This window comes from Oncorhynchus mykiss, chromosome 9, assembly GCF_057628025.1.
Source record: "Oncorhynchus mykiss isolate SJ-2025 chromosome 9, ASM5762802v1, whole genome shotgun sequence".
Lineage (NCBI taxonomy): Eukaryota > Metazoa > Chordata > Actinopteri > Salmoniformes > Salmonidae > Oncorhynchus > Oncorhynchus mykiss.
This window is the reverse complement of record NC_143030.1, coordinates 4,879,593-4,942,092: the sequence shown is the minus strand read 5'-3', so window position 1 is coordinate 4,942,092 and position 62,500 is coordinate 4,879,593. Positions and strand designations below refer to the sequence as shown.

The 62,500-nt window shown below is 48.3% G+C and overlaps 3 protein-coding genes and 1 non-coding gene across 10 annotated transcripts in view; 2 read left to right on the top strand and 2 right to left on the bottom strand.

Annotated features, from left to right (window-relative positions):
* rigi (RNA sensor RIG-I) overlaps window positions 1-14,069 on the bottom strand; it is a 44,041-nt gene extending 29,972 nt beyond the window's left edge. The window contains exons 1-4 of the mRNA XM_090183318.1: window positions 13,762-14,069; window positions 4,889-5,020; window positions 4,596-4,777; window positions 1-67 (exon numbers count right to left, since the gene is read on the bottom strand). The exon at window positions 1-67 is cut by the window's left edge and continues 84 nt beyond it. Of these exons, the coding sequence (XP_090039444.1) occupies window positions 1-67; window positions 4,596-4,777; window positions 4,889-5,020; window positions 13,762-13,867 (487 nt within the window). The 5' untranslated portion in view covers window positions 13,868-14,069. The remainder of the gene's footprint in view (window positions 68-4,595; window positions 4,778-4,888; window positions 5,021-13,761) is intronic.
* A 27,551-nt stretch (window positions 14,070-41,620) lies between these two features.
* LOC149980717 (uncharacterized) lies at window positions 41,621-50,060 on the bottom strand. Of its 7 annotated transcripts, none has more exons than XR_016483012.1 (5): window positions 49,554-50,057; window positions 48,677-48,884; window positions 45,893-46,052; window positions 45,447-45,735; window positions 41,621-44,384 (listed from the first exon to the last, which is right to left on the bottom strand). XR_016483012.1 is itself a non-coding variant. In XM_090183317.1 (5 exons), exons 3-5 carry the CDS (start codon window positions 48,772-48,774, stop codon window positions 45,607-45,609), a joined length of 387 nt encoding a protein of 128 aa, XP_090039443.1. In that variant the 5' UTR covers window positions 48,775-48,884; window positions 49,365-49,415; window positions 49,554-50,052; the 3' UTR covers window positions 41,621-45,606. The 7 variants fall into 7 exon arrangements, 2 of the variants coding, with proteins under 2 accessions (XP_090039443.1, XP_090039442.1); XR_016483011.1 differs by having other exon boundaries at window positions 49,365-49,981; XM_090183317.1 differs by adding an exon at window positions 49,365-49,415 and having other exon boundaries at window positions 41,621-45,735; window positions 49,554-50,052.
* On the top strand, window positions 41,649-43,498 carry LOC118948716 (uncharacterized). Its single transcript, XM_090185659.1, has 3 exons — window positions 41,649-41,660; window positions 42,137-42,207; window positions 42,250-43,498. The coding sequence occupies exons 1-3, from the start codon at window positions 41,649-41,651 to the stop codon at window positions 43,460-43,462; spliced, it is 1,296 nt and encodes a 431-aa protein (XP_090041785.1). The 3' UTR covers window positions 43,463-43,498.
* Window position 50,061: 1 nt separating the features above from the next.
* On the top strand, window positions 50,062-61,879 carry LOC118948715 (uncharacterized). Its single transcript, XR_016483016.1, has 3 exons — window positions 50,062-50,711; window positions 53,400-53,537; window positions 61,675-61,879. It is a non-coding gene; the product is annotated as an uncharacterized LOC118948715 (transcript).
* The last annotated feature ends 621 nt before the right edge of the window (window positions 61,880-62,500 follow it).

Here is a 62,500-nt window from a genome sequence, read left to right as displayed (position 1 = left end):
TATCACTTCTCTTCAGACAGTCAGTCAGCCTCTCTGCTGCTGCTATTGGTCCCTTCAGGTTCTCTATCTACAACACAACAATATAACAGTCAGTCAGCCTCTCTGCTGCTGCTATTGGTCCCTTCAGGTTCTCTATCTACAACACAACAATATAACAGTCAGTCAGCCTCTCTGCCGCTGCTATTGGTCCCTTCAGGTTCTCTATCTACAACACAACAATATAACAGTCAGTCAGCCTCTCTGCTGCTGCTATTGGTCCCTTCAGGTTCTCTATCTACAACACAACAATATAACAGTCAGTCAGCCTCTCTGCTGCTGCTATTGGTCCCTTCAGGTTCTCTATCTAGAACACAACAATATAACAGTCAGTCAGCCTCTCTGCTGCTGCTATTGGACCCTTCAGGTTCTCTATCTACAACACAACAATATAACAGTCAGTCAGCCTCTCTGCTGCTATTGGTCCCTTCAGGTTCTCGATCTACAACACAACAATATAACAGTCAGTCAGCCTCTCTGCTGCTATTGGTCCCTTCAGGTTCTCTATCTACAACACAACAATATAACAGTCAGTAAGCCTCTCTGCTGCTGCTATTGGTCCCTTCAGGTTCTCTATCTACAACACAACAATATAACAGTCAGTCAGCCTCTCTGCTGCTGCTATTGGTCCCTTCAGGTTCTCTATCTACAACACAACAATATAACAGTCAGTCAGCCTCTCTGCTGCTGCTATTGGTCCCTTCAGGTTCTCTATCTACAACACAACAATATAACAGTCAGTAAGCCTCTCTGCTGCTGCTATTGGTCCCTTCAGGTTCTCTATCTACAACACAACAATATAACAGTCAGTCAGCCTCTCTGCTGCTGCTATTGGTCCCTTCAGGTTCTCTATCTACAACACAACAATATAACAGTCAGTCAGCCTCTCTGCTGCTGCTATTGGTCCCTTCAGGTTCTCTATCTACAACACAACAATATAACAGTCAGTCAGCCTCTCTGCTGCTGCTATTGGTCCCTTCAGGTTCTCTATCTACAACACAACAATATAACAGTCAGTCAGCCTCTCTGCTGCTGCTATTGGTCCCTTCAGGTTCTCTATCTACAACACAACAATATAACAGTCAGTCAGCCTCTCTGCTGCTGCTATTGGTCCCTTCAGGTTCTCTATCTACAACACAACAATATAACAGTCAGTAAGCCTCTCTGCTGCTGCTATTGGTCCCTTCAGGTTCTCTATCTACAACACAACAATATAACAGTCAGTCAGCCTCTCTGCTGCTGCTATTGGTCCCTTCAGGTTCTCTATCTACAACACAACAATATAACAGTCAGTCAGCCTCTCTGCTGCTATAGGTCCCTTCAGGTTGTCCATCAATATTACAGCTAAGGAATGCTCTAACCCTCTACTACTACTACTATTTTACAGCTAAGGAATGCTCTAACCCTCTACTACTACTACTATTTTACAGCTAAGGAATGCTCTAACCCTCTACTACTACTACTACTATTTTACAGCTAAGGAATGCTCTAACCCTCTACTACTACTACTACTACAATATTACAGCTAAGGAATGCTCTAACCCTCTACTACTACTACTACTATATTACAACTAAGGAATGCTCTAACCCTCTACTACTACTACAATATTACAGCTAGGGAATGCTCTAACCCTCTACTACTACTACTACAATATTGCAGCTAAGGAATGCTCTAACCCTCTACTACTACTACTATATTACAGCTAAGGAATGCTCTAACCCTCTACTACTACTACAATATTACAGCTAAGGAATGCTCTAACCCTCTACTACTACTATATTACAGCTAAGGAATGCTCTAACCCTCTACTACTACTACTACTACAATATTACAGCTAAGGAATGCTCTAACCCTCTACTACTACTACTACTACTATATTACAGCTAAGGAATGCTCTAACCCTCTACTACTACTACTATATTACAGCTAAGGAATGCTCTAACCCTCTACTACTACTACAATATTACAGCTAAGGAATGCTCTAACCCTCTACTACTACTACTATATTACAGCTAAGGAATGCTCTAACCCTCTACTACTACTACTACTACAATATTACAGCTAAGGAATGCTCTAACCCTCTACTACTACTACTACTACTACTATATTACAGCTAAGGAATGCTCTAACCCTCTACTACTACTACAATATTACAGCTAAGGAATGCTCTAACCCTCTACTACTACTACAAAATTACAGATAAGAGGGTTAGAGCAGACATTACTAGCAATATGACTACATTAATACTATACAACTAGTATACTATGACTATATGAATACTATATAACTAGTATATTATGACTATATAACTAGTATATTATGACTACATTAATACTATACAACTAGTATACTATGACTATATGAATACTACATAACTAGTATATTATGACTATATAACTAGTATATTATGACTATTTAACTAGTATATTATGACTATATAACTAGTATATTAATACTATATAACTAGTATATTATGACTATATAACTAGTATATTATGACTATATAACCAGTATATTATGACTATATAACTAGTATATTAATACTATATAACTAGTATATTATGACTATATAACTAGTATATTATGACTATATAACTAGTATATTAATACTATATAACTAGTATATGAATACTATATAACTAGTATATGCATACTATATAACTAGTATATTATGACTATATAACTAGTATATTAATACTATATAACTAGTATATTAATACTATATAACTAATATAGTAACACTATATAACTAGTATATTAATACTATATAACTAGTATATTATGACTATATAACTAGTATATTAATACTATATAACTAGTATATTAATACTACATAACTAGTATATTAATACCATATAACTAGTATATTAATACTATATAACTAGTATAGTAATACTATATAACTAGCATATTAATACTATATAACTAGTATATTAATACTATATAACTAGTATATTAATACTATATAACTAGTATATTATGACTATATAACTAGTATATTATGACTATATAACTAGTATATTATGACTATATAACTAGTATATTTTGACTATATAACTAGTATATTATGACTATATAACTAGTATATTAATACTATATAACTAGTATATGAATACTATATAACTAGTATATGAATACTATATAACTAGTATATTATGACTATATAACTAGTATATTAATACTATATAACTAGTATAGTAATACTATATAACTAGTATATTAATACTATATAGCTAGTATATTATGACTATATAACTAGTATATTAATACTATATAACTAGTATATTAATACTATATAACTGGTATAGTAATACTATATAACGTGTATATTAATACTATATAACTAGTATATTAATACTATATAACTAGTATATTATGACTATATAACTAGTATATTTTGACTATATAACTAGTATATTTTGACTATATAACTAGTATATTTTGACTATATAACTAGTATATTTTGACTATATAACTAGTATATTATGACTATATAACTAGTATATTATGACTATATAACTAGTATATTAATACTATATAACTAGTATATTAATACTATATAACTAGTATATTAATACTATATAACTAGTATATTAATACTATATAACTAGTATATTATGACTATATAACTAGTATATTATGACTATATAACTAGTATATTTTGACTATATAACTAGTATATTTTGACTATATAACTAGTATATTATGACTATATAACTAGTATATTATGACTATAGAACTAGTATATTATGACTATATAACTAGTATATTAATACTATATAACTAGTATATTAATACTATATAACTAGTATATTATGACTATATAACTAGTATATTATGACTATATAACTAGTATATTAATACTATATAACTAGTATATTATGACTATATAACTAGTATATTATGACTATATAACTAGTATATTATGACTATATAACTAGTATATTATGACTATATAACTAGTATATTAATACTATATAACTAGTATATTATGACTATATAACTAGTATATTATGACTATATAACCAGTATATTATGACTATATAACTAGTATATTATGACTATATAACTAGTATATTATGACTATATAACTAGTATATTATGACTAGATAACTAGTACATGAATACTATATAACTAGTATATTATGACTATATAACCAGTATATTATGACTATATAACTAGTATATTATGACTATATAACTAGTATATTATGACTATATAACTAGTATATTATGACTAGATAACTAGTACATGAATACTATATAACTAGTATATTATGACTATATAACTAGTATATTATGACTATATAACTAGTATATTATGACTATATAACTAGTATATTATGACTATATAACTAGTATATTAATACTATATAACTAGTATATTATGACTATATAACTAGTATATTATGACTATATAACCAGTATATTATGACTATATAACTAGTATATTATGACTATATAACCAGTATATTATGACTATATAACTAGTATATTTTAACTATATAACCAGTATATTATGACTATATAACCAGTATATTATGACTAGATAACTCACCGCCTGTATCTCTTCACACTCTCTCTTTCTGAGACAATCTCCCAGGTGTAGCAGCAGGTCTCTGGGTTTGATCATTTTGGTGAAGCGGGGTTCTATCCGGTCCAGAAGCACTCTGTGTAGCTTGGTGCTCTCCAGGGTCTGAAAGTCCCACACCTTCAGGGCCTCACACAGACCCTTATAGTCTAGAGACAACAACATTAGCAACAATATCAAGCAGGGCCTGGTACCATCCCAGTTCGTCCAGGAGACAGACAGACAGACAGACAGACAGACAGACACACACACACACACACCTTCTGCTTCCAGGGCATCTAGCAGGGCCTGGTACCATCCCAGTTCCTCCAGGAGACACACCTGGTCTAGAAACACCTGGGCTGCTGCCGTCACAGACTTACTCTCCTCTGATAGGATCCTCTCTGCAACCTCTGGAACGCGGAACACCAAAGGTTCATTTCAGGAGAAGAAGAGGTTGCCTAGCGACTAAGAGCTCACTTGAGCAAGGCAGGTAACCCTAATTGCTGCTGTAAGCCCCTGTGTCTGCTAAATGACTACAATGTATCCTACATGTGAAATGAGAGGGAGAGGAGAGACTGTAAGGCGGAATAAGGGCAGAAAAGCTAGAATTGCTGTACATTGACACTTTCTAGTGGTGTAAAGATGGAAGTGACGGTGTTGTGCCGAAAAGCTCCTCCCCCCTGCCAGAATCCCCCTCCCCCTGCCAGAATCCACCTCCCCCTCCCAGAATCCCCCCTCCCCCCTGCCAGAATCCCCCCCCCCCCCCCCGCGCACTCAATTCTCCACTGCTGCAACTAGCTTGCTAGTTTGGGATTTCTGTTCATGTTAGGCTGCGTTTAATTTTATTTTTTTTATGTCGAGTAGATCGCGGGGGAGGCGCTAGTAATGTCTGCAGTCTTCGGTTTGGCTATTTGTTTCAAGTGTATTAGTCTAATAATTATTCATTTTGGTTGCCTATCCTGATGTGAAGTTTGTTCTATAGAAAGTATTTGACTCTAGCCACAAAGTTAAGGAAATTAGAGGGGGGGGGGGGATTTCGGCAAGGCTATTTTCTTGCCTGACAATTCTCCCCACCCCCCTTCTATTTTAGGACTGCAAGGCCTGGCACATGTCATAATCATTTTTGGTGACCAATCATACCCTCTGATGTGTGCCACAGGAAGTATTAGACTCTAGCCACAACAGGAAGTGGTTATTCAGAGCCCTCTACTGTCCTCTCTACCCGTCCCTCAGTCCCCCCATCCCATCCTGCTTTTCCCTCTTATGGCTTTTCCTACATATTTTGTAAACTTTTTCTGTCTTAGTTTTTTAAGAATGTAGGTACAGTAGTAATAATAAAATAATAACAACAATAATAAACCAAAATATATGTCCTCTGGGACGAAAATAAAAAGTTCAAATATATAGGTCGACATGAGTGCATATCCATAATCACAGTAAACTGGTATAATGATAGAAAACAATAAGAAAAATAAATACATGTATAATAGTAGAATAAACAAAACTATGACTGAATGTGCCTCCATGAAGAATCCCCTCCCCAATAGGTCCCTTCGCCCTCCATAGGACAACCCCAGCACCTCCACCATCCCTCAATAGGACACCCCCAGCACCTCCACCATCCCTCCATAGGACACCCCCTGCACCATCAACCCTCCATAGGACACCCCCAGCACCTCCACCATCCCTCAATAGGACACCCCCAGCAACTCCACCATCCCTCCATAGGACACCCCCAGCACCTCCACCATCCCTCAATAGGGCACCCCCAGCACCTCCACCATCCCTCAATAGGACACCCCCAGCACCTCCACCATCCCTCAATAGGACACCCCCAGCACCTCCACCATCCCTTCACCCTCAATAGGACACCCCCAGCACCTCCACCATCCATTCCCCCTCCATAGGACACCCCCAGCACCTCCACCATCCCTTCCCCCTCCATAGGACACCCCCAGCACCTCCACCATCCCTTCCCCCTCCATAGGACACCCCCAGCACCTCCACCATCCCTCAATAGGGCACCCCCAGCACCTCCACCATCCCTCAATAGGACACCCCCAGCACCTCCACCATCCCTTCCCCCTCCATAGGACACCCCCAGCACCTCCACCATCCCTCCCCCCTCCATAGGACACCCCCAGCAGCAACTCCACCATCCCCATCAACCCTCAATAGGACACCCCCAGCACCTCCACCATCCCCATCAACCCTCAATAGGACACCCCCAGCACCTCCACCATCCCTTCCCCCTCAATAGGACACCCCCAGCACCTCCACCATCCCCATCAACCCTCAATAGGACACCCCCAGCACCTCCACCATCCCTTCCCCCTCAATAGGACACCACCAGCACCTCCACCATCCCTTCACCCTCAATAGGACACCCCCAGCACCTCCACCATCCCTTCCCCCTCAATAGGACACCACCAGCACCTCCACCATCTCTTCACCCTCAATAGGACACCCCCAGCACCTCTACCATCCCTTCCCCCTCAATAGGACACCCCCAGCACCTCCACCCCCCCCCCCCACCATCCCTCCATAGGACACCCCCAGCACCTCAACCATCCCTTCCCCCTCCATAGGACATCCCCAGCACCTCCACCATCCCTTCCCCCTCAATAGGACACCACCAGCACCTCCACCATCCCTTCACCCTCAATAGGACACCCCCAGCACCTCCACCATCCCTTCCCCCTCAATAGGACACCACCAGCACCTCCACCATCTCTTCACCCTCAATAGGACACCCCCAGCACCTCTACCATCCCTTCCCCCTCAATAGGACACCCCCAGCACCTCCACCCCCCCCCCCCACCATCCCTCCATAGGACACCCCCAGCACCTCAACCATCCCTTCCCCCTCCATAGGACATCCCCAGCACCTCCACCATCCCTCAATAGGACACCCCCAGCACCTCCACCATCCCTTCCCCCTCCATAGGACACCCCCAGCACCTCCACCATCCCTTCCCCCTCAATAGGACACCCCCAGCACCTCCACCATCCCTTCCCCCTCCATAGGACACCCCCAGCACCTCCACCATCACTTCCCCCTCAATAGGACACCCCCAGCACCTCCACCATCCCTTCCCCCTCCATAGGACACCCCCAGCACCTCCACCATACCTTCCCCCTCCATAGGACACCCCCAGCACCTCCACCATCCCCATCAACCCTCAATAGGACACCTCCAGCACCTCCACCATCCCCATCAACCCTCAATAGGACACCCGCAGCACCTCCACAATCCCCATCAACCTCCCCCCACCCACCCCTCAGCCACAAAACACAATAATGATAATAATTATAGAATGAGTGACAGCACATAATCAGCAACACGGAGATGCTTCTTCATCCGAGGGAATACCTGCCCATTCTCATTGTTACATCATCCCAGGTGATCACATGACAATTACATTCCAGCCCTAATAAGGAATGCCTGGCCATTCTCATTGTTACATCATCCCAGGTGATCACATGACATTTACATTCCAGAGCCCTAATAAGGAATGCCTGGTCATTCTCATTGTTACATCATCCCAGGTGATCACATGTCATTTACATTCCAGAGCCCTAATAAGGAATGCCTGGCCATTCTCATTGTTACATCATCCCAGGTGATCACATGACATTTACATTCCAGCCCTAATAAGGAATGCCTGGCCATTCTCATTGTTACATCATCCCAGGTGATCACATGACATTTACATTCCAGCCCTAATAAGGAATGCCTGGCCATTCTCATTGTTACATCATCCCAGGTGATCACATGACATTTACATTTCAGCCCTAATAAGGAATGCCTGGTCATTCTCATTGTTACATCATCCCAGGTGATCACATGTCATTTACATTCCAGCCCTAATAAGGAATGCCTGGCCATTCTCATTGTTACATCATCCCAGGTGATCACATGACATTTACATTCCAGCCCTAATAAGGAATGCCTGGCCATTCTCATTGTTACATCATCCTGGGTGATCACATGTCATTTACATTCCAGCCCTAATAAGGAATGCCTGGCCATTCTCATGGTTACATCATCCTGGGTGATCACCTGTCATTTACATTCCAGCCATAATAAGGAATGCCTGGTCATTCTCATTGTTACATCATCCCAGGTGATCACATGACATTTACATTCCAGCCCTAATAAGGAATGCCTGGTCATTCTCATTGTTACATCATCCCAGGTGATCACATGACATTTACATTCCAGAGCCCTAATAAGGAATGCCTGGCCATTCTCATTGTTACATCATCCCAGGTGATCACATGTCATTTACATTCCAGCCATAATAAGGAATGCCTGGTCATTCTCATTGTTACATCATCCCAGGTGATCACATGACATTTACATTCCAGCCCTAATAAGGAATGCCTGGCCATTCTCATTGTTACATCATCCCAGGTGATCACATGACATTTACATTCCAGCCCTAATAAGGAATGCCTGGTCATTCTCATTGTTACATCATCCCAGGTGATCACATGTCATTTACATTCCAGCCCTAATAAGGAATGCCTGGCCATTCTCATTGTTACATCATCCCAGGTGATCACATGACGTTTACATTCCAGCCCTAATAAGGAATGCCTGGCCATTCTCATTGTTACATCATCCTGGGTGATCACATGTCATTTACATTCCAGCCCTAATAAGGAATGCCTGGCCATTCTCATTGTTACATCATCCTGGGTGATCACATGTCATTTACATTCCAGCCCTAATAAGGAATGCCTGGCCATTCTCATTGTTACATCATCCTGGGTGATCACATGTCATTTACATTCCAGCCATAATAAGGAATGCCTGGTCATTCTCATTGTTACATCATCCCGGGTGATCACATGACATTTACATTCCAGCCCTAATAAGGAATGCCTGGTCATTCTCATTGTTACATCATCCCAGGTGATCACATGACATTTACATTCCAGAGCCCTAATAAGGAATGCCTGGCCATTCTCATTGTTACATCATCCCAGGTGATCACATGTCATTTACATTCCAGCCATAATAAAGAATGCCTGGTCATTCTCATTGTTACATCATCCCAGGTGATCACATGACATTTACATTCCAGCCCTAATAAGGAATGCCTGGTCATTCTCATTGTTACATCATCCCAGGTGATCACATGACATTTACATTCCAGCCCTAATAAGGAATGCCTGGCCATTCTCATTGTTACATCATCCCAGGTGATCACATGTCATTTACATTCCAGCCCTAATAAGGAATGCCTGGTCATTCTCATTGTTACATCATCCCAGGTGATCACATGACATTTACATTCCAGCCCTAATAAGGAATGCCTGGCCATTCTCATTGTTACATCATCCCAGGTGATCACATGACATTTACATTCCAGCCCTAATAAGGAATGCCTGGCCATTCTCATTGTTACATCATCCCAGGTGATCACATGTCATTTACATTCCAGCCATAATAAGGAATGCCTGGTCATTCTCATTGTTACATCATCCCAGGTGATCACATGACATTTACATTCCAGCCCTAATAAGGAATGCCTGGCCATTCTCATTGTTACATCATCCCAGGTGATCACATGACATTTACATTCCAGCCCTAATAAGGAATGCCTGGCCATTCTCATTGTTACATCATCCAGGGTGATCACATGTCATTTACATTCCAGATCCTTGTCAGCTCCAGATTTGACTACTTCAACTCCCACCCTGCTGGACTGCCTGCATTCTCAGATTCCCCTCCACTGATTAGCTCCCTATTGCAGCTCACATGATGTTCAGGATTCTAATTCTAGCCTACAGGGCCAGAAAACGACCAGCTCCTTAATACCTCTCGGCCTGGATAGAGTGTTGTACTGTTGTTCTTTCTCTTTGAAGATTCAGTGGCCAATCACCAGGACTTCCCTGTGTACTGTTGCCTAATTGGTAGAATGAGTTGAGCTGCAGGAATCAGAAATGCAAAGTCCCTTGGTTGGTTGTAAATGCTGATGATTATATAACCCCCCCTATGCAAAAATCACTTTGATACTGATGTACTTTTGTACTAGGACCTGTTGCTCTATATTTATAATAAAAACATCTGTTTTATTTGTGTTTTTACTGTCACAGTGAACAGGTTAGGTAACAGTTTTCTACTTTATCATATTGCATATGTTACATTTTAGAATATGGTAGATTCCATCATGTAATACAACATCTACCATAACATGCATTTATGGTTTCGGCATATACTGCATATACTGTACAAATTGATTACATACTGTATATATACTGCATATACTGTACAAATTGATTACACACTGTATATATACTGCATATACTGTACAAATTGATTACATACTGTATATATACTGCATATACTGTACAAATTGATTACATACTGTATATATACTGCATATACTGTACAAATTGATTACATACTGTATATATACTGCATATACTGTACAAATTGATTACATACTGTATATATACTGCATATACTGTACAAATTGATGATATACTGTATATATACTGCATATACTGTACAAATTGATTACATACTGTATATATACTGCATATACTGTACAAATTGATTACATACTGTATATATACTGCATATACTGTACAAATTGATTACATACTGTATATATACTGCATATACTGTACAAATTGATTACATACTGTATATATACTGCATATACTGTACAAATTGATTACATACTGTATATATACTGCATATACTGTACAAATTGATTACATACTGTATATATACTGCATATACTGTACAAATTGATGATATACTGTATATATACTGCATATACTGTACAAATTGATGATATACTGTATATATACTGCATATACTGTACAAATTGATGATATACTGTATATATACTGCATATACTGTACAAATTGATGATATACTGTATATATACTGCATATACTGTACAAATTGATTATATACTGTATATATACTGCATATACTGTACAAATTGATTACATACTGTATATATACTGCATATACTGTACAAATTGATTATATACTGTATATATACTGCATATACTGTACAAATTGATTATATACTGTATATATACTGCATACTGTACAAAATTATTATATACTGTATATATACTGCATATACTGTACAAATTGATGATATACTGTATATATACTACATATACTGTACAAATTGATGACATACTGTATATATACTGCATATACTGTACAAATTGATGACATACTGTATATATACTGCATATACTGTACAAATTGATGACATACTGTATATATACTGCATATACTGTACAAATTGATTACATACTGTATATATACTGCATATACAAATTGATAACTTTAAAATAAATGTGATTTGCTAAAAGGTGCATTAATTCTCCCCTCCGGTCCTTATTTCTACATTGAGTAGAATGACACAACAATATTTAGTTTTGTCTTTTTAAATCATAACATAACATTGTCTTGCCTCATAGATATCATGATATACAATAAAGAACAGAATGAAGTGATTTATTTTCCATCACAGTGGCTTGTCCAAGATCCGACAACAACCACCGCACACACATACAGACACACAGTCACTCTTCTGCCTACAAGGTGATATGGCTGCACTGCTATGAACAACATGCTGTATATAATTAACATCGTAGATGATAAAGAATGTAATGATACGTTTGTATTTACACCCGTTTTCCAAGACAATACAATACATGTGGCTTGGGGAGAGAAAATATGTATATGTGCTGTTGTCTAACTAAGAAAGAAGAACGACATACAGAATACAGAATAGACGTGTGCACCATATGTGTGTAATGTATAGTGTGTGTAATGTATGTGTGTGTCATGTATGTGTGTCTGTCTGTCTGTCTAAACTTGAAAGGTTATGCTGCCACCCCCCCCCCCCCCCCCCCCAAAAAAAAAGAGGACTCTGTTCCAAGAAAGTGATTTGTCATTTTATAACTTATTATGCAAAGATTTCCTATTTAATGTTTGTTAACAAACTAAACTTTCTGTGATAATATTTGTGTATCATCTTTATCAGAGTCAAATACTTTCCATAGAACACACGTCACATCAGGACAGGCAACCGAAATTAATAATTGATGTATGTGTGTTATATTAAAACATTGAGGAGGGAGTCCAATGTAGGCTAGCAATAAACATTTCAGAACAACTACTAGTCGAATAAGACATGGGAGAGATGACGAATTTTGGCAAAGAGATTTATTTATAGACTACTACACCTGAAACAAATAGCCAAACCGAAAACCTCAGACATTACTAGTGCCTCCCCCGCGATAAAACCGACATAAAAAAATAAAATGAAACGCAGCCTAAAAGAACAGATATCTCAACTAGCAAGCTAGTTGCAGCAGTGAAGAATTGAGTGCGTGCGCGTCCACGTATGTCGCAATGACGAATAACTGAGTGCGTGCGCGTTCACGCGAAGGGGAAGTGTTCTGGCTGGGGGGGTCTGGCAGGGGGGGGTCTGGCACAACGGTGGCAGTCATTTCTCTACATGCAAACCATTTGTCAGCGTTACAGGCCGTGAGACACAAATGAAAACAAAATCATTGTTTTGTAGAATTGCATTCGAAATAAGAACCAAATCATGTAATCAAAAGCTGACCGTGTCTGTCGATATGAAACAGGATAACAAAGGTAAAACAATCGTTAGTAGCTAAAACAACAGGATAACAAATGTAAAACAATCGTCTAGACTACCGTTAGTAGCTAAAACAACAGGATAACAAAGGTAAAACAATCGTTAGTAGCTAAAACAACAGGATAACAAATGTAAAACAATCGTCTAGACTACCGTTAGTAGCTAAAACAACAGGATAACAAATGTAAAACAATCGTTAGTAGCTAAAACAACAGGATAACAATGGTAAAATAATCGTTAGTAGCTAAAACAACAGGACAACAAATGTAAAACAACCGTATAGACTACAGTCAGTAGCTAAAACAACAGGATAACAATGGTAAAACAATCGTTAGTAGCTAAAACAACAGGATAACTAAGGTAAAATAATCGTTAGTAGCTAAAACAACAGGATAACTAAGGTGAAATAATCGTTAGTAGCTAAAACAGGATAAAAGGTAAAGGAACTTCACAGACTACCGTTAGTAGCTAAAGCGACATTATACATACTGTACCTGGACGCAGGTAAGTTGTCATGAAGCCTTTGACGTAAGACGGTCGCAAAATATGAACCACGTATTCACTACACCTCTGTAGATTGCTCTTCTCCAACTCATACATGATCGATGAATGATCGATGAACTGATAGCAGAGAGATATTGACTATGTCTCTTGCATTAAGCTGACAGCTGCTCAACGGGTATAGTGGTTTGGTGTTCCGTGATATTGGCCGTACTGACTCAGCTGATCTCCTATAACATGTCAGTGGTAACCACGCCTCAGCCTCGCCGGCCTGAAGAAACGAAACCGAAACATCCCGAGTGACAATAAAACGAAACACCTGCCTCAGTAAAGTCCCCAGAGGTGGTTGGGTAGTTAGACCCAGATCTAGGATCAGTTTGGACTCGTTACATAACCCACTAGCGAGGGCAACACCAAACAATAAGATAATTCTCTATGGTCGTGGTGAACTAATCTGTGCCAAATAACATTCAGTATATACCATACAGGATAGATTCAATTGATCAATAGAGGTGCTGCATCAATGAAATAGCAGAGCACACAAATGACACATTTTTATTTAGGACAAATTCCCTGTGACAATTTATTATACAATATTATGCAAAGCAGCATCTTGTTTTAACACCATAATCACTCATAACAGTTGTAGCAAAAGCCAAAAGAGATCAGACCCCTCCCCCAGTAGCCGATCCAGAGCCACATCCATGGGCTCTAAGACCAGCTATTGACTGGGGAATGCGGGAACAAACTGCCACAACAGCAAGTGACCAGCAGAGGGAGCCAAATACACAGGCACTACAAGTACTGGACATTAAAACAAGAACCAACCTACAGGAAGACTGAGGAGGAGTGGTAGGAACAGATCTACCAAACCAACGCCCCAATTAACATTGGACTAAGTGCTACTTAATCTTGAGCACGCTGCAACAAAAAGTGTCAAGGACATAATGTAATGGCACACTGTTAAGATAGATTGCACTCCCAAACATCTTCCCCCAAACTGAGTGTCTAAACAAGGTATAAAAGGAGGAGAGATCAGTGCCTAGACATGATCCTCTACCCATATGATTTGGACATCATAGAGAATCATCAGACCAGGTAAATTACTTTTACTATACTCTGTTTGCATTGACTACTTTGATCTCAAGGCGCGAGCAAAACTATTGACTGGTATATCTTAAAGAATTGTGTTGTACACTGGAAGCTCACACCTTATAAAAATAATAAGAGAACAAGGTTGTGGAAGAGAGAACTTCACCCCTCAACGGAGCGAGGCGTAGAGAACTCTTGAGAGCAACAACGTTCCATCTTTGGAGTGCCAGAGACAATCGCAGTTTGGCAAGATTGAAAAAGCCCAGAAATAGTTAAAGCCTCGTAGTAGCCAAGGGTCGATAAAAGGAAATCAATATCTAAACAGTAGGCAGTAAAAACCATAGGAAATTCGGACTAAATAAGAAGATTATAGTAGTATAAACAGCAGAGGCTGCACAAATATTACTACTCTTATAGAGACCAGTGGAAGGACCAGGGGAATAGAGCTTCAAGGTAAATATTACTACTCTTATAGAGACCAGGGGAATAGAGCTTCAAGGTCAATATTACTACTCTTATAGAGACCAGGGGAATAGAGCTTCAAGGTAAATATTACTACTCTTATAGAGACCAGGGGAATAGAGCTTCAAGGTAAATATTACTACTCTTATAGAGACCAGGGGAATAGAGCTTCAAGGTCAATATTACTACTCTTATAGAGACCAGTGGAAGGACCAGGGGAATAGAGCGTCAAGGTAAATATTACTACTCTTATAGAGACCAGGGGAATAGAGCGTCAAGGTAAATATTACTACTCTTATAGAGACCAGGGGAATAGAGCGTCAAGGTAAATATTACTACTCTTATAGAGACCAGGGGAAGGACCAAGGGAATAGAGCTTCAAGGTAAATATTACTACTCTTATAGAGACCAGGGGAAGGACCAAGGGAATAGAGCTTCAAGGTAAATATATGGCTGTTTGCTTTGTTTATAGAGTTATAAGAAGTGTGTTAAGCGATTCACATTTGCATTATTATCTGGCATAGTATAGCGCATTAAGGATTGATTGAGCATTATTGATGTATTGGGAAACTGTAGAACCATTGAATTGTAATAATGTGTATAAGACAAAAACAGAGTGACTTAATAAAAGCTTGAAACTTTGACAACTAGGCCAGATTAACGGTCTGGAGAGCAAACGCCTTTAACACTCTCACTGAACAGAAAGTGACCCTGGTTATAGGTTAAAGTGATTGCACTAAAGAATATTTCATTGTGTGGACAATAATATATCTTTGGAAAAGTCCATACATATAACAATACTAGTTTCCCAGTGACTACTAGCTGACGAGCATAATAACTAACAGAAGATGAGTTATTAGCTATTGATATATAAGAGAAGAAGACCCAAGGTAAGGGAGTATAGGAAGAGTCTATAAACATAAAGTACTCCTCTATCCAAGGCCCCACACTAGACCGGGGAAATAAGGGAGTGACAACGTGAACGAAGGAACAAACCCAACTCCCGCGAAGGGCCATTACGAATACATACACCGCAGTAACTAAAATCCTACAGTACTCTGCCTAGCCAGAGGACGGGACAGAGGGGACGGGATAGATGGGACGGGGTAGAGGGGACGGGATAGAGGGTACGGGGTAGAGGGGATGGGATAGAGGGGACGGGATAGAGGGGACAGGATAGAGGGGACGGGATAGAGGGGACGGGATAGAGGCTTTAGCTGCAGGGGACGGGATAGAGGGGACGGGATAGAGGCTTTAGCTGCAGGGGACGGGATAGAGGGGACGGGATAGAGGGGACGGGATAGAGGCTTTAGCTGCAGGGGACGGGGTAGAGGGGACGGGATAGAAGGGACGGGGTAGAGGGGACGGGATAGAGGGGACGGGATAGAGGCTTTAGCTGCAGGGGACGGGATAGAGGGGACAGGATAGAGGGGACGGGATAGAGGCTTTAGCTGCAGGGGACGGGGTAGAGGAGACGGGGTAGAGGGGATGGGATAGAGTCTTTAGCTGCAGGGGACGGGATAGACGGGACGGGATAGAGGCTTTAGCTGCAGGGGACGGGATAGAGGCTTTAGCTGCAGGGGACGGGATAGAGGGGACGGGATAGAGGGAACGGGGTAGAGGGTACGGGATAGAGGGGACGGGATAGAGGCTTTAGCTGCAGGGGACGGGATAGAGGGGACGGGATAGAGGCTTTAGCTGCAGGGGACGGGATAGAGGCTTTAGCTGCAGGGGACGGGATAGAGGCTTTAGCTGTAGGGGACGGGGTAGAGGGGACGAGATAGAGGCTTTAGCTGCAGGGGACGGGGTAGAGGGGACAGGATAGAGGGGATGGGATAAAGGCTTTAGCTGCAGGGGACGGGATAGAGCGGACGGGATAGAGGGGACGGGGTAGAGGGGACGGGATAGAGGGGACGGGATAGAGGCTTTAGCTGCAGGGGACGGGATAGAGGGGACGGGATAGAGGGGACGGGGTAGAGGGGACGGGGTAGAGGGGACGGGGTAGAGGGTACGGGGTAGAGGCTTTAGCTGCAGGGGACGGGATAGAGGGGACGGGGAAGAGGGGACGGGGTAGAGGCTTTAGCTGCAGGGGACGGGATAGAGGCTTTAGCTGCAGGGGACGGGATAGAGGGGACGGGATAGAGGGGACGGGATAGAGGCTTTAGCTACAGGGGACGGGATAGAGGGGACGGGGCAGAGGGGACGGGGTAGAGGCTTTAGCTGCAGGGGACGGGATAGAGGGGACGGGTAGAGGGGACGGGATAGAGGATTTAGCTGCAGGGGACGGGGTAGAGGGGACGGGATAGAGGGTTTAGCTGCAGGGGACGGGATAGAGGGGACGGGATAGAGGGGACGGGATAGAGGCTTTAGCTGCAGGGGACGGGATAGAGGGGACGGGGTAGAGGGGACGGGACAGAGGCTTTAGCTGCAGGGGACGGGGTATAGGGGACGGGATAGAGGGGACGGGATACAGGCTTTAGCTGCAGGGAACGGGGTAGAAGGGACGGGATAGAGGGGACGGGATAGAGGTTTTAGCTGCAGGGGATGGGATAGAGGGGACGGGGTAGAGGGGATGGGATAGAGGCTTTAGCTGCAGGGGACGGGATAGAGGGGACGGGATAGAGGGGACGGGATAGAGGGGACGGGATAGAGGCTTTAGCTGCAGGGGACGGGATAGAGGGGGCGGGATAAAGGGGACGCGATAGAGGCTTTAGCTGCAGGGGACGGGATAGAGGGGACGGGATAGAGGGTTTAGCTGCAGGGGATGGGATAGAGGCTTTAGCTGCAGGGGACGGGATAGAGGCTTTAGCTGTAGGGGACGGGGTAGAGGGGACGGGATAGAGGGGACGTGATAGAGGCTTTAGCTGCAGGGGACGGGGTAGAGGGGACGGGGTAGAGGGGGCGGGGCAGAGGGGACGGGGTAGAGGAAACGGGATAGAGGGGACGGGATAGAGGCTTTAGCTGCAGGGGACGGTGTAGAGGGGACGGGATAGAGGGGACGGGATAGAGGGGACGGGGCAGAGGGGACGGGATAGAGGGGACGGGATAGAGGGGACGGGATAGAGGCTTTAGCTGCAGGGGACGGGGTAGAGGGGACGTGATAGAGGGGACGGGGTAGAGGGGACGGGATAGAGGCTTTAGCTGCAGGGGACGGGATAGAGGGGACGGGGTAGAGGAGACGGGATAGAGGGGACGGGATAGAGGCTTTAGCTGCAGGGGACGGGATAGAGGGGACGGGATAGAGGAGACGGGATAGAGGGGAAGGGGTAGAGGGGACGGGGTAGAGGGGACGGGATAGAGGGGACGGGATAGAGGGGACGGGGTAGAGGGGACGGGGTAGAGGGGACGGGATAGATGCTTTAGCTGCAGGGGACGGGATAGAGGTGACGGGATAGAGGCTTTAGCTGCAGGGGACGGGGTAGAGGGGACGGGATAGAGGCTTTAGCTGCAGGGGACGGGATAGAGGTTTTAGCTGTAGGGGACGGGGTAGAGGGGACGGGATAGAGGCTTTAGCTGCAGGGGACGGGATAGAGGGGACGGGATAGAGGCTTTAGCTGCAGGGGACGGGATAGAGGGGACGGGGTAGAGGGGACGGGATAGAGGGGACGGGATAGAGGCTTTAGCTGCAGGGGACGGGATAGAGGCTTTAGCTGCAGGGGACGGGATAGAGGCTTTAGCTGTAGGGGACGGGATAGAGGGGACGGGATAGAGGCTTTAGCTGCAGGGGACGGGATAGAGAGGACGGGATAGAGGGGACGTGTAGAGGGGACGGGGCAGAGGGAACGGGATAGAGGGGACGGGATAGAGGCTTTAGCTGCAGGGGACGGGATAGAGGGGACGGGATAGAGGCTTTAGCTGCAGGGGACGGGGTAGAGGGGACGGGGTAGAGGGGACGGGGTAGAGGCTTTAGCTGCAGGGGACGGGATAGAGGGGACGGGATAGAGGGGACGGGATAGAGGGTACGGGGTAGAGGGGATGGGATAGAGGGGACGGGATAGAGGGGACAGGATAGAGGGGACGGGATAGAGGGGACGGGATAGAGGCTTTAGCTGCAGGGGACGGGATAGAGGGGACGGGATAGAGGGGACGGGATAGAGGCTTTAGCTGCAGGGGACGGGATAGAGGGGACGGGATAGAGGGGACGGGATAGAGGCTTTAGCTGCAGGGGACGGGGTAGAGGAGACGGGGTAGAGGGGATGGGATAGAGTCTTTAGCTGCAGGGGACGGGATAGAGGGGACGGGATAGAAGGGACGGGGTAGAGGGGACGGGATAGAGGCTTTAGCTGCAGGGGACGGGATAGAGGGGACAGGATAGAGGGGACGGGATAGAGGCTTTAGCTGCAGGGGACGGGGTAGAGGAGACGGGGTAGAGGGGATGGGATAGAGTCTTTAGCTGCAGGGGACGGGATAGAGGGGACGGGATAGAGGCTTTAGCTGCAGGGGACGGGATAGAGGGGACGGGGCAGAGGGGATGGGATAGAGGCTTTAGCTGCAGGGGACGGGATAGAGGGAACGGGGTAGAGGGTACGGGATAGAGGGGATGGGATAGAGGGGACGGGATAGAGGCTTTAGCTGCAGGGGACGGGATAGAGGGGACGGGATAGAGGCTTTAGCTGCAGGGGACGGGATAGAGGCTTTAGCTGCAGGGGACGGGATAGAGGCTTTAGCTGTAGGGGACGGGGTAGAGGGGACGAGTTAGAGGCTTTAGCTGCAGGGGACGGGGTAGAGGGGACGGGATAGAGGGGATGGGATAGAGGCTTTAGCTGCAGGGGACGGGATAGAGCGGACGGGATAGAGGGGACGGGGTAGAGGGGACGGGATAGAGGGGACGGGATAGAGGCTTTAGCTGCAGGGGACGGGATAGAGGGGACGGGATAGAGGGGACGGGGTAGACGGGACGGGGTAGAGGGGACGGGGTAGAGGCTTTAGCTGCAGGGGACGGGATAGAGGGGACGGGGAAGAGGGGACGGGGTAGAGGCTTTAGCTGCAGGGGACGGGATAGAGGGGACGGGATAGAGGGGACGGGATAGAGGCTTTAGCTACAGGGGACGGGATAGAGGGGACGGGGCAGAGGGGACGGGGTAGAGGGGACGGGGTAGAGGGGACGGGGTAGAGGCTTTAGCTGCAGGGGACGGGATAGAGGGGACGGGTAGAGGGGACGGGATAGAGGATTTAGCTGCAGGGGACGGGGTAGAGGGGACGGGATAGAGGGTTTAGCTGCAGGGGACGGGATAGAGGGGACGGGATAGAGGGGACGGGATAGAGGCTTTAGCTGCAGGGGACGGGATAGAGGGGACGGGGTAGAGGGGACGGGACAGAGGCTTTAGCTGCAGGGGACGGGGTATAGGGGACGGGATAGAGGGGACGGGATACAGGCTTTAGCTGCAGGGAACGGGGTAGAAGGGACGGGATAGAGGGGACGGGATAGAGGTTTTAGCTGCAGGGGATGGGATAGAGGGGACGGGGTAGAGGGGATGGGATAGAGGCTTTAGCTGCAGGGGACGGGATAGAGGGGACGGGATAGAGGGGACGGGATAGAGGGGACGGGATAGAGGCTTTAGCTGCAGGGGACGGGATAGAGGGGGCGGGATAAAGGGGACGCGATAGAGGCTTTAGCTGCAGGGGACGGGATAGAGGGGACGGGATAGAGGGGACGGGATAGAGGGTTTAGCTGCAGGGGATGGGATAGAGGCTTTAGCTGCAGGGGACGGGATAGAGGCTTTAGCTGTAGGGGACGGGGTAGAGGGGACGGGATAGAGGGGACGTGATAGAGGCTTTAGCTGCAGGGGACGGGGTAGAGGGGACGGGGTAGAGGGGGCGGGGCAGAGGGGACGGGGTAGAGGGAACGGGATAGAGGGGACGGGATAGAGGCTTTAGCTGCAGGGGACGGTGTAGAGGGGACGGGATAGAGGGGACGGGATAGAGGGGACGGGGCAGAGGGGACGGGATAGAGGCTTTAGCTGCAGGGGACGGGATAGAGGGGACGGGATAGAGGCTTTAGCTGCAGGGGACGGGGTAGAGGGGACGTGATAGAGGGGACGGGGTAGAGGGGACGGGATAGAGGCTTTAGCTGCAGGGGACGGGATAGAGGGGACGGGGTAGAGGAGACGGGATAGAGGGGACGGGATAGAGGCTTTAGCTGCAGGGGACGGGATAGAGGGGACGGGATAGAGGAGACGGGATAGAGGGGAAGGGGTAGAGGGGACGGGGTAGAGGGGACGGGATAGAGGGGACGGGATAGAGGCTTTAGCTGCAGGGGACGGGGTAGAGGGGACGGGATAGAGGCTTTAGCTGCAGGGGACGGGATAGAGGCTTTAGCTGTAGGGGACGGGGTAGAGGGGACGGGATAGAGGCTTTAGCTGCAGGGGACGGGATAGAGGGGACGGGATAGAGGCTTTAGCTGCAGGGGACGGGATAGAGGGGACGGGGTAGAGGGGACGGGATAGAGGGGACGGGATAGAGGCTTTAGCTGCAGGGGACGGGATAGAGGCTTTAGCTGCAGGGGACGGGATAGAGGCTTTAGCTGTAGGGGACGGGATAGAGGGGACGGGATAGAGGCTTTAGCTGCAGGGGACGGGATAGAGAGGACGGGATAGAGGGGACGTGTAGAGGGGACGGGGCAGAGGGAACGGGATAGAGGGGACGGGATAGAGGCTTTAGCTGCAGGGGACGGGATAGAGGGGACGGGATAGAGGCTTTAGCTGCAGGGGACGGGGTAGAGGGGACGGGGTAGAGGGGACGGGGTAGAGGCTTTAGCTGCAGGGGACGGGATAGAGGGGACGGGATAGAGGGTACGGGGTAGAGGGGATGGGATAGAGGGGACGGGATAGAGGGGACAGGATAGAGGGGACGGGATAGAGGGGACGGGATAGAGGCTTTAGCTGCAGGGGACGGGATAGAGGGGACGGGATAGAGGGGACGGGATAGAGGCTTTAGCTGCAGGGGACGGGATAGAGGGGACGGGATAGAGGCTTTAGCTGCAGGGGACGGGGTAGAGGGGACGGGATAGAAGGGACGGGGTAGAGGGGACGGGATAGAGGGGACGGGATAGAGGCTTTAGCTGCAGGGGACGGGATAGAGGGGACAGGATAGAGGGGACGGGATAGAGGCTTTAGCTGCAGGGGACGGGGTAGAGGAGACGGGGTAGAGGGGATGGGATAGAGTCTTTAGCTGCAGGGGACGGGATAGAGGGGACGGGATAGAGGCTTTAGCTGCAGGGGACGGGATAGAGGGGACGGGGCAGAGGAGACGGGATAGAGGGGATGGGATAGAGGCTTTAGCTGCAGGGGACGGGATAGAGGGGACGGGATAGAGGGAACGGGGTAGAGGGTACGGGATAGAGGGGATGGGATAGAGGGGACGGGATAGAGGCTTTAGCTGCAGGGGACGGGATAGAGGGGACGGGGTAGAGGGGACGGGATAGAGGCTTTAGCTGCAGGGGACGGGATAGAGGCTTTAGCTGCAGGGGACGGGATAGAGGCTTTAGCTGTAGGGGACGGGGTAGAGGGGACGAGATAGAGGCTTTAGCTGCAGGGGACGGGGTAGAGGGGACGGGATAGAGGGAATGGGATAGAGGCTTTAGCTGCAGGGGACGGGATAGAGCGGACGGGATAGAGGGGACGGGGTAGAGGGGACGGGATAGAGGCTTTAGCTGCAGGGGACGGGATAGAGGGGACGGGATAGAGGGGACGGGGTAGACGGGACGGGGTAGAGGGGACGGGGTAGAGGGTACGGGGTAGAGGCTTTAGCTGCAGGGGACGGGATAGAGGGGACGGGGAAGAGGGGACGGGGTAGAGGCTTTAGCTGCAGGGGACGGGATAGAGGGGACGGGATAGAGGCTTTAGCTACAGGGGACGGGATAGAGGGGACGGGGCAGAGGGGACGGGGTAGAGGGGACGGGGTAGAGGGGACGGGGTAGAGGCTTTAGCTGCAGGGGATGGGATAGAGGGGACGGGTAGAGGGGACGGGATAGAGGATTTAGCTGCAGGGGACGGGGTAGAGGGGACGGGATAGAGGGTTTAGCTGCAGGGGACGGGATAGAGGGGACGGGATAGAGGCTTTAGCTGCAGGGGACGGGATAGAGGGGACGGGGTAGAGGGGACGGGACAGAGGCTTTAGCTGCAGGGGACGGGGTATAGGGGACGGGATAGAGGGGACGGGATACAGGCTTTAGCTGCAGGGAACGGGGTAGAGGGGACGGGATAGAGGGGACGGGATAGAGGTTTTAGCTGCAGGGGACGGGATAGAGGGGACGGGATAGAGGGGACGGGATAGAGGCTTTAGCTGCAGGGGACGGGATAGAGGGGGCGGGATAAAGGGGACGCGATAGAGGCTTTAGCTGCAGGGGACGGGATAGAGGGGACGGGATAGAGGGTTTAGCTGCAGGGGATGGGATAGAGGCTTTAGCTGCAGGGGACGGGATAGAGGCTTTAGCTGCAGGGGACGGGATAGAGGCTTTAGCTGCAGGGGACGGGATAGAGGCTTTAGCTGTAGGGGACGGGGTAGAGGGGACGGGATAGAGGGGACGTGATAGAGGCTTTAGCTGCAGGGGACGGGGTAGAGGGGACGGGGTAGAGGGGGCGGGGTAGAGGGAACGGGATAGAGGGGACGGGATAGAGGCTTTAGCTGCAGGGGACGGTGTAGAGGGGACGGGATAGAGGGGACGGGATAGAGGGGACGGGGCAGAGGGGACGGGATAGAGGGGACGGGATAGAGGCTTTAGCTGCAGGGGACGGGGTAGAGGGGACGGGATAGAGGGGACGGGATAGAGGGGACGGGATAGAGGCTTTAGCTGCAGGGGACGGGATAGAGGGGACGGGGTAGAGGAGACGGGATAGAGGGGACGGGATAGAGGCTTTAGCTGCAGGGGACGGGATAGAGGGGACGGGATAGAGGAGACGGGATAGAGGGGAAGGGGTAGAGGGGACGGGGTAGAGGGGACGGGATAGAGGGGACGGGATAGATGCTTTAGCTGCAGGGGACGGGATAGAGGTGACGGGATAGAGGCTTTAGCTGCAGGGGACGGGGTAGAGGGGACGGGATAGAGGCTTTAGCTGCAGGGGACGGGGTAGAGGGGACGGGGTAGAGGGGACGGGATAGAGGCTTTAGCTGCAGGGGACGGGATAGAGGGGACGGGATAGAGGGGACGGGATAGAGGGGACGGGATAGAGGCTTTAGCTGCAGGGGACGGGATAGAGGGGACGGGGTAGAGGGGACGGGATAGAGGGGACGGGATAGAGGCTTTAGCTGCAGGGGACGGGATAGAGGCTTTAGCTGCAGGGGACGGGATAGAGGCTTTAGCTGTAGGGGACGGGATAGAGGGGACGGGATAGAGGCTTTAGCTGCAGGGGACGGGATAGAGAGGACGGGATAGAGGGGACGTGTAGAGGGGACGGGGCAGAGGGAACGGGATAGAGGGGACGGGATAGAGGCTTTAGCTGCAGGGGACGGGATAGAGGGGACGGGATAGAGGCTTTAGCTGCAGGGGACGGGATAGAGGGGACGGGATAGAGGCTTTAGCTGCAGGGGACGGGATAGAGGGGACGGGGTAGAGGGGACGGGATAGAGGGTTTAGCTGCAGGGGACGGGATAGAGGGGACGGGGTAGAGGGGACGGGATAGAGGGGACGGGATACAGGCTTTAGCTGCAGGGGACGGGGTAGAGGGGACGGGATAGAGGGGACGGGATAGAGGTTTTAGCCTCAGGGGACGGGATAGAGGGGACGGGGTAGAGGGGATGGGATAGAGGTTTTAGCCTCAGGGGACGGGATAGAGGGGACGGGATAGAGGGGACGGGGTAGAGGGGATGGGATAGAGGCTTTAGCTGCAGGGGACGGGATAGAGGGGACGGGATAGAGGGGACGGGATAGAGGCTTTAGCTGCAGGGGACGGGATAGAGGGGACGGGATAAAGGGGAGGGGATAGAGGCTTTAGCTGCAGGGGACGGGATAGAGGGGACGGGATAGAGGATTTAGCTGCAGGGGATGGGATAGAGGCTTTAGCTGCAGGGGACGGGATAGAGGCTTTAGCTGTAGGGGACGGGGTAGAGGGGACGGGATAGAGGGGACGGGATAGAGGGGACGGGATAGAGGCTTTAGCTGCAGGGGACGGGATAGAGGCTTTAGCTGCAGGGGACGGGATAGAGGCTTTAGCTGCAGGGGACGGGGTAGAGGGGACGGGTAGAGGGGGCGGGACAGAGGGGACGGGGTAGAGGGAACGGGATAGAGGGGACGGGATAGAGGCTTTAGCTGCAGGGGACGGGGTAGAGGGGACGGGATAGAGGGGACGGGCTAGAGGGGACGGGGCAGAGGGGACGTGATAGAGGGGACGGGATAGAGGCTTTAGCTGCAGGGGACGGGATAGAGGGGACGGGGTAGAGGGGACGGGATAGAGGCTTTAGCTGCAGGGGAAGGGGTAGAGGGGACGGGATAGAGGGGACGGGGTAGAGCGGACGGGATAGAGGCTTTAGCTGCAGGGAACGGGATAGAGGGGACGGGGTAGAGGAGACGGGATAGAGGGGACGGGATAGAGGCTTTAGCTGCAAGGGACGGGATAGAGGGGACGGGATAGAGGAGACGGGATAGAGGGGAAGGGGTAGAGGGGACGGGGTAGAGGGGACGGGATAGAGGGGACGGGATAGAGGGGACGGGATAGAGGCTTTAGCTGCAGGGTACGGGATAGAGGGGACGGGGTAGAGGGGACGGGATAAAGGGGACGGGGCAGAGGGGACGGGGTAGAGGGGACGGGATAGAGGGGACGGGATAGAGGCTTTAGCTGCAGGGAACGGGATAGAGGGGACGGGGTAGAGGGGACGGGATAGAGGGGACGGGATAGAGGCTTTAGCTGCAGGGGACGGGATAGAGGCTTTAGCTGCAGGAGACGGGATAGAGGGGACGGGATAGAGGGGACGGGATAGAGGGGACGGGATAGAGGCTTTAGCTGCAGGGGACGGGATAGAGGCTTTAGCTGCAGGGGACGGGATAGAGGCTTTAGCTGTAGGGGACGGGGTAGAGGGGACGGGATAGAGGCTTTAGCTGCAGGGGACGGGATAGAGGCTTTAGCTGCAGGGGACGGGATAGAGGGGACGGTGTAGAGGGGACGGGGCAGAGGGAACGGGATAGAGGGGACGGGATAGAGGCTTTAGCTGCAGGGGACGGGATAGAGGAGACGGGATAGTGGGGAAGGGGTAGAGGGGACGGGGTAGAGGGGACGGGATAGAGGGGAAGGGGTAGAGGAGACGGGGTAGGGAACGGGGTAGAGGGGACGGGATAGAGGCTTTAGCTGCAGGGTACGGGATAGAGGGGACGGGATAGAGGGGACGGGGCAGAGGGGACGGGGCAGAGGGGACGGGATAGAGGCTTTAGCTGCAGGGGACGGGATACAGGGGACGGGGTAGAGGGGACGGGATAGAGGCTTTAGCTGCAGGGGACGGGGTATAGGGGACGGGATAGAGGCTTTAGCTGCAGGGGACGGGATAGAAGGGACGGAAAGAGGGGACGGGATAGAGGGGACGGGATAGAGGCTTTAGCTGCAGGGGACGGGGTAGAGGGGACGGGATAGAGGCTTTAGCTGCAGGGGACGGGGTAGAGGGGACGGGATAGAGGCTTTAGCTGCAGGGGACGGGGTAGAGGGGATGGGGTAGAGGGGACGGGATAGAGGCTTTAGCTGCAGGGGACGGGGTAGAGAGGACGGGATAGAGGCTTTAGCTGCAGGGGACGGGGTAGAGATGATGGGGTAGAGGGGACGGGATAGAGGCTTTAGCTGCAGGGGACGGGATAGAAGGGACGGGGTAGAGGCTTTAGCTGCAGGGGACGGGATAGAAGGGACGGGATAGAGGCTTTAGCTGCAGGGGACGGGATAGAGGGGACGGGATAGAGGGGACGGGATAGAGGCTTTAGCTGCAGGGGACGGGATAGAAGGGACGGAAAGAGGGGACGGGATAGAGGGGACGGGATAGAGGCTTTAGCTGCAGGGGACGGGATAGAGGGGACGGGATAGAGGTTTTAGCTGCAGGGGACGGGATAGAGGGGACGGGATAGAGGCTTTAGCTGCAGGGGACGGGATAGAGGGGACGGGATAGAGGAGACGGGGTAGAGGGGACGGGATAGAGGCTTTAGCTGCAGGGGACGGGATAGAGGGGACGGGATAGAGGCTTTAGCGGCAGGGGACGGGATAGAGGCTTTAGCTGCAGGGGACGGGATAGAGGCTTTAGCTGTAGGGGACGGGGTAGAGGTGCTTCTTCACCTGCATTGCTTGCTGTTTGGGGTTTTAGGCTGGGTTTCTGTACAGCACTTTGAGATATCAGCTGATGTACGAAGGGCTATATAAAATAAATTTGATTTGATTTTGATTTGGTAGAGGGGACGGGATAGAGGCTTTAGCTGCAGGGGACGGGATAGAGGGGACGGGATAGAGGCTTTAGCTGCAGGGGACGGGATAGAGGGGACGGGATAGAGGCTTTAGCTGCAGGGGACGGGGTAGAGGGGACGGGGTAGAGGGGACGGGATAGAGGGGACGGGGCAGAGGGGACGGGGTGGAGGGGACGGGATAGAGGGGACGGGATAGAGGCTTTAGCTGCAGGGGACGGGATAGAGGGGACGGGATAGAGGCTTTAGCTGCAGGGGACGGGATAGAGGGGACGGGATAGAGGCTTTAGCTGCAGGGGACGGGGTAGAGGGGACGGGGTAGAGGGGACGGGATAGAGGCTTTAGCTGCAGGGGACGGGATAGAGGGGACGGGATAGAGGCTTTAGCTGCAGGGGATGGGATAGAGGGGACGGGATAGAGGGGACGGGATAGAGGCTTTAGCTGCAGGGGACGGGATAGAGGGGACGGGATAGAGGGGACGGGATAGAGGCTTTAGCTGCAGGGGACGGGATAGAGGGGACAGGATAGAAGGGATGGGATAGAGGGGAAAGGGTAGAGGGGACGGGGTAGAGGGGACGGGGTAGAGGGGACGGGGTAGAGGGGACGGGATAGAGGCTTTAGCTGCAGGGTACGGGATAGAGGGGACGGGGTAGAGGGGACGGGATAGAGGGGACGGGATAGAGGCTTTAGCTGCAGGGGACGGGATAGAGGGGACGGGATAGAGGCTTTAGCTGCAGGGGACGGGGTAGAGGGGACGGGATAGAAGCTTTAGCTGCAGGGGACGGGGTAGAGGGGACGGAATATAGGCTTTAGCTGCAGGGGACGGGATAGAAGGGACGGAAAGAGGGGACGGGATAGAATGGATGGGATAGAGGCTTTAGCTGCAGGGGACGGGATAGAGGGGACGGGGTAGAGGGGACGGGGTAGAGGTGACGATGTAGAGGGGACGGGATAGAGGGGACGGGGTAGAGGGGACGGGGTAGAGGGGACGGGATAGAGGGGACGGGATTGAGGGGACGGGATAGAGGCTTTAGCTGCAGGGGACGGGATAGAGGGGACGGGATAGAGGGGATGGGATAGAGGGGACGGGGTAGAGGGGACGGGATAGAGGGGACGGGGCAGAGGGGACGGGATAGAGGCTTTAGCTGCAGGGGACGGGATACAGGGGACGGGGTAGAGGGGACGGGATAGAGGCTTTAGCTGCAGGGGACGGGGTAGAGGGGATGGGGTAGAGGGGACGGGATAGAGGCTTTAGCTGCAGGGGACGGGATAGAAGGGACGGAAAGAGGGGACGGGATAGAGGGGACGGGATAGAGGCTTTAGCTGCAGGGGACGGGGTAGAGGGGACGGGATAGAGGCTTTAGCTGCAGGGGACGGGGTAGAGGGGACGGGATAGAGGCTTTAGCTGCAGGGGACGGGGTAGAGGGGATGGGGTAGAGGGGACGGGATAGAGGCTTTAGCTGCAGGGGACGGGGTAGAGAGGACGGGATAGAGGCTTTAGCTGCAGGGGACGGGGTAGAGGGGATGGGGTAGAGGGGACGGGATAGAGGCTTTAGCTGCAGGGGACGGGATAGAAGGGACGGAAAGAGGGGACGGGGTAGAGGCTTTAGCTGCAGGGGACGGGATAGAAGGGACGGGATAGAGGGGACGGGATAGAGGCTTTAGCTGCAGGGGACGGGATAGAGGGGACGGGATAGAGGGGACGGGATAGAGGGGACGGGATAGAGGCTTTAGCTGCAGGGGACGGGATAGAGGGGATGGGATAGAGGCTTTAGCTGCAGGGGACGGGATAGAGGGGACGGGATAGAGGGGACGGGATAGAGGCTTTAGCTGCAGGGGACGGGATAGATGGGATGGGATAGAGGGGACGGGGTAGAGGGGACGGGGCAGAGGGAACGGGATAGAGGGGACGGGATAGAGGCTTTAGCTGCAGGGGACGGGATAGAGGGGACGGGATAGAGGCTTTAGCTGCAGGGGACGGGGTAGAGGGGACGGGGTAGAGGGGACTGGATAGAGGCTTTAGCTGCAGGGGACGGGATAGAAGGGACGGAAAGAGGGGACGGGATAGAGGGGACGGGATAGAGGCTTTAGCTGCAGGGGACGGGATAGAGGGGACGGGATAGAGGCTTTAGCTGCAGGGGACGGGATAGAGGGGACGGGATAGAGGCTTTAGCTGCAGGGGACGGGATAGAGGGGACGGGATAGAGGAGACGGGGTAGAGGGGACGGGATAGAGGCTTTAGCTGCAGGGGACGGGATAGAGGGGACGGGATAGAGGGGACGGGATAGAGGCTTTAGCGGCAGGGGACGGGATAGAGGCTTTAGCTGCAGGGGACGGGATAGAGGCTTTAGCTGTAGGGGACGGGGTAGAGGGGACGGGATAGAGGCTTTAGCTGCAGGGGACGGGATAGAGGGGATGGGAGAGGGGACGGGGTAGAGGGGACGGGATAGAGGGGACGGGGCAGAGGGGACGGGGTAGAGGGGACGGGATAGAGGGGACGGGATAGAGGCTTTAGCTGCAGGGGACGGGATAGAGGGGACGGGATAGAGGCTTTAGCTGCAGGGGACGGGATAGAGGGGACGGGATAGAGGCTTTAGCTGCAGGGGACGGGGTAGAGGGGACGGGGTAGAGGGGACGGGATAGAGGCTTTAGCTGCAGGGGACGGGGTAGAGGGGACGGGATAGAGGGGACGGGATAGAGGCTTTAGCTGCAGGGGACGGGATAGAGGGGACGGGATAGAGGCTTTAGCTGCAGGGGATGGGATAGAGGGGACGGGATAGAGGGGACGGGATAGAGGCTTTAGCTGCAGGGGACGGGATAGAGGGGACGGGTTAGAGGGGACGGGATAGAGGCTTTAGCTGCAGGGGACGGGATAGAGGGGACAGGATAGAAGGGATGGGATAGAGGGGAAAGGGTAGAGGGGACGGGGTAGAGGGGACGGGGTAGAGGGGACGGGATAGAGGCTTTAGCTGCAGGGTACGGGATAGAGGGGACGGGGTAGAGGGGACGGGATAGAGGGGACGGGATAGAGGCTTTAGCTGCAGGGGACGGGATAGAGGGGACGGGATAGAGGCTTTAGCTGCAGGGGACGGGGTAGAGGGGACGGGATAGAGGCTTTAGCTGCAGGGGACGGGGTAGAGGGGACGGAATATAGGCTTTAGCTGCAGGGGACGGGATAGAAGGGATGGAAAGAGGGGACGGGATAGAGGGGATGGGATAGAGGCTTTAGCTGCAGGGGACGGGATAGAGGGGACGGGGTAGAGGGGACGGGGTAGAGGTGACGATGTAGAGGGGACGGGATAGAGGGGACGGGGTAGAGGGGACGGGATAGAGGGGACGGGATAGAGGGGACGGGATAGAGGCTTTAGCTGCAGGGGACGGGATAGAGGGGACGGGATAGAGGGGATGGGATAGAGGGGACGGGATAGAGGGGACGGGATAGAGGCTTTAGCTGCAGAGGACGGGATAGAGGGGACGGGGTAGAGGGGACGGGATAGAGGGGACGGGATAGAGGGGACGGGGCAGAGGGGACGGGGCAGAGGGGACGGGATAGAGGGGACGGGATAGAGGCTTTAGCTGCAGGGGACGGGATAGAGGGGACGGGATAGAGGCTTTAGCTGCAGGGGACGGGGTAGAGGGGACGGGATAGAGGCTTTAGCTGCAGGGGACGGGATAGAAGGGACGGAAAGAGGGGACGGGATAGAGGGGACGGGATAGAGGCTTTAGCTGCAGGGGACGGGATAGAGGGGACGGGATAGAGGGGACGGGATAGAGGCTTTAGCTGCAGGGGACGGGATAGAAGGGACGGAAAGAGGGGACGGGATAGAGGGGACGGGATAGAGGCTTTAGCTGCAGGGGACGGGATAGAGGGGACGGGATAGAGGCTTTAGCTGCAGGGGACGGGATAGAGGGGATGGGATAGAGGCTTTAGCTGCAGGGGACGGGATAGAGGGGACGGAATAGAGGAGACGGGATAGAGGCTTTAGCTGCAGGGGACGGGATAGAGGGGACGGGATAGAGGGGACGGGGTAGAGGGGACGGGGCAGAGGGAACGGGATAGAGGGGACGGGATAGAGGCTTTAGCTGCAGGGGACGGGATAGAGGGGACGGGATAGAGGCTTTAGCTGCAGGGGACGGGGTAGAGGGGACGGGGTAGAGGGGACTGGATAGAGGCTTTAGCTGCAGGGGACGGGATAGAAGGGACGGAAAGAGGGGACGGGATAGAGGGGACGGGATAGAGGGGACGGGATAGAGGCTTTAGCTGCAGGGGACGGGATAGAGGGGACGGGATAGAGGCTTTAGCTGCAGGGGACGGGATAGAGGGGACGGGATAGAGGCTTTAGCTGCAGGGGACGGGATAGAGGGGACGGGATAGAGGAGACGGGATAGAGGCTTTAGCTGCAGGGGACGGGATAGAGGCTTTAGCTGCAGGGGACGGGATAGAGGGGACGGGATAGAGGAGACGGGATAGAGGCTTTAGCTGCAGGGGACGGGATAGAGGCTTTAGCTGCAGGGGACGGGATAGAGGCTTTAGCTGTAGGGGACGGGGTAGAGGGGACGGGATAGAGGCTTGAGCTGCAGGGGACGGGATAGAGGGGACGGGATAGAGGGGACGGGGTAGAGGGGACGGGGTAGAGGGGACGGGGCAGAGGGGACAGGGTAGAGGGGACGGGATAGAGGAGACGGGATAGAGGCTTTAGCTGCAGGGGACGGGGTAGAGGGGACGGGATAGAGGCTTTAGCTGCAGGGGACGGGATAGAGGGGACGGGATAGAGGCTTTAGCTGCAGGGGACGGGGTAGAGGGGACGGGGTAGAGGGGACGGGATAGAGGCTTTAGCTGCAGGGGACGGGATAGAGGGGACGGGATAGAGGCTTTAGCTGCAGGGGATGGGATAGAGGGGACGGGATAGAGGGGACGGGATAGAGGGGACGGGATAGAGGGGACGGGATAGAGGCTTTAGCTGCAGGGGACGGGATAGAGGGGACGGGATAGAGGCTTTAGCTGCAGGGGACGGGATAGAGGGGACGGGATAGAAGGGATGGGATAGAGGGGAAGGGGTAGAGGGGTAGGGGTAGAGGGGTAGGGGTAGAGGGGACGGGGTAGAGGGGACGGGGTAGAGGGGACGGGGTAGAGGGGACGGGGTAGAGGGGACGGGATAGAGGCTTTAGCTGCAGGGTACGGGATAGAGGGGACGGGATAGAGGGGATGGGGCAGAGGGGACGGGGTAGAGGGGACGGGATAGAGGCTTTAGCTGCAGGGGACGGGGTAGAGGGGACGGGATAGAGGCTTTAGCTGCAGGGGACGGGGTAGAGGGGACGGGATATAGGCTTTAGCTGCAGGGGACGGGATAGAAGGGACGGAAAGAGGGGACGGGATAGAGGGGATGGGATAGAGGCTTTAGCTGCAGGGGACGGGATAGGGGGGACAGGGTAGAGGGGACGGGGTAGAGGTGACGAGGTAGAGGGGACGGGGTAGAGGGGACGGGGTAGAGGGGACGGGGTAGAGGGGACGGGATAGAGGGTACGGGGTAGAGGGGACGGGATAGAGGGGACGGGATAGAGGCTTTAGCTGCAGGGGATGGGATAGAGGGGACGGGATAGAGGGGATGGGATAGAGGGGACGGGATAGAGGGGACGGGATAGAGGGGACGGGGCAGAGGGGACGGGGTAGAGGGGACGGGGTAGAGGGGACGGGATAGAGGCTTTAGCTGCAGGGGACGGGATAGAGGGGACGGGATAGAGGCTTTAGCTGCAGGGGACGGGGTAGAGGGGACGGGATAGAGGCTTTAGCTGCAGGGGACGGGGTAGAGGGGATGGGGTAGAGGGGACGGGGTAGAGGCTTTAGCTGCAGGGGACGGGATAGAAGGGACGGAAAGAGGGGACGGGATAGAGGGGATGGGATAGAGGGGACGGGATAGAGGCTTTAGCTGCAGGGGACGGGATAGAGGGGATGGGATAGAGGGGACGGGATAGAGGCTTTAGCTGCAGGGGACGGGATAGAGGGGATGGGATAGAGGCTTTATCTGCAGGGGACGGGATAGAGGGGACGGGATAGAGGAGACGGGATAGAGGCTTTAGCTGCAGGGGACGGGATAGAGGCTTTAGCTGCAGGGGACGGGATAGAGGCTTTAGCTGTAGGGGACGGGGTAGAGGGGACGGGGTAGAGGGGACGAGGTAGAGGGGACTGGATAGAGGCTTTAGCTGCAGGGGACGGGATAGAAGGGACGGAAAGAGGGGACGGGATAGAGGCTTTAGCTGCAGGGGACGGGATAGAGGGGACGGGATAGAGGCTTTAGCTGCAGGGGACGGGATAGAGGGGACGGGATAGAGGCTTTAGCTGCAGGGGACGGGATAGAGGGGACGGGATAGAGGAGACGGGATAGAGGCTTTAGCTGCAGGGGACGGGATAGAGGCTTTAGCTGCAGGGGACGTGATAGAGGCTTTAGCTGTAGGGGACGGGGTAGAGGGGACGGGATAGAGACTTTAGCTGCAGGGGACGGGATAGAGGGGACGGGATAGAGGGGACGGGGCAGAGGGGACGGGGCAGAGGGGACGGGGCAGAGGCTTTAGCTGCAGGGGACGGGATAGAGGGGATGGGATAGAGGCTTTAGCTGCAGGGGACGGGGTAGAGGGGACGGGATAGAGGCTTTAGCTGCAGGGGACGGGGTAGAGGGGACGGGATAGAGGGGACGGGATAGAGGCTTTAGCTGCAGGGGACGGGATAGAGGGGACGGGATAGAGGCTTTAGCTGCAGGGGATGGGATAGAGGGGACGGGATAGAGGGGACGGGATAGAGGGGACGGGATAGAGGCTTTAGCTGCAGGGGACGGGATAGAGGGGACGGGATAGAGGGGACGGGATAGAGGCTTTAGCTGCAGGGGACGGGATAGAGGGGTCGGGATAGAAGGGATGGGATAGAGGGGAAGGGGTAGAGGGGACGGGGTAGAGGGGACGGGGTAGAGGGGACGGGGTAGAGGGGACGGGATAGAGGCTTTAGCTGCAGGGTACGGGATAGAGGGGACGGGGTAGAGGGGACGGGGTAGAGGGGACGGGATAGAGGGGACGGGGCAGAGGGGACGGGATAGAGGGGACGGGATAGAGGCTTTAGCTGCAGGGGACGGGATAGAGGGGACGGGATAGAGGCTTTAGCTGCAGGGGACAGGGTAGAGGGGACGGGATAGAGGCTTTAGCTGCAGGGGACGGGGTAGAGGGGACGGGATATAGGCTTTAGCTGCAGGGGACGGGATAGAAGGGACGGAAAGAGGGGACGGGATAGAGGGGATGGGATAGAGGCTTTAGCTGCAGGGGACGGGATAGAGGGGACGGGGTAGAGGGGACGGGGTAGAGGGGACGGGGTAGAGGGTACGGGATAGAGGAGACAGGGCGGAGAGGGACGGGGTAGAGGGTACGGGATAGAGGGGACGGGATAGAGGGGACGGGATAGAGGCTTTAGCTGCAGGGGATGGGATAGAGGGGACGGGATAGAGGGGATGGGATAGAGGGGACGGGATAGAGGGGACGGGATAGAGGCTTTAGCTGCAGGGGACGGGATAGAGGGGACGGGATAGAGGAGACGGGATAGAGGCTTTAGCTGCAGGGGACGGGATAGAGGCTTTAGCTGCAGGGGACGGGATAGAGGCTTTAGCTGTAGGGGACGGGGTAGAGGGGACGGGATAGAGGCTTGAGCTGCAGGGGACGGGATAGAGGGGACGGGATAGAGGGGACGGGGTAGAGGGGACGGGGTAGAGGGGACGGGGCAGAGGGGACAGGGTAGAGGGGACGGGATAGAGGAGACGGGATAGAGGCTTTAGCTGCAGGGGACGGGGTAGAGGGGACGGGATAGAGGCTTTAGCTGCAGGGGACGGGATAGAGGGGACGGGATAGAGGCTTTAGCTGCAGGGGACGGGGTAGAGGGGACGGGGTAGAGGGGACGGGATAGAGGCTTTAGCTGCAGGGGACGGGATAGAGGGGACGGGATAGAGGCTTTAGCTGCAGGGGATGGGATAGAGGGGACGGGATAGAGGGGACGGGATAGAGGGGACGGGATAGAGGGGACGGGATAGAGGCTTTAGCTGCAGGGGACGGGATAGAGGGGACGGGATAGAGGCTTTAGCTGCAGGGGACGGGATAGAGGGGACGGGATGGAAGGGATGGGATAGAGGGGAAGGGGTAGAGGGGTAGGGGTAGAGGGGACGGGGTAGAGGGGACGGGGTAGAGGGGACGGGGTAGAGGGGACGGGGTAGAGGGGACGGGATAGAGGCTTTAGCTGCAGGGTACGGGATAGAGGGGACGGGATAGAGGGGATGGGGCAGAGGGGACGGGGTAGAGGGGACGGGATAGAGGCTTTAGCTGCAGGGGACGGGGTAGAGGGGACGGGATAGAGGCTTTAGCTGCAGGGGACGGGGTAGAGGGGACGGGATATAGGCTTTAGCTGCAGGGGACGGGATAGAAGGGACGGAAAGAGGGGACGGGATAGAGGGGATGGGATAGAGGCTTTAGCTGCAGGGGACGGGATAGGGGGGACAGGGTAGAGGGGACGGGGTAGAGGTGACGAGGTAGAGGGGACGGGGTAGAGGGGACGGGGTAGAGGGGACGGGGTAGAGGGGACGGGGGAGAGGGGACGGGATAGAGGGTACGGGGTAGAGGGGACGGGATAGAGGGGACGGGATAGAGGCTTTAGCTGCAGGGGATGGGATAGAGGGGACGGGATAGAGGGGATGGGATAGAGGGGACGGGATAGAGGGGACGGGATAGAGGGGACGGGGCAGAGGGGACGGGGTAGAGGGGACGGGATAGAGGGGACGGGATAGAGGCTTTAGCTGCAGGGGACGGGATAGAGGGGACGGGATAGAGGCTTTAGCTGCAGGGGACGGGGTAGAGGGGACGGGATAGAGGCTTTAGCTGCAGGGGACGGGGTAGAGGGGATGGGGTAGAGGGGACGGGGTCGAGGCTTTAGCTGCAGGGGACGGGATAGAAGGGACGGAAAGAGGGGACGGGATAGAGGGGATGGGATAGAGGGGACGGGATAGAGGCTTTAGCTGCAGGGGACGGGATAGAGGGGATGGGATAGAGGGGACGGGATAGAGGCTTTAGCTGCAGGGGACGGGATAGAGGGGATGGGATAGAGGCTTTAGCTGCAGGGGACGGGATAGAGGGGACGGGATAGAGGAGACGGGATAGAGGCTTTAGCTGCAGGGGACGGGATAGAGGCTTTAGCTGCAGGGGACGGGATAGAGGCTTTAGCTGTAGGGGACGGGGTAGAGGGGACGGGGTAGAGGGGACGAGGTAGAGGGGACTGGATAGAGGCTTTAGCTGCAGGGGACGGGATAGAAGGGACGGAAAGAGGGGACGGGATAGAGGCTTTAGCTGCAGGGGACGGGATAGAGGGGACGGGATAGAGGCTTTAGCTGCAGGGGACGGGATAGAGGGGACGGGATAGAGGCTTTAGCTGCAGGGGACGGGATAGAGGGGACGGGATAGAGGAGACGGGATAGAGGCTTTAGCTGCAGGGGACGGGATAGAGGCTTTAGCTGCAGGGGACGTGATAGAGGCTTTAGCTGTAGGGGACGGGGTAGAGGGGACGGGATAGAGACTTTAGCTGCAGGGGACGGGATAGAGGGGACGGGATAGAGGGGACGGGGTAGAGGGGACGGGGCAGAGGGGACGGGGCAGAGGGGACGGGATAGAGGCTTTAGCTGCAGGGGACGGGATAGAGGGGATGGGATAGAGGCTTTAGCTGCAGGGGACGGGGTAGAGGGGACGGGATAGAGGCTTTAGCTGCAGGGGACGGGGTAGAGGGGACGGGATAGAGGGGACGGGATAGAGGCTTTAGCTGCAGGGGACGGGATAGAGGGGACGGGATAGAGGCTTTAGCTGCAGGGGATGGGATAGAGGGGACGGGATAGAGGGGACGGGATAGAGGCTTTAGCTGCAGGGGACGGGATAGAGGGGACGGGATAGAGGGGACGGGATAGAGGCTTTAGCTGCAGGGGACGGGATAGAGGGGACGGGATAGAAGGGATGGGATAGAGGGGAAGGGGTAGAGGGGACGGGGTAGAGGGGACGGGGTAGAGGGGACGGGATAGAGGGGACGGGATAGAGGCTTTAGCTGCAGGGTACGGGATAGAGGGGACGGGGTAGAGGGGACGGGGTAGAGGGGACGGGATAGAGGGGACGGGGCAGAGGGGACGGGATAGAGGGGACGGGATAGAGGCTTTAGCTGCAGGGGACGGGATAGAGGGGACGGGATAGAGGCTTTAGCTGCAGGGGACAGGGTAGAGGGGACGGGATAGAGGCTTTAGCTGCAGGGGACGGGGTAGAGGGGACGGGATATAGGCTTTAGCTGCAGGGGACGGGATAGAAGGGACGGAAAGAGGGGACGGGATAGAGGGGATGGGATAGAGGCTTTAGCTGCAGGGGACGGGATAGAGGGGACGGGGTAGAGGGGACGGGGTAGAGGAGACAGGGCGGAGAGGGACGGGGTAGAGGGGACGGGATAGAGGGGACGGGATAGAGGGGACGGGATAGAGGCTTTAGCTGCAGGGGATGGGATAGAGGGGACGGGATAGAGGGGATGGGATAGAGGGGACGGGATAGAGGGGACGGGATAGAGGCTTTAGCTGCAGAGGACGGGATAGAGGGGACGGGGTAGAGGGGACGGGATAGAGGGGACGGGATAGAGGGGACGGGATAGAGGGGACGGGGCAGATGGGACGGGGTAGAGGGGATGGGATAGAGGGGACGGGATAGAGGCTTTAGCTGCAGGGGACGGGATAGAGGGGACGGGATAGAGGCTTTAGCTGCAGGGGACGGGGTAGAGGGGACGGGATAGAGGCTTTAGCTGCAGGGGACGGGGTAGAGGGGACGGGATATAGGCTTTAGCTGCAGGGGACGGGATAGAAGGGACGGAAAGAGGGGACGGAATAGAGGGGATGGGATAGAGGCTTTAGTTGCAGGGGACGGGATAGAGGGGACGGGGTAGAGGTGACGAGGTAGAGGGGACGGGATAGAGAGGACGGGGTAGAGGGGACGGGATAGAGGGGACGGGGTAGAGGGGACGGGGTAGAGGGTACGGGATAGAGGAGACGGGGTAGAGGGTATGGGGTAGAGGGGACGGGATAGAGGGGACGGGATAGAGGGGACGGGATAGAGGCTTTAGCTGCAGGGGACGGGATAGAGGGGACGGGATAGAGGGGATGGGATAGAGGGGACGGGATAGAGGGGACGGGATAGAGGCTTTAGCTGCAGAGGACGGGATAGAGGGGACGGGGTACAGGGGACGGGATAGAGGGGACGGGATAGAGGGGCCTCTAGGTCTTCACACAGACCGTTCCTTCGTTGTCCACATGGTCCCTAATCCAGTAGGCTTTAAACAGCCACCCTGACTGCTTGGAGGTGTCCACATGGTCCTAAATCCAGTAGGGTTTAAACAGCCACCCTGACTGCTTGGAGGTGTCCACATGGTCCTAAAGCACACCGTTGCCTTGTTGTGTAGCACTTTATAATTATAAAACTGGGGGGGAGGGGACAGAAAAAGCTACAGTGCCTTGCAAAATTATTCAGCCCCCTTAAGTTACTACTTTGTAGCGCCACCTTTTGCTGCGATTACAGCTGTAAGTCGCTTGGGGTATGTCTCTATCAGTTTTGCACATCGAGAGACTGACATTTTTTCCATTCCTCCTTGCAAAACAGCTCGAGCTCAGTGAGGTTGGATGGAGAGCATTTGTGAACAGCAGTTTTCAGTTCTTTCCACAGATTCTCGATTGGATTCAGGTCTGGACTTTGACTTGGCCATTCTAACACCTGGATATGTTTATTTTTGAACCATTCCATTGTAGATTTTGCTTTATGTTTTGGATCATTGTCTTGTTGGAAGACAAATCTCCGTCCCAGTCTCAGGTCTTTTGCAGACTCCATCAGGTTTTCTTCCAGAATGGTCCTGTATTTGGCTCCATCCATCTTTCCATCAATTTTAACCATCTTCCCTGTCCCTGCTGAAGAAAAGCAGGCCCAAACCATGATGCTGCCAACACCATGTTTGACAGTGGGGATGGTGTGTTCAGGGTGATGAGCTGTGTTGCTTTTACGCCAAACATAACGTTTTGCATTGTTGCCAAAAAAGTTACATTTTGGTTTCATCTGACCAGAGCACCTTCTTCCACATGTTTGGTGTGTCTCCCAGGTGGCTTGTGGCAAACTGTAAACAACACTTTTTATGGATATCTTTAAGAAATGGCTTTCTTCTTGCCACTCTTCCATAAAGGCCAGATTTGTGCAATATACGACTGATTGTTGTCCTATGGACAGAGTCTCCCACCTCAGCTGTAGATCTCTGCAGTTCATCCAGAGTGATCATGGGCCTCTTGGCTGCATCTCTGATCAGTCTTCTCCTTGTATGAGCTGAAAGTTTAGAGGGGAGGCCAGGTCTTGGTAGATTTGCAGTGGTCTGATACTCCTTCCATTTCAATATTATCGCTTGCACAGTGCTCCTTGGGATATTTAAAGCTTGGGAAATCTTTTTGTATCCAAATCCGGCTTTAAACTTCTTCACAACAGTATCTCGGACCTGCCTGGTGTGTTCCTTGTTCTTCATGATGCTCTCTGCGCTTTTAACGGACCTCTGAGACTATCACAGTGCAGGTGCATTTATACGGAGACTTGATTACACACAGGTGGATTGTATTTATCATCATTAGTCATTTAGGTCAACATTGGATCATTCAGAGATCCTCACTGAACTTCTGGAGAGAGTTTGCTGCACTGAAAGTAAAGGGGCTGAATAATTTTGCACGCCCAATTTTTCAGTTTTTGATTTGTTAAAAAAGTTTGAAATATCCAATAAATGTCGTTCCACTTCATGATTGTGTCCCACTTGTTGTTGATTCTTCACAAGAAAAATACAGTTTTATATCTTTATGTTTGAAGCCTGAAATGTGGCAAAAGGTCGCAAAGTTCAAGGGGGCCGAATACTTTCGCAAGGCACTGTATTTCCGAATGTGGGGGGAGGGAGGTGACATATATTTGAGACTAGTGTATTGCAAATAATTTAGTAATCGACTTAAATCAGTAAAATATCTTTTGAGTTGTAAACAGGGAAAGAACGACGAGTCCCAGACGGTTCTCAATAGAACATACAGGAGGAGGTATGTCGTTTACTACCTAAACTATTAGCATCATCTGGTGACCCACCAGTGTTTGGAACGCGTTGAGCTCGTTGACAAAAACAGACCACGGAACGTGGAAGGTCCGCGTAGAAGCCATATCAGGGAAACTAAATGTTTTCACTATATGATGGAACATTCAGGTGTCTGCCTGACTGTGGGGCTCTTAACTACAATCATTAGGAATTTTTTATTGCGATCACAACAAAACTACGTATTTTGCTCAAAAAGAGATGTGATTAAATTGTGTTTTACTTTGAAAGACGGCTGAGAATTGAACATGCAGTTTTCTGCCTGAGTGTACAGTATCCCTGTTTACTGCAGTTTTCTGCCTGAGTGTACAGTATCCCTGTTTACTGTCTGAGTGTACAGTATCCCTGTTTACTGTCTGAGTGTACAGTATCCCTGTTTACTGTCTGAGTGTACAGTATCGCTGTTTACTGCAGTCTTCTGTCTGAGTGTACAGTATAGTATTCTGTCTGAGTGTACAGTATAGTATTCTGTCTTATCTTGACCAGAACAGCTCTACTTATTTTACTCAACTAAAGATTTAAATAAACAGTGTTTAAATTGTTTTTTTAAAGCTGGTCCTGCCTGAAGTGGACCGTTTCCTCACCTTATTCTCATTGAGGTTAACGACGGTTGCTGCTTATTTACCAGGTAACAACAAGTGGAAACTATACAAGTAGCCTCTTCGCCCAATTAGAGCCTGAAATAATGGGCGTGGCTGACAACAACAATACATTAAGGGGAAAGGATCCACAGACACACGTGCAGGAAGATCATCTCTTTATTGACACCGATGGTTGCCATGGTTAACACAAATACAGGACATCGAATGCTTCCTGAATTGACTCAGTGAATGAGTAGTCCTACAGTATCACAGCCAGGTCAAACAGGTGTGTTAGTCAGATTACCAGTATCACAGCCAGGTCAAACAGGTGTGTTAGTCAGATTACCAGTATCACAGCCAGGTCAAACAGGTGTGTTAGTCAGATTACCAGTATCACAGCCAGGTCAAACAGGTGTGTTAGTCAGATTACCAGTATCACAGCCAGGTCAAACAGGTGTGTTCGTCAGATTACCAGTATCACAGCCAGGTCAAACAGGTGTGTTAGTCAGATTACCAGTATCACAGCCAGGTCAAACAGGTGTGTTCGTCAGATTACCAGTATCACAGCCAGGTCAAACAGGTGTGTTCGTCAGATTACCAGTATCACAGCCAGGTCAAACAGGTGTGTTCGTCAGATTACCAGTATCACAGCCAGGTCAAACAGGTGTGTTCGTCAGATTACCAGTATCACAGCCAGGTCAAACAGGTGTGTTCGTCAGACTACCAGTATCACAGCCAGGTCAAACAGGTGTGTTCTTCAGATTACCAGTATCACAGCCAGGTCAAACAGGTGTGTTCGTCAGACTACCAGTATCACAGCCAGGTCAAACAGGTGTGTTAGTCAGATTACCAGTATCACAGCCAGGTCAAACAGGTGTGTTAGTCAGATTACCAGTATCACAGCCAGGTCAAACAGGTGTGTTAGTCAGACTACCAGTATCACAGCCAGGTCAAACAGGTGTGTTCGTCAGATTACCAGTATCACAGCCAGGTCAAACAGGTGTGTTCGTCAGATTACCAGTATCACAGCCAGGTCAAACAGGTGTGTTAGTCAGATTACCAGTATCACAGCCAGGTCAAACAGGTGTGTTAGTCAGATTACCAGTATCACAGCCAGGTCAAACAGGTGTGTTCGTCAGACTACCAGTATCACAGCCAGGTCAAACAGGTGTGTTAGTCAGACTACCAGTATCACAGCCAGGTCAAACAGGTGTGTTCGTCAGATTACCAGTATCACAGCCAGGTGTGTTCGTCAGACTACCAGTATCACAGCCAGGTCAAACAGGTGTGTTCGTCAGACTACCAGTATCACAGCCAGGTCAAACAGGTGTGTTCGTCAGATTACCAGTATCACAGCCAGGTCAAACAGGTGTGTTAGTCAGATTACCAGTATCACAGCCAGGTCAAACAGGTGTGTTCGTCAGATTACCAGTATCACAGCCAGGTCAAACAGGTGTGTTCGTCAGATTACCAGTATCACAGCCAGGTCAAACAGGTGTGTTAGTCAGACTACCAGTATCACAGCCAGGTCAAACAGGTGTGTTCGTCAGATTACCAGTATCACAGCCAGGTGTGTTCGTCAGACTACCAGTATCACAGCCAGGTCAAACAGGTGTGTTCGTCAGACTACCAGTATCACAGCCAGGTCAAACAGGTGTGTTCGTCAGACTACCAGTATCACAGCCAGGTCAAACAGGTGTGTTCGTCAGACTACCAGTATCACAGCCAGGTCAAACAGGTGTGTTCGTCAGATTACCAGTATCACAGCCAGGTCAAACAGGTGTGTTAGTCAGATTACCAGTATCACAGCCAGGTCAAACAGGTGTGTTAGTCAGATTACCAGTATCACAGCCAGGTCAAACAGGTGTGTTAGTCAGATTACCCAGTGTCCACAGCCAGGTCAAACAGGTGTGTTAGTCAGATTACCAGTATCACAGCCAGGTCAAACAGGTGTGTTAGTCAGATTACCCAGTGTCCACAGCCAGGTCAAACAGGTGTGTTAGTCAGATTACCAGTGTCCACAGCCAGGTCAAACAGGTGTGTTCGTCAGATTACCAGTATCACAGCCAGGTCAAACAGGTGTGTTCATCAGACTACCAGTATCACAGCCAGGTCAAACAGGTGTGTTAGTCAGATTACCAGTATCACAGCCAGGTGTGTTCGTCAGACTACCAGTATCACAGCCAGGTCAAACAGGTGTGTTAGTCAGACTACCAGTATCACAGCCAGGTCAAACAGGTGTGTTAGTCAGATTACCAGTATCACAGCCAGGTGTGTTCGTCAGATTACCAGTATCACAGCCAGGTCAAACAGGTGTGTTCGTCAGATTACCAGTATCACAGCCAGGTCAAACAGGTGTGTTAGTCAGATTACCAGTATCACAGCCAGGTCAAACAGGTGTGTTAGTCAGATTACCAGTATCACAGCCAGGTCAAACAGGTGTGTTCGTCAGACTACCAGTATCACAGCCAGGTCAAACAGGTGTGTTAGTCAGATTACCAGTATCACAGCCAGGTCAAACAGGTGTGTTAGTCAGATTACCAGTATCACAGCCAGGTCAAACAGGTGTGTTAGTCAGATTACCCAGTGTCCACAGCCAGGTCAAACAGGTGTGTTAGTCAGATTACCCAGTGTCCACAGCCAGGTCAAACAGGTGTGTTCGTCAGATGACCCAGTGTCCACAGCCAGGTCAAACAGGTGTGTTAGTCAGATTACCCAGTGTCCACAGCAACACTATTGATTATCCTCTACCCCCAGTGTATGTGGAGTACTATGGTCTTAGCCATGTCCTCCCTCACTCCTCTCTTCCTCCCCTCTTCCTCCCCTCCCGACTCCTCTCTTCCACTCCTACTTCCTGTTACCGACAATGCGCTACTTCCTGCTGCAGTCTCTCTCTTTCCATCCCTCCGACCCATCCTCCTCTTCCTAGATAGATATAGATAGAGATAGGTGGTGATATGAACAGAACAGCATAGTGTACACAGTATAATGTAACACTTCCTCACCAGCTCTCCTCTCAAACAGTGCAGCAACTATAAGGCATAGTCCCAAATGGCAGCCTATTCCCTACAGTGGACTACACAGTGGACTACACAGCAGACTACACAGTGGATTACACAGCAGACTACACAGTGGATTACACAGCAGACTACACAGTGAATTACACAGTGGACTACACAGTGGACCACAGAGTGGACTACACAGTGGACTACACAGTGGACTACACAGCGGACTACACAGTGGACAACACAGTGGACTACACAGTGGACTACACAGTGGACTACACAGTGGACCACACAGTGGACTACACAGTGGACCACACAGTGGACTACACAGTGGACCACACAGTGGACTACACAGCGGACTACACAGTGGACTACACAGTGGACTACACAGTGGACCACACAGTGGACCACACAGTGGACCACACAGTAGACTACACAGTGGACTACACAGTGGACTACACAGTGGACTACACAGTGGACCACACAGTGGACTACACAGTGGACTACACAGTGGACCACACAGTGGACTACACAGTGGACTACACAGTGGACTACACAGGCAGTAGAGCACTTAATAGGGAACAGGCTGCCATATAGGACACAGTATAAAAATATATTATTTTATTGATTTATTTGACCAGGTCAGATGACTGAGAACACATTCTCTTTTACCTCAACGACCTGGGGACTAGTTCCAGGGGAGAGGAGGGGGGATAGATGAGCCAACTGGATGCTCATTTACCCCAACGACCTCAACGACCTGGGGAATAGTTCCAGGGGAGAGGAGGAGGGGGGATAGATGAGCCAACTGGAAGCTCATCCCAAAAGTAGTAACAAAACAATATCTCTTCCTCTGAGATGGAGGTGACAGAGAGGTCAGTGTCACTGGTTGATGATGTCATACCGTCCTCGTAGGTCGGCGCCGGAGGGTCGTAGATGGAGGTGACAGAGAGGCCAGTGTCACTGGTTGATGATGTCATACCGTCCTAGTAGGTCGGCGCCGGAGGGTCGTAGATGGAGGTGACAGAGAGGCCAGTGTCACTGGTTGATGATGTCATACTGTCCTCGTAGGTCAGCGCCGGAGGGTCGTAGATGGAGGTGACAGAGAGGCCAGTGTCACTGGTTGATGATGTCATACCGTCCTAGTAGGTCGGCGCCGGAGGGTCGTAGGTGCAGGTGACAGAGAGGCCAGTGTCACTGGTTGATGATGTCATACTGTCCTCGTAGGTCAGCGCCGGAGGGTCGTAGATGGCCAGCTGGTCAAAGGCTTCCTTGGAGAGAGGAGAACGGGTTGAACTGATATGAGGGAGAGACACACACACAGGAGGGTTAGGGAGAGGATGTGTGTGCTCTCATCGGCAGCCTAGACTAACGTGGAGTCAAATTAAGTATTTAAATGTCTGCGTGTGCAGGTGTATGTGTGCTCACCAGCTCGTGGAAGAAGTGGTCCATCCGTGCCAGCTGGAAAGGGGTGGAGTTCATCCTGGATGACCCCGCCCCCCCCCTCCCTATCACGGCGTGCGATTGGCGAGGTGATGAAACGTTGGACGATGTTGACCAATGAGCCGTGGAACACTGCCAGCTCCCACTGTAACCAAGGTTCAGAGGATTTGATCGTCCAACATTACTGCAAACCTTTTAACCCGAAAGACTCGACACTGAAAGACTGGCTTACTGGTCTGTCCTTCACCATAGAAATATTATTATTATTGTGGTGCATAATTGCCATGGGTAAATTGGAATGTTCAGTCAATGAGCATTATGGGTAATCCACCTCTCCCGAATTAAACATAGAAAGAAAGTGGACGTGAGCTACACCGTCCAAATCTAAACACAGCCGGCGACACCACGTCATTTTCTGAACACAAGTTATTATTGACAGGCCAGCACTACTGTAGCTATCAGAGTGTAGAAACAGTATTAATCAATCATAACAGCACTACTGTAGCTATCAATCATAACAGCACTACTGTAGCTAGCAGAGTGGAGAAACAGTATTAATCAATCATAACAGCACTACTGTAGCTAGCAGAGTGTAGAAACAGTATTAATCAATCATAACATCACTATTGTAGCTATCAATCATAACAGCGCTACTGTAGCTATCAGAGTGTAGAAACAGTATTAATCAATCATAACAGCACTACTGTAGCTATCAATCATAACAGCACTACTGTAGCTATCAATCATAACAGCACTACTGTAGCTAGCAGAGTGGAGAAACAGTATTAATCAATCATAACAGCACTACTGTAGCTATCAATCATAACAGCACTACTGTAGCTATCAATCATAACAGCACTACTGTAGCTATCAATCATAACAGCACTACTGTAGCTATCAATCATAACAGCACTACTGTAGCTATCAGAGTGTAGAAACAGTATTAATCAATCATAACAGCACTATTGTAGCTATCAATCATAACAGCACTACTGTAGCTATCAGAGTAGAAACAGTATTAATCAATCATAACAGCACTACTGTAGCTATCAATCATAACAGCACTACTGTAGCTATCAATCATAACAGCACTATTGTAGCTATCAATCATAACAGCACTACTGTAGCTATCAGAATCAGAGTAGAAACAGTATTAATCAATCATAACAGCGCTACTGTAGCTATCAATCATAACAGCACTATTGTAGCTATCAGAATCAGAGTAGAAACAGTATTAATCAATCATAACAGCGCTACTGTAGCTATCAATCATAACAGCGCTATTGTAGCTATCAGAATCAGAGTAGAAACAGTATTAATCAATCATAACAGCGCTACTGTAGCTATCAGAGTGTAGAAACAGTATTAATCAATCATAACAGCACTACTGTAGCTATCAATCATAACAGCGCTATTGTAGCTATCAGAATCAGAGTAGAAACAGTATTAATCAATCATAACAGCGCTACTGTAGCTATCAGAGTGTAGAAACAGTATTAATCAATCATAACAGCGCTACTGTAGCTATCAGAGTGTAGAAACAGTATTAATCAATCATAACAGCGCTACTGTAGCTATCAGAGTGTAGAAACAGTATTAATCAATCATAACAGCACTACTGTAGCTATCAATCATAACAGCGCTATTGTAGCTATCAGAATCAGAGTAGAAACAGTATTAATCAATCATAACAGCGCTACTGTAGCTATCAGAGTGTAGAAACAGTATTAATCAATCATAACAGCGCTACTGTAGCTATCAATCATAACAGCACTACTGTAGCTAGCAGAATCAGTGTAGAAACAGTATTAATCAATCATAACAGCGCTACTGTAGCTATCAGAGTGTAGAAACAGTATTAATCAATCAAAACAGCGCTACTGTAGCTATCAATCATAACAGCACTACTGTAGCTATCAATCATAACAGCACTACTGTAGCTATCAATCATAACAGCGCTACTGTAGCTATCAATCATAACAGCACTACTGTAGCTAGCAGAATCAGTGTAGAAACAGTATTAATCAATCATAACAGCGCTACTGTAGCTATCAGAGTGTAGAAACAGTATTAATCAATCATAACAGCACTACTGTAGCTATCAATCATAACAGCACTACTGTAGCTATCAATCATAACAGCACTACTGTAGCTATCAATCATAACAGCACTACTGTAGCTATCAGAGTGTAGAAACAGTATTAATCAATCATAACAGCACTATTGTAGCTATCAATCATAACAGCACTACTGTAGCTATCAGAGTGTAGAAACAGTATTAATCAATCATAACAGCGCTACTGTAGCTATCAATCATAACAGCACTACTGTAGCTATCAATCATAACAGCACTATTGTAGCTATCAGAATCAGAGTAGAAACAGTATTAATCAATCATAACAGCGCTACTGTAGCTATCAGAGTGTAGAAACAGTATTAATCAATCATAACAGCGCTACTGTAGCTATCAGAGTGTAGAAACAGTATTAATCAATCAAAACAGCACTACTGTAGCTATCAGAGTGTAGAAACAGTATTAATCAATCATAACAGCACTATTGTAGCTATCAGAGTGTAGGAATGGTATTAATCAATCATAACAGCACTATTGTAGCTATCAGAGTGTAGAAACAGTATTAATCAATCAAAACAGCACTACTGTAGCTATCAGAGTGTAGAAACAGTATTAATCAATCATAACATCACTATTGTAGCTATCAGAGTGTAGAAACAGTTGCTAACTTGAACAATACAACAACAAAAAGTTACCTCTCATCTGTCCATCGATCCCTCCATCCTCTGGCCGGGGTAGAAGAGGAGTTCCCACCCTTTCCACCTTCGTCCTCTCCTCCTCTTTCACTCTCCATGGTTACCACCTGCTCTGGTGGTCACCATGGCAGCTGCGGTCCTGTTTTCTCCGGGTACAGGAGGTTTGAGAGTAAGGCTGGAGGAGAACGGCTGCTTACACAGCGGACACCTAGAGACCAAGATTAAGATAAAAGATCAGAGAAGGAAAACGTTATTCATTCTAGAGCCTAGAGCTGGTAGGATGCATTTCCTGAACACCTTAGTTGACACCCTATACTGCCCTACCAAGCAAAACGGCAGTAAATGCTAATTTGGTCAAAAATGAGTTGTCATGTTTTGCTACATTAAATACATGCTTAATCATGTGGACAAGTATCCTGCCTCTCGTATTGTGTTTTGGAGAAAATGGGGGTCATGTTAGCAGTAACTGCATAAATTTACAGTGACACCAAGGTAAAAAAATGAATAAATAAAAGGACCTTTTTCTCAGTTCCACGCTATGAGCAGTTACTGCCTTGTTGCTTGGTAGGGCAGGATAGTGTGCTGCTTTCGAGGGTCAGGAACAGGAGCCCTCTAAGACTTTATTGCAGTCTTGTCCCCAGACTCTAAGACTCCCATCTGCCTAGACCGGTTCAATAACATGACTTACCTGGACACAGTGTCAGTTGATCCAACTCCCCACTTTGAACAATGGAGCTGCCTAAAGTGTAGGTAGGGCTGAGATTAATCTGTTAACCTACTATTGGAATGTTGGGTCAACAACAATGTTACCAGTGATCTTGTTTTACGGCCTAGATATTTCCCTGTTTAGCTACCTACGTTTTAAAGTTAAATGTACCTGTTAGGATTCATATGTAGAGTGAAACGTGTGGCTTTATCCACAAGATGTAGCATATACCCTTTACAGCTGGGTAACGTGCTGCTTCCGTGTCTGTCCACACGTCGTCTCCAGTAGCCGAATTTGAACGCTATAGCTAACCATCCATGCCCTGGTTAGCTGCATCACTAGCGAGTTAGCTAGCACTAACAATATATATTTTTAAATACAACTTTGATGTTGGTTTATAGTAGTTAACGTTAGATAGCTCGTCAGCTGACAGGCTAACCGAGTAGCGTCTCTCTTCCTGACAACTCGAATCTCTGCAGAGTTCTCCGGTTCACAGTCAAAACATCACACCACCGAATCCGTTAGTCTCACCAACTAAACTATCTGACAACACTAAGAATCATTCAAACCTAAATAATAGTATAAATTATAAAGATATAATGTTATAGTAGGATTTTATCGGCGAGGTAGCGGACTGTTGTGAATCAGAGAGACTTTGGCAACAGAGAGGATTCTGGGATACTGGAGGACTTCCGCAACACTGGTTGCCAAGGAGGATCACATATAAGGGGTTAATGTCGATTTAATTGCATCTACTTTTGTTGTTGTTGTTGTTGTTGTTGGTATAAACTATTTAATCTTGTTTTATTAGTATTAAACATCCACATCTCATCTATAAATGGGACAATTGTCATGTAATCATTTCCCGTGCTAGCAGCTATTGTTATTGTCTTTTAATGCCAGTAATTCCGCCAGATGGCGCCAGCGTGAAGCTATTGACTGACAACAAGTGCGACTCCTCGGTTGTTTACAATCCACGTTGTCATAGACATGGAAGACAGCTAACCAGCCAGCCAGCCAACCAACCAGCTAACCAGCCAGCCAGCTAACCAGCCAGCCAGCTAGCCAGCCAACCAACCAGCTAACCAGCCAGCTGACCAGCCAGCTAAACAGCTAACCAGCCAGCTAACCAGCCAGTCAGCTAACCAGCCAGCCAGCTGACCAGCCAGCTAACCAACCAGCCAGCCAGCTAGCTAACCAGCCAGCTAACCAGCCAGCTAACCAGCTGACTAACCAGCTAACCGCAGCTAAACAAAACGTGGTCCATTTCTACCAAAATTGAAGATGATGAACATCAGCAACCGAGCATTGGATAGACTCTACTCTGTTGTGAGTAGTTTGTATGTTCCCCCGTAGCTAGTTGTTTTAGCCAACTGGTTGTGCTAACTAGCTACTAGCTAACTGCTAGGGATAACACTTCCAAAGTGTGAGCAGCCCTATTTATCTATACTACAGTACATAGCTAATCACATAAATCCCTACTGAACGTATCCAGACAGACGAGATGTGGCCAATATGCAGGTTTGACTAGGTTACTTTCTAAATCTAATCTGTTACCTGTCCAAAATTATAATCAGTCATTTAACTTTTGGATTACCCAAACTCAGTAACGTAATCTGATCATATTCCTGTTAGAAGAAGACAAGCATGTGTGTTACCAATTGGTTGACATCTATTGCAGGATAAATCATTGTTCAAGTTTACATAGCTGGACATATGGATGTTAAATGTTACTTTATGGGTTATGTAGGCTTCTTCTAACCCATCGCTTTCTACTACATATAACAATATGATTCAATTATATCTTTACATTAAACAGCTGCATATTATCAAGATATCAAAGTGTCACCAACTAAAAGGTAAACACGAGGCCTGTAGCAAATGCAGCATATGGCAGCATATTAATTTTTCACATCTAGATAGCCCTTTTCAGTCGTGATACTGACTGATAGACTTTAGTTTTTAAAGGGCAAATCCACAGGTGAAACAATAACAAAACGGCCTCTTTTTTGGTAAAACGCTGAGGGATGGTCCTGGAGAAACGTAACCACTCTCAGATGAATAGACAGAGCTGTGGATGCAAGGACTGACCATCCATGATATCAACATGATAGTTATAACCATGTTATGAGGCTATACAGGACCGACCATCCATGATATCAACATTATAGTTATAACCATGTTATGAGGCTATACAGGACTGACCATCCATGATATCAACATTATAGTTATAACCATGTTATGAGGCTATACAGGACTGACCATCCATGATATCAACATTATAGTTATAACCATGTTATGAGGCTATACAGGACTGACCATCCATGATATCAACATTATAGTTATAACCATGTTATGAGGCTATACAGGACTGACCATCCATGATATCAACATTATAGTTATAACCATGTTATGAGGCTATACAGGACTGACCATCCATGATATCAACACTATAGTTATAACCATGTTATGAGACTATACAGGACTGACCATCCATGATATCAACATTATAGTTATAACCATGTTATGAGGCTATACAGGACTGACCATCCATGATATCAACATTATAGTTATAACCATGTTATGAGGCTATACAGGACTGACCATCCATGATATCAACATTATAGTTATAACCATGTTATGAGACTATACAGGACTGACCATCCATGATATCAACATTATAGTTATAACCATGTTATGAGACTATACAAGACTGACCATCCATGATATCAACATTATAGTTATAACCATGTTATGAGACTATACAGGACTGACCATCCATGATATCAACATTATAGTTATAACCATGTTATGAGGCTATACAGGACTGACCATCCATGATATCAACATTATAGTTATAACCATGTTATGAGACTATACAGGACTGACCATCCATGATATCAACATTATAGTTATAACCATGTTATGAGACTATACAGGACTGACCATCCATGATATCAACATTATAGTTATAACCATGTTATGAGACTATACAGGACTGACCATCCATGATATCAACATTATAGTTATAACCATGTTATGAGGCTATACAGGACTGACCATCCATGATATCAACATTATAGTTATAACCATGTTATGAGACTATACAGGACTGACCATCCATGATATCAACATTATAGTTATAACCATGTTATGAGGCTATACAGGACTGACCATCCATGATATCAACATTATAGTTATAACCATGTTATGAGGCTATACAGGACTGACCATCCATGATATCAACATTATAGTTATAACCATGTTATGAGGCTATACAGGACTGACCATCCATGATATCAACATTATAGTTATAACCATGTTATGAGACTATACAGGACTGACCATCCATGATATCAACATTATAGTTATAACCATGTTATGAGGCTATACAGTTTTTTGTTTACATGTACAATGTTTACAAACATTGGGGAAAAAACAACTCATGTGGAACAAACTTAAACTTGTGCCTTTCTTCAATGCTGATTTCAATGTCATTAAGGATTATTTTTTCCGCAAACATCCTTTCTGAATTTAAAAGTTATCCTCTAAGTAATAATCTAGTTTTTCAAGGGTATCTGTAATCTGATTACAATATTTTAGTAATGTAACGGATTACAGTTACCGATTTTTGTAATCCCTAATATGTTTGAAAACGTTGTGAGTTTAGCTAACTAGCCTGGTTGCCAGCTAGCTAACGTTATCTAGCTGGCAGTTTCAGCACTGGCCTAAGTGGCCAGCTCCCTGCCACACACACACACACACACACACACACACACACACACACACACACACACACACACACACACACACACACACACACACACACACACACACACACACAGTACCATAGTTAGCTAGCTAAATTCTATGTCATTGTAACAATTTAGAAGTTAACCCCTGTAAACATAAGAGAGAGTACATGTAAATATTGTATGTATTTTTTGTTATTTAACCTATGTAAGGCTGTAAACATACTTAGTAAGTTGCTATAAGTGTTGTGTTGTTTGTTTCCAGCTCCTCCTGGCCGTGGTGGTACTGTCGTGGACCTACGTCATCTATGGGAGTAGAATAGCAGCACAGAGACAGTTGGAGAAGAGACTCAACATCAAACTACACAACTAAAGCACCTACGGCTAGCTCAACTCCAATACAGTAAGTTAACCCAGACTCCGACTCAGAACACTAATAACTCAACTCCAATACAGTAAGTTAACCCAGACTCAGAACACTAATAACTCAACTCCCATACAGTAAGTTAACCCCGACTCAGAACACTAATAACTCAACTCCCATACAGTAAGTTAACCCCGACTCAGAACACTAATAACTCAACTCCCATACAGTAAGTTAACCCCGACTCAGAACACTAACTAACACCTAAACTACTAACAGTAAGTTAACCCCGACTCAGAACACTAACTAACACCTAAACTACTAACAGTAAGTTAACCCAGACTCAGAACACTAACTAACACCTAAACTACTAACAGTAAGTTAACCCCGACTCAGAACACTAATAACTCAACTCCAATACAGTAAGTTAACCCAGACTCAGAACACTAATAACTCAACTCCCATACAGTAAGCTAACCCAGACTCCGACTCAGAACACTAATAACAACTCCAATACAGTAAGTTAACCCAGACTCAGAACACTAATAACTCAACTCCCATACAGTAAGTTAACCCAGACTCAGAACACTAATAACTCAACTCCCATACAGTAAGTTAACCCAGACTCAGAACACTAATAACTCAACTCCCATACAGTAAGTTAACCCAGACTCAGAACACTAATAACTCAACTCCCATACAGTAAGTTAACCCCGACTCAGAACACTAATAACTCAACTCCCATACAGTAAGTTAACCCAGACTCAGAACACTAATAACTCAACTCCAATACAGTAAGTTAACCCAGACTCAGAACACTAACTAACACCTAAACTACTAACAGTAAGTTAACCCAGACTCAGAACACTAACTAACACCTAAACTACTAACAGTAAGTTAACCCAGACTCAGAACACTAATAACTCAACTCCAATACAGTAAGTTAACCCAGACTCAGAACACTAACTAACAGCTAAACTACTAAGGTAACTCAGGACACTAACAGCTAAACTACTAAGGTAACTCAGAACACTAACTAACAGCTAAACTACTAAGGTAACTCAGGACACTAACTAACAGCTAAACTACTATGGTAACTCAGGACACTAACAGCTAAACTACTAAGGTAACTCAGAACACTAACTAACAGCTAAACTACTAAGGTAACTCAGGACACTAACTAACATCTAAACTACTATGGTAACTCAGGACACTAACAGCTAAACTACTAAGGTAACTCAGGACACTAACTAACAGCTAAACTACTAAGGTAACTCAGAACACTAACTAACATCTAAACTACTAAGGTAACTCAGAACACTAACTAACAGCTAAACTACTAAGGTAACTCAGGACACTAACTAACAGCTAAACTACTAAGGTAACTCAGGACACTAACTAACAGCTAAACTACTAAGGTAACTCAGGACACTAACTAACAGCTAAACTACTAAGGTAACTCAGGACACTAACTAACAGCTAAACTACTAAGGTAACTCAGGACACTAACTAACAGCTAAACTACTAAGGTAACTCAGGACACTAACAGCTAAACTACTAAGGTAACTCAGGACACTAACTAACAGCTAAACTACTAAGGTAACTCAGGACACTAACTAACATCTAAACTACTAAGGTAACTCAGGACACTAACAGCTAAACTACTAAGGTAACTCAGGACACTAACAGCTAAACTACTAAGGTAACTCAGGACACTAACTAACAGCTAAACTACTAAGGTAACTCAGGACACTAACTAACAGCTAAACTACTAAGGTAACTCAGGACACTAACTAACAGCTAAACTACTAAGGTAACTCAGGACACTAACTAACAGCTAAACTACTATGGTAACTCAGGACACTAACAGCTAAACTACTAAGGTAACTCAGGACACTAACAGCTAAACTACTAACAGTAAGGTAACTCAGAACACTAACTAACAGCTAAACTACTAAGGTAACTCAGGACACTAACAGCTAAACTACTAAGGTAACTCAGGACACTAACAGCTAAACTACTAAGGTAACTCAGGACACTAACAGCTAAACTACTAAGGTAACTCAGGACACTAACTAACAGCTAAACTACTAAGGTAACTCAGGACACTAACTAACAGCTAAACTACTAAGGTAACTCAGGACACTAACTAACAGCTAAACTACTAAGGTAACTCAGGACACTAACTAACAGCTAAACTACTAAGGTAACTCAGGACACTAACTAACAGCTAAACTACTAAGGTAACTCAGGACACTAACAGCTGAACTACTAAGGTAACTCAGGACACTAACTAACAGCTAAACTACTAAGGTAACTCAGGACACTGACAGCTAAACTACTAAGGTAACTCAGGACACTAACTAACAGCTAAACTACTAAGGTAACTCAGAACACTAACTAACAGCTAAACTACTAAGGTAACTCAGGACACTAACTAACAGCTAAACTACTAAGGTAACTCAGGACACTAACTAACAGCTAAACTACTAAGGTAACTCAGGACACTAACTAACAGCTAAACTACTAAGGTAACTCAGGACACTAACTAACAGCTAAACTACTAAGGTAACTCAGGACACTAACTAACATCTAAACTACTAAGGTAACTCAGGACACTAACTAACAGCTAAACTACTAAGGTAACTCAGGACACTAACTAACAGCTAAACTACTAAGGTAACTCAGGACACTAACTAACAGCTAAACTACTAAGGTAACTCAGGACACTAACTAACAGCTAAACTACTAAGGTAACTCAGGACACTAACAGCTAAACTACTAAGGTAACTCAGGACACTAACTAACAGCTAAACTACTAAGGTAACTCAGGACACTAACTAACATCTAAACTACTAAGGTAACTCAGGACACTAACAGCTAAACTACTAAGGTAACTCAGGACACTAACAGCTAAACTACTAAGGTAACTCAGGACACTAACTAACAGCTAAACTACTAAGGTAACTCAGGACACTAACTAACAGCTAAACTACTAAGGTAACTCAGGACACTAACAGCTAAACTACTAAGGTAACTCAGGACACTAACTAACAGCTAAACTACTAAGGTAACTCAGGACACTAACTAACAGCTAAACTACTAAGGTAACTCAGGACACTAACTAACAGCTAAACTACTAAGGTAACTCAGGACACTAACTAACAGCTAAACTACTAAGGTAACTCAGGACACTAACAGCTAAACTACTAAGGTAACTCAGAACACTAACTAACAGCTAAACTACTAAGGTAACTCAGGACACTAACTAACAGCTAAACTACTATGGTAACTCAGGACACTAACAGCTAAACTACTAAGGTAACTCAGAACACTAACTAACAGCTAAACTACTAAGGTAACTCAGGACACTAACTAACATCTAAACTACTATGGTAACTCAGGACACTAACAGCTAAACTACTAAGGTAACTCAGGACACTAACTAACAGCTAAACTACTAAGGTAACTCAGAACACTAACTAACATCTAAACTACTAAGGTAACTCAGAACACTAACTAACAGCTAAACTACTAAGGTAACTCAGGACACTAACTAACAGCTAAACTACTAAGGTAACTCAGGACACTAACTAACAGCTAAACTACTAAGGTAACTCAGGACACTAACTAACAGCTAAACTACTAAGGTAACTCAGGACACTAACTAACAGCTAAACTACTAAGGTAACTCAGGACACTAACTAACAGCTAAACTACTAAGGTAACTCAGGACACTAACAGCTAAACTACTAAGGTAACTCAGGACACTAACTAACAGCTAAACTACTAAGGTAACTCAGGACACTAACTAACATCTAAACTACTAAGGTAACTCAGGACACTAACAGCTAAACTACTAAGGTAACTCAGGACACTAACAGCTAAACTACTAAGGTAACTCAGGACACTAACTAACAGCTAAACTACTAAGGTAACTCAGGACACTAACTAACAGCTAAACTACTAAGGTAACTCAGGACACTAACTAACAGCTAAACTACTAAGGTAACTCAGGACACTAACTAACAGCTAAACTACTAAGGTAACTCAGGACACTAACTAACAGCTAAACTACTAAGGTAACTCAGGACACTAACTAACAGCTAAACTACTAAGGTAACTCAGGACACTAACAGCTGAACTACTAAGGTAACTCAGAACACTAACTAACAGCTAAACTACTAAGGTAACTCAGGACACTAACTAACAGCTAAACTACTATGGTAACTCAGGACACTAACAGCTAAACTACTAAGGTAACTCAGGACACTAACAGCTAAACTACTAACAGTAAGGTAACTCAGAACACTAACTAACAGCTAAACTACTAAGGTAACTCAGGACACTAACAGCTAAACTACTAAGGTAACTCAGGACACTAACAGCTAAACTACTAAGGTAACTCAGGACACTAACAGCTAAACTACTAAGGTAACTCAGGACACTAACTAACAGCTAAACTACTAAGGTAACTCAGGACACTAACTAACAGCTAAACTACTAAGGTAACTCAGGACACTAACTAACAGCTAAACTACTAAGGTAACTCAGGACACTAACTAACAGCTAAACTACTAAGGTAACTCAGGACACTAACTAACAGCTAAACTACTAAGGTAACTCAGGACACTAACAGCTGAACTACTAAGGTAACTCAGGACACTAACTAACAGCTAAACTACTAAGGTAACTCAGGACACTGACAGCTAAACTACTAAGGTAACTCAGGACACTAACTAACAGCTAAACTACTAAGGTAACTCAGAACACTAACTAACAGCTAAACTACTAAGGTAACTCAGGACACTAACTAACAGCTAAACTACTAAGGTAACTCAGGACACTAACAGCTGAACTACTAAGGTAACTCAGAACACTAACTAACAGCTAAACTACTAAGGTAACTCAGGACACTAACTAACAGCTAAACTACTAAGGTAACTCAGGACACTAACTAACAGCTAAACTACTAAGGTAACTCAGGACACTAACTAACAGCTAAACTACTAAGGTAACTCAGGACACTAACTAACAGCTAAACTACTAAGGTAACTCAGGACACTAACTAACAGCTAAACTACTAAGGTAACTCAGGACACTAACTAACAGCTAAACTACTAAGGTAACTCAGGACACTAACTAACAGCTAAACTACTAAGGTAACTCAGGACACTAACTAACAGCTAAACTACTAAGGTAACTCAGGACACTAACTAACATCTAAACTACTAAGGTAACTCAGGACACTAACTAACAGCTAAACTACTAAGGTAACTCAGGACACTAACTAACAGCTAAACTACTAAGGTAACTCAGGACACTAACTAACAGCTAAACTACTAAGGTAACTCAGGACACTAACTAACAGCTAAACTACTAAGGTAACTCAGGACACTAACAGCTAAACTACTAAGGTAACTCAGGACACTAACTAACAGCTAAACTACTAAGGTAACTCAGGACACTAACTAACATCTAAACTACTAAGGTAACTCAGGACACTAACAGCTAAACTACTAAGGTAACTCAGGACACTAACAGCTAAACTACTAAGGTAACTCAGGACACTAACTAACAGCTAAACTACTAAGGTAACTCAGGACACTAACTAACAGCTAAACTACTAAGGTAACTCAGGACACTAACAGCTAAACTACTAAGGTAACTCAGGACACTAACTAACAGCTAAACTACTAAGGTAACTCAGGACACTAACTAACAGCTAAACTACTAAGGTAACTCAGGACACTAACTAACAGCTAAACTACTAAGGTAACTCAGGACACTAACTAACAGCTAAACTACTAAGGTAACTCAGGACACTGACAGCTAAACTACTAAGGTAACTCAGGACACTAACTAACAGCTAAACTACTAAGGTAACTCAGAACACTAACTAACAGCTAAACTACTAAGGTAACTCAGGACACTAACTAACAGCTAAACTACTAAGGTAACTCAGGACACTAACAGCTGAACTACTAAGGTAACTCAGAACACTAACTAACAGCTAAACTACTAAGGTAACTCAGGACACTAACAGCTAAACTACTAAGGTAACTCAGGACACTAACAGCTAAACTACTAAGGTAACTCAGGACACTAACAGCTAAACTACTAAGGTAACTCAGGACACTAACTAACAGCTAAACTACTAAGGTAACTCAGGACACTAACTAACAGCTAAACTACTAAGGTAACTCAGGACACTAACTAACAGCTAAACTACTAAGGTAACTCAGGACACTAACTAACAGCTAAACTACTAAGGTAACTCAGGACACTAACAGCTGAACTACTAAGGTAACTCAGGACACTAACTAACAGCTAAACTACTAAGGTAACTCAGGACACTGACAGCTAAACTACTAAGGTAACTCAGGACACTAACAGCTAAACTACTAAGGTAACTCAGGACACTAACTAACAGCTAAACTACTAAGGTAACTCAGGACACTAACTAACAGCTAAACTACTAAGGTAACTCAGGACACTAACTAACATCTAAACTACTAAGGTAACTCAGGACACTAACTAACAGCTAAACTACTAAGGTAACTCAGGACACTAACTAACAGCTAAACTACTAAGGTAACTCAGGACACTAACTAACAGCTAAACTACTAAGGTAACTCAGGACACTAACTAACAGCTAAACTACTAAGGTAACTCAGGACACTAACTAACAGCTAAACTACTAAGGTAACTCAGGACACTAACAGCTAAACTACTAAGGTAACTCAGAACACTAACTAACAGCTAAACTACTAAGGTAACTCAGGACACTAACTAACAGCTAAACTACTAAGGTAACTCAGGACACTAACTAACAGCTAAACTACTAAGGTAACTCAGAACACTAACTAACAGCTAAACTACTAAGGTAACTCAGGACACTAACTAACAGCTGAACTACTAAGGTAACTCAGGACACTAACTAACAGCTAAACTACTAAGGTAACTCAGGACACTAACTAACAGCTAAACTACTAAGGTAACTCAGGACACTAACAGCTAAACTACTAAGGTAACTCAGGACACTAACTAACAGCTAAACTACTAAGGTAACTCAGGACACTAACAGCTAAACTACTAAGGTAACTCAGGACACTAACTAACAGCTAAACTACTAAGGTAACTCAGGACACTAACAGCTAAACTACTAAGGTAACTCAGGACACTAACTAACAGCTAAACTACTAAGGTAACTCAGGACACTAACTAACAGCTAAACTACTAAGGTAACTCAGAACACTAACTAACAGCTAAACTACTAAGGTAACTCAGGACACTAACTAACAGCTAAACTACTAAGGTAACTCAGGACACTAACTAACATCTAAACTACTAAGGTAACTCAGGACACTAACTAACAGCTAAACTACTAAGGTAACTCAGAACACTAACTAACAGCTAAACTACTAAGGTAACTCAGGACACTAACTAACAGCTAAACTACTAAGGTAACTCAGGACACTAACAGCTAAACTACTAAGGTAACTCAGGACACTAACTAACAGCTAAACTACTAAGGTAACTCAGGACACTAACTAACAGCTAAACTACTAAGGTAACTCAGGACACTAACAGCTAAACTACTAAGGTAACTCAGGACACTAACAGCTAAACTACTAAGGTAACTCAGGACACTAACTAACAGCTAAACTACTAAGGTAACTCAGAACACTAACTAACAGCTAAACTACTAAGGTAACTCAGGACACTAACTAACAGCTGAACTACTAAGGTAACTCTAACTCCTGACCAAGTGATGTGGTCTGTGGAGCCTATTCTTTCTGAGGATAGTATCCACTGTGGTCTTTCACTTTGTTGGACATCATGATCAAACTAACGGCACAAAACCAAACCGCTGCACGAACTGGCGTGAGGCTACTGAACTCCTACAGTACGGTGTGAACCCCAATCTCTGCCGGGACTCTCTCTCCTTACCTGATTACGTTCATATTCTCTGAGGATGTCCTCTGTCTTGTCATTACGTTGACCGCGTCTACGTTCTGAATATTTCACTTGTCGTCCCGGCTAATAAGATGTTTGTTTGTTCGTTTGTGTTTTTATGAATATTCGACACGATGTCATTTTAACTGCCCTCTGTCCATTATAATTTCACAAGACAATGAATGAAACTCGAATCGATCCCTCGTTTCCCCCACAGCTAAAGTCTGGAGTTATGAATTCCCGTGGACATTCCCAAGACAAAGTCAAGGCCCCTGGACGAGTCTCCATCCCGTTGCTGTGACGAAGTCTGTCTTTACTGACCAGCTGCTCTTCCTGTCTCATGTATACTCCACTATGCTGAATGCTTTGTTACCATGTTAGTTTGTCTTAGATGTGAGTCATATTTTTCATATCGTGCAAAATTATTTTTATTAAAAAAATGGAAAAAAAACTAAGAGTTACCAAAAGTGTCTTTCCTTAAAATCAAACCACTTCCCCTGACTGTGTGTTGTTCTGAGGGGAACCTTCCTCTGACTGTTGTTCTGAGGGGAACCTTCCTCTGACTGTTGTTCTGAGGGGAACCTTCCTCTGACTGTTGTTCTGAGGGGAACCTTCCTCTGACTGTTGTTCTGAGGAGAACCTTCCTCTGACTGTTGTTCTGAGGGGAACCTTCCTCTGACTGGGTGTTGTTCTGAGGAGAACCTTCCTCTGACTGTTGTTCTGAGGGGAACCTTCCTCTGACTGGGTGTTGTTCTGAGGAGAACCTTCCTCTGACTGTTGTTCTGAGGAGAACCTTCCTCTGACTGTGTGTTGTTCTGAGGAGAACCTTCCTCTGACTGTTGTTCTGAGGGGAACCTTCCTCTGACTGTTGTTCTGAGGGGAACCTTCCTCTGACTGTTGTTCTGAGGAGAACCTTCCTCTGACTGTGTTGTTCTGAGGAGAACCTTCCTCTGACTGTTGTTCTGAGGAGAACCTTCCTCTGACTGTTGTTCTGAGGGGAACCTTCCTCTGACTGGGTGTTGTTCTGAGGAGAACCTTCCTCT

Coding starts and splice junctions, on each gene's coding strand:
- LOC118948716 (XM_090185659.1), top strand. Junction 42,208..42,249: donor ATCACAGCCAGGTCAAACAG/GTGTGTTCTTCA, acceptor CAGGTCAAACAG/GTGTGTTCGTCAGACTACCA.
- LOC149980717 (XM_090183316.1), bottom strand. CDS start 48,774: ATGGAGAGTGAAAGAGGAGGAGAGGACGAAGGTGGAAAGGGTGGGAAC. Junction 46,053..48,676: donor GATCGATGGACAGATGAGAG/GTAACTTTTTGT, acceptor CCTTGGTTACAG/TGGGAGCTGGCAGTGTTCCA. Junction 45,736..45,892: donor ACCACTTCTTCCACGAGCTG/GTGAGCACACAT, acceptor CCTCTCTCCAAG/GAAGCCTTTGACCAGCTGGC.